This window comes from Passer montanus, unplaced genomic scaffold, assembly GCF_014805655.1.
Source record: "Passer montanus isolate IOZ18808 unplaced genomic scaffold, ASM1480565v1 scaffold115, whole genome shotgun sequence".
NCBI lineage: Eukaryota > Metazoa > Chordata > Aves > Passeriformes > Passeridae > Passer > Passer montanus.
The window spans coordinates 1143237-1213916 of NW_024358167.1; the positions used below are offsets into that span (position 1 = coordinate 1143237).

General features: G+C 48.9%; 2 protein-coding genes across 3 annotated transcripts; one reads left to right on the forward strand and one right to left on the reverse strand.

Annotated features, from left to right (window-relative positions):
• Window positions 1-10429: 10429 nt before the first annotated feature.
• On the forward strand, window positions 10430-16682 carry A4GNT (alpha-1,4-N-acetylglucosaminyltransferase). Its single transcript, XM_039696931.1, has 5 exons — window positions 10430-10569; window positions 13609-13628; window positions 13816-14027; window positions 14712-15161; window positions 16071-16682. The coding sequence occupies exons 1-5, from the start codon at window positions 10430-10432 to the stop codon at window positions 16680-16682; spliced, it is 1434 nt and encodes a 477-aa protein (XP_039552865.1).
• A 14175-nt stretch (window positions 16683-30857) lies between these two features.
• CLDN18 (claudin 18) lies at window positions 30858-47528 on the reverse strand. Of its 2 annotated transcripts, none has more exons than XM_039696962.1 (5): window positions 47309-47528; window positions 35005-35169; window positions 33373-33478; window positions 32914-33024; window positions 30858-32076 (listed from the first exon to the last, which is right to left on the reverse strand). In XM_039696962.1, the coding sequence occupies exons 1-5, from the start codon at window positions 47526-47528 to the stop codon at window positions 31899-31901; spliced, it is 780 nt and encodes a 259-aa protein (XP_039552896.1). In that variant the 3' UTR covers window positions 30858-31898. The 2 variants fall into 2 exon arrangements, with proteins under 2 accessions (XP_039552896.1, XP_039552895.1); XM_039696961.1 differs by lacking the exon at window positions 47309-47528 and adding an exon at window positions 39111-39527.
• Between the last annotated feature and the right edge of the window lie 23152 nt (window positions 47529-70680).

Here is a 70680-nt window from a genome sequence, read left to right on the forward strand (position 1 = left end):
GGGGGTCTTCATCATTTCTTCCCAGATTTACATTCCCTGCCAGCTCCGTGCAGAGCTTTGGGCAGGGCTGCACAATGCCAGGGTCACCGGGAGATCCCAGAGGTCAGGACCTTGATCCTTTTATTCACAAATGGCAGGGGAGCTCTGCAGTCATCCCAGGGCTCCAGCTGGGAAATGCTGATGTGAGGAAGGGCACCTGCATGCCCACATTCCAGATCTACACAGTGACAGGAGGCACCGTGGGATGGAGCTCCAAGGGATTTGCAAAGCCAGGGATTTGGTCCATCGGGAGAACGTGTGGAAGGTGGAGACCAAACATTCAGACTCTCACTGCTCAGGGCTGTGAGATCAGCTCCACCTTCAGGTGGAGCCCAGGAGGGAGCCCCACTTCCATGGATCCCTCAGAAAATGAGATCCTGGGAAGGTTTTTCCACTGCTCTGCACTGGAGGTGAACATGAAGGGTGAGACCCACTCCCTATGGATTATACTCTGTGTTCCCAGAAGGAAACTGAGCTGGAGACCTGAGTGTGGGGTCCCACACCTGAGCCTGGACTCCCCCCACATCCAATCCACCCCTGAGTGGGATCTCCCATCCACTGGATCCACACCTGAGCATGGGCTCCCACCCATCTGACCCACGCCTACAAGTGCTGATCTGCAGAACAGGCTGCAATTCCAATTTTCCTTCCCCTCCAACTGCTTTTTTTTCCCAGAACAGGCAGTTTTGCACTGCTCACCTCACCCCATCCCCAGAGCCACCTGCAAGGATGGTGCATCCCATCCCCTGCCCTGCTCCAGCTGACCCCATCTCCATGGGGCACCTCCAGCCCCATCCTGTTCTTCCCAGCTGCTGCTGACAGTGAATTTGCTCTTGGTTAGCAATGGAAACACCACCACCTTCAGGATTCCCCCACACCTTCCCTCTTCCTCCAGGGAAGCTCCCACACCTCCAGCACGCTCAGCACCAGGTCTAGGGATGAGCAGGTTACCAGGAAAGCCACCCCACATCAAACACTCAGCTGGGAACTAAAATCCCAGCTGCCTTCCAGTGAATACAACTCCATTCACACCACTGGATCCACATTAATTTGGAGCAGCTGGGGGCAGGCTTGTTCAAGACTCCCATAAAAAGAGCTTCTGCCTCCCAGCTCCTGCTCTCTTACAGCCCTAACCCATAATTTACTGAGTGAGAGATGACCTCAAGAAATTCCTGGGTAGCTGGAAAATGAGACAGAGAAAGGAACCATTTTATTGTATAGGCTACCACTGGCAAAGCCGTGCTTGCGCAGGTGCTAAAAAAAGGGAAGGGATCTGGGAAGCCACAATAAAACTGTATAAATTCCAGCATTCAGGAGGCATCATAATGGCTAATGATGGAAGGAAGGGGTGCAGTGGGTGGTGCCGCCCACGTTTCCCTGAAACAGCATCCTTTGGCAATTCAGTGTTTCAAAGTCCCCATGAAGATTTATTAAAACTGACAAAGTTGTTCTGGGTTTGAGGAATAATGAGCTCCTCCAAGATTTTCTTTGTGAAAAATTATAGAAAACCGTGAGTCTCATCCATGGCTAAATCTGCTGCAATTAGCAGCAGAGTGAAATCCAGCAGCAGCTCTTTCCCTATGGAGTGTCCTCAGAATTGTGGGACCGTCAAGGTTGGAAAAGACCTCTGAGATCATCAAGTCCAACCTTGTTTGCTTGATCTCCTCTGCTTTCCTTTGGATTAGATCATCCCTGGGAAATGGAAATGGCCCGGGTGGGGTTGGTTATCCCAGCAGAGGGACACACTGCTGCCTTGACTGGTGAATTCCTAAAGAATTCATGTGCCTCCCATACTTGAGGATGGGGCTGGAGTACCCAGATGTGATGCAAAGCTGAAAAAAGCAGCCCAAGGCATTCCTTTGGCCTTCTCCAAGTCCTTGTTTAATATTGACAGGAGCATTTTGCGCTTATGTAAGTTTGCTACATGCCAAAGGAATCGGAATGAAGGTGTTATTACTTAATGCAAACACCCTCCCTGCTGTTTCACGAGGTTTAAAAAGGTGATCAAGACTTATTAGGATTAAGGGCTCATTTTAGCTGAATTGATCAGATGGCATTTAGGTGTAATTTCAGCTAAAAATACAGGCAAGGGATAAGCAGATTTTATTTCTATATAAAATCCTCTCCCCCTCTCCCTGTGCCATGCAGTGATTGCACTTACCCTCAGCAGCTCTGCCTGCTTTGGGGGCACTGGGGCTTTTTGTGCCCTGGGAAAGGCTCTTTGGGCTGGCCCTGCAGGAAGGACAGGATTGCCTGGATCCCATCTGATGGATTTAAACCACTTCCCACGGCACCAAAGCTGATTGTCCAGAGCCACGTTCCTCGGACTGATTTAGCTTCCACCAGCGTCGCTTCACAGTTGCAATCACAGATTTCTTGGAGTCGGCACTGAAATGTGTCCAGGCGGTGAGAAGCGGAGCTGGGAGATGAGGAGTGGGATGCTGTTCCGCGGAGCAGCGTTGCCATCCCACGGACCAACATTGCCATCCCATGGAGCAGCAGCCTCCCTGCAGCCTCCGCAGGGATGCTCCGCTCCCAGCGCACCAGAGTGCTGCAGGAAATTCGGGAAAACCGGGAAACTTCACTCCCAGCCTCGGAGATGGAGGGATTTTCCCAGGATCAGCCTCAGGACAGGTTCTCCCGACTCACATCCCCATCCTCTGGCTGATCCTGATTTCCCGTGGCGATCCCAATCCCGCCGTGGTCTCTGTGCCAGCCCCGGCTCTCCCCACTCCCCAGTTCTGTTAATTCTCATTTTCTCCAGCCTCGCTAATAATTTCCCATGTGGCCCCATATCAAATGCTTTATTGAACTCCAGATAGATTAGATCTACCAAATTTCCCTTGTCTGGAAAACCAATTATCTTATCAAAGGAAGGTGTCAGCACAGGCTGGCACAAACTGCTTTTGGTAAACCTAGGTTGCACTTTATCTCATTTTTCTCAGTGCCTTAATTAATGTTTCCTTCAGAATTTGTCCTGCAGTCCCAGGTCTGACTACAAAGGGGTTAACACATCCATAGCTGGATGCTCCTGCTTTCCATTCTCTTTATCTTCCTTACTTTCCCTATGATCCAGTGGCTTGTAGGGCCTCAATCCATGCTGCTTGACCCACAAAGCTCCTCAGAAAGCTCTGCTGTCCTCCCTACACGCCACATGTCCCTTCTCCCTGAATTCCTGGACACCAGGGAATGGCCTGAGTCCTGGCAGTTCCCCTTTCTGCCTGTATTTAGTTTTTTTCCTAAAGAAGCTTTCCAAGGCTCCTGACTCTCCCTCAGACTGAAGATGCACCTTTCTGCTGCCCTGACATTTTTATGCACCCCTGTGATCTCTCTTTTCTGGAGATCATGCAATCCCAGGGTGGTTTGGGTTGGAAGGCACCTAAAATTCATCCAGTTCCACCCTCTGCCATGGGCAGGGACATCTTCCACTATCCCAGGCTGCTCCAAGCCCCATCCAACCTGGCCTTGGACACTTCCAGGGGATGGGGCAGCCACAGCTGCTCTGGACAGCTGTGCCAGGGCCTCAACACCCTCATTATAAATAATTTCTTCATTTCATCTTCAATATCTGGAGCCAAATTGTTGCTCATGGGAAGGTCTTCCCCTAGCTCTGATGTCATGGAGTTAGTGAGGCCAAGTTCCCCAGAAATTTTAGCCCCCAGAATAAAATTTTAGGGTTTTTTTTTAAACATATAAACACATGATGTGACTGAAATGAAGGCAGTGTGGAAGCTGTCCGTCCACTTTGTCATGACAGACCAAGGGTGTGCAGATTAAATGATTCCATGTTATTCCAGGGCAAAATCCTGAATTCCGGATATGCTGAGGTTATTCTAGTGTGGCAGCAGAGCAATTTGCCATCCCACCAGAGCCAGAAATTGAAATTTTCCCTACCATTTGGAGTAAATGTCCCCTCCAGCTATCAATGGGTCCTTGCCCTCATAGCCTGGGAAGCTGAAGATGCTCACAGAGATCCTCTTTGCTTTTCCTGATGCCTAAAAAAAATCATTGGAAAATGCAGCCTTCCCAGCAGTCTGCTAGTTTTGTTTTGGCAGATGCTCAAGCAAATGTTACTTTTTGGCATGGTGGGATCCCATCTTTTTGGAATCCATCTTATTGGCCTCGTGTCAAAACGTGCTGACAGCTCGGCTGGGCCTCTTGGAAAAATCTTGGGTTGTTCCCATTTTGCATTTTACAACCCCACGGCAGCTCTTGGATCATGGGGAAAGGGAGCTCAGGATGGAGCCTGATGGAGCCAGGGAGGGGATTTAGGGGGATGGAGGGTGGGGAGGTACTCTGCTTCTACCACAAACCCTCCTGGGATGGCAGGGGACACCGGGCCACCCCTCCTGCCTTTACTTCCCAGGCTCCAGTTTTCTGGAGGAAAGCCATCAATCCCTGCCTGCATCCACTTGGCATCCAGATTTAACATCCATCCAAGTGCATGATTCCTGGTCAGTTGTTTCATCCCCTCTGCTCTTTGCAGCATTTTACGGCCAGGAGTCCAAGGAGCAGCAGGGAAGGGCCCCAGGAGCAGGGAAAGCTCCACCTCTGAGGCTCAGGAGCCATGGAGGCACACGGTGGCCACGGGGACAAACTGGAGTGATAAGGGCTTGGAGCAAACACTCGTGCTCCATCCCAGCCCTCTTTCCCTGAGCTCTGCTCTCCTTCCCTTCCCTGCACACAAGCAAAGCAAGCAGAGAGCAGGAGGCTCTGAGCGCAGGCAGAGCTCCAAGAAACCACAACAAACCTCAGGAAAGCACGAGTCATGTGCCCCAAACTAAATTTGCCTGAAAAAACCAGCCTAATAGCGTCTTACACCAACTTATAATGACTTTCTTTCTGTTATGGTTGTTGCTGTTGTTCTGGTTAATACCTTCCTCACTTAAAAACCCCCAAACATGACCCCGTGGCAGCCACGACACAAATATCATTTGCTTGGATTATTCCTGAGGTGGTTCCTGTGCTGGAGGCAGTAAGTGCTTACAATCACTCAGTACATAATGGAGAAATTCATTCCAATAATAACAATAATAACAGCATTTATTATTTTTGAAATATGACTCGGATGAATTCATGAATATAGAAAGCTCTTGTTGCTGGCTGCTGATGGAGCTGAGCAGGATTTTCTGATGGAATTTTTTTGGAGATTTCTAATGCTGTTGCTCCAGATGTGCACCCATCACCTCTCAGCATCTGACTCCTGGCCCCACTGGGTGTTTGGAGCACAGGGAGGACAGATCAGCCTGGGGCACCTCACCCTGCTCAGGGCCCTGTGCTGACAGTATCCCACAAAATCCATGGATTATTTGGGTTGGAAGGGACCTTTAAAGCCAATCCAGTCCCATCCCCTACCATGGGCAGGGACACCTTCCACCATCCCAGGTTGCTCCAAGCTCTATCCAACCTGGCTCTGGACACTTCCAGGGGCAGCCACAGCTTCTCTGGGCACCCTGTGCCAGGGCCTCAGCACCCTCACAGGGACAAATTTCTTCTTAAAATCTCATATTTACTATTATTTACAAATATTTCTCATGTTATAAGAAACCCTTTTCTTATAGGCAAAGCAATCCATAATTTTGAGCTTTTCTCTCCCTGGTGTTTCTCTTTTTTAGGGGCTGGGAGCTCTGTAGGGTTCAGTAAAACCAGGCTTTGCTCTGGCCCACCCTGCCCACAAGCAGAAACCCTACAAGTGTCTGATGAGCTCAGCTTGGAGGGTTTCTTTGCCTTGCAGGGACTTCAGGGACTCAAATATAATCTGCAGCAGGTAAACTGGCAGTTTGCACTGGCCCAGCTCAGAGGAAACAGATCTGTTTCTAATGGGAGGAGAAAATAAAAGTGGCTCTGCCTCGTGAGGCTCCCCAGTCTAATGGTGTTGCACTCTGATTTAGCAGCAGAAAAAGCCCTGGTGCTGCAGAGGCAGATTTAGGAGCACCCCTGGCTGAATTCCCTTTGCTCTGGAGATGGGGAGAGAACTGGAAGGGCAAAAGAGAGACAATTTGTGGGTTGAGATAATGACAGTTCAATAGGGGAAGTAAAAGCTGTGCACAAGCAAACAAACCCCAGGAATTCATCCATGGGTGAGGAGGTGTTCAGCCATTCCCAGGAAAGCCAGGCTCCATCACACAGACAGGGGAAGGGAAAAGGAAATGCCACCACTCCAAGAATCCCTCTCTTCCTCCTCTTCCCCCAGCTGCGTGTGGCAAACACAGCCTCATCCCAGTTCCGCTGAGGGAAATCAACTCTACCCCAGCCCAATCCAGCACAAAGATATCGCTTTACAACTGGCTGTAATTTGGCACAGATCAGCTCCTTGCATTCCTTCCTCTGATTTTTCCCTCTGTGCATTCCTGGCCCTGCCTCCCTGTGAATTGACTGCCAAGCTCTCCTTTGGGAGATGTAACTCTGGGTCTGTTTAGATGAGCTTCTCTCCTTTTGTGTTCATCTGCATGTAAGCTCTAAGTGCTTTATTGTTTTCCAAGCACAGCTATTGATTTTTGGGGAAATAACTAAGAAAACATTAATTTATAACTTCCCTGTTGCTCAAAAGGAGTAAATTACTTTTCTACCATATCAGCATAAGTCTAAAAAAAATGACTGAAGCTTTCAATAAATACCCAAAGGTATAAATGCCAGGAGTTAAGAGCAGCGAGAAGGATGAAAAAACACAGAGGGTGTGTGGAGGGAGGTCCTCAATAACCAAACGGTGATCATGGAATTCCAGAATGGTTTGAGTGGGAAGGGACCTTAAAGCCACCCCTTGCCATGGGCAGGGACAGCTTCCACTGTCCCAAGTTGCTCCAAGGCCCATCCAACCTGGCCTTGGACACTTCCAGGGATGGAGCAGCCACAGCTTCTCTGGGCACCTTGTGCCAGGGCCTCCCCACCCTCACAGGGAAGAATTTCTTCCCACTATCCCATCTAACCCAGCCCTCTGGCAGTGGGAAGCGATTCCCCTTATCCTGGCACTCCAGGCCCTTGTCCACAGTCTCTCTCCATGTTTCCTGCCAGCTCCTTCGGGCAGTGGAAGGCCACAATTAGGTCACCTGCGACCCTTCTTCTTGCCAGGCTGAACAATCCCAAATGGCCCAGCCTTTCCCCACAGCAGAGGTGCTCCTGGGAGTCCATCAGGATGTTTATATAGGGTGTGCAAGGAGAGGCTCAGGGAGATGCTCAGAACAGCAGAGGAAAAGGGAATCTGGTCACTGTCTCTCCCTATTTAAAAGTTTATTTTTAAGGCTGAGCCAGGCTGGTTTGGGTGATACCAAGAGTGTGTACAGAAATATAATGTTACTATATAATGCTATGATAATATTTATTATAATATTAATTTGTTGTATGGTGAATGGCAATATCTGCATGGGATTCTTGTCTCCAGGTCCTGACTCCTCTTTTGAATCATCTTTTTGAATGGTACTTCTGCCCAGTCCAGGCCCAGCAGATACTGCAGCTCCAGCCCTGGCTGGCTGGGCTCCTGGAGAGCAGACCCCAGGCAGCCTCATCAGTGCTCCCCTGCTCTGGGAGAAGCCGTGGCTGCCCCTGGATCCCTGGGAGTGTCCAAGGCCAGGCTGAACAGGTCTTGGAGCAGCCTGGGATAGTGGGAGTGTCCCTGCCCATGGCAGGGAGTGGAATGGGATGGGTTTTATGGTCCTTCCCACCCAAAGCATTCCATGATCCTGTGATCCATGTCCCAGTGAACCCAGCCTGAGCAGGCAGACCAAAGGTGATGGGACACTTTCCCTGTGACTCTGGGGATTCTCCTGTGGTGTTTGATTCCCAGAGGTTGCTCTGAGTGTGTTGGATGTGGAGAAGGGAAGGAAAGCCTGACTTTGCCCCAGTGACATCCCTGGGATCCGGGGCCTCCTTCTGCCTGTGTGACACTGAGGGGTGATTTCGGCCTCCCCTGGCTGTGCCACCCAGCCCGTGGAGATGCAGGAGGTCCAGCCACAGGCTCTGCCTCCAGACTCCCGTTTTCTGTGGAAAACAGGCTCCCGTAGAGGGCAATGCAGAGCAGCAGCAGCAGCAGCATTGCAGCTGCTCCCTGTGGTTAGTGTTAGTGTGTGTGAAGCTCCCAGCGGCCACAGCCCAAACCCCAGCTCTGGACCAGCTGTGACTCTGCTTATTGTCTTCCCAGCAGACTTTTGGGGACCCAAACTCCCACGCTGGGCTGGCAGGGCACCAGTGAGGCCACGGCAGTGGCACCTGGAGCAGGGAATGGGCAGAGCCTTGGTGGGATGCTCAGCCTGCAGCATCCAGGGGGTGCAAAGAGATTGGCCTCAGCTCATCTGGATTTAAGGGGCAGGATGAGGCTGCTCCAGGCTAGAAGTTTCTACTGGAGTGATCTCCATGGAAAAATCTCCTCCTAAATCTGTGGCAAGAGTCTCAGTAGGGCATTAGGGCAGTGGGGAGAACTGGGGCAGGATGGGGAAGTTTCCATATTATGGTTAAGATAAAAACTGGGCTGGCACTTTTACTATCAGCTGCTATCTCTGTCCTGGTGCTGCTGCATCCTCCAGGCTCAGCAGACACTTCCCAGGGCCCTGGGAAGGGAGGGAGGAATGGACCATTATGTAATCACAGACTCTGTGGGTTGGAGGGCACCCTGGAGATCACCCATCCCCGGTGGGCAGGGATGCCATGGACCTGCTGATGGGCAGATGGATGTGTTCACCCCCAGAGGAGCTGCCAGCGCTGGAGCTGCGTGCTGGCCACCCCGGATCCCTGCAGGTCACCTGAAAGGATGGACCCGCGGGTGTTTGCCCAAGGGGAGGGTTCCTCACCGAGGGGTGTGCCGGCACTCCTGGGCTCCTCACCCACGTCATTGCCCCGGGGATGTTTTTCAGAGCTGGAGCCCTCCCGGCATTATTACCCGGGCTCTTATCAGCTGATTAAGCCCTGGGTATCTCGCTGCCTTTCCCGTGGGAGCTGTTTGCTCTGCCTGCAGCAGCACAAGCAGCTCTCCCATCCTCCTCCAGCCCTCCCATATACCCGGAGGAAGGATCTCTGCACCCTGCCGAGGCTGAGGGGCTGCCCCGAGCAAACGGGAGGGCCCTGGAGTGTTCATGGCTGATTTTGAAGAGCTGGCTAGATTTTTGGTGCCATCACAGGCTATGAGAGGGATGCACTAAGCATGTTTTTGGTGGTTTCTAAGAACTGCTGGTGGAGGGAGGTGGGAGTTTGGGTGGAAAATGGATGGAAAATGGGTGCAACACGTGGTGATGCCAGCACTCATTGGCTGGACAAATCTTGCAGGTCTCCTAGTTTTTCTGGATATACAGCTTGGCCAAATATAGGAAAAGAAAGGAAAGGGATGAGGAGGAGAGAAGAACCTGAAGAACCTGCAAAGAACCTGATTGCTGCTGGTGGCTGGAGCCAAGGGTCACATCTCTGCTGGATGCTGTGGTGTCCTCACCTGGGCTGAGCAGTGCTGGGTCAGGGGGATGCACGGGGAAGTTTTCTGGGATGCCACAGCTCCACCTCTCCTTACAAATTCTGCTGTCCCAGCACAGGATGGGCACTGGAGCTCACACCCCTTACACGCCAGAGCCAGGAAAGCTCTGGGGGAATCTTTCCAGTCTGAGGTGGGTCACCCAACCCTGTTCCTGCCCCTCTCAAGGCATCCTGCTGGGGATGAGCAGAGGCTCTGAGGGATTGGGAACCTCCCCACATGCCTGGGCAGGATGTGCTGTGTTATTTGGGAGGTGTTTGTGCAGAAGGCCCCGTTGTTGCTGTTGCAATGCATTTGCAAGGGTTAGGCCATAGTGTGCACCAGTCAGCCTGCTCCTCAGTTTGTTATCAGAGCCTGAAGAATTTGTCAAAGCTACTGAAACATAAATTGTGCTAAATTAAGAAAGAAGAGGCTGAGAAACTGAATACCAAGACCACAAGGTCTAGCTAACAGAAGATTGTAAAACCCCTAGGCTGTAACCAATCACATACTCTGAGAAATGCAGGCAGAAAACGAGTGAACAAGACAAAGACACAAATCAAGAAATGTGTACTTAGTCATGTGTAGAATCTATAAATATGTGTGTAAAGCAAACAATAAACGGCTTCTGCTTAATCATATTGGTTATTTGTCCAAGAGTCCTGAATCTCCTGCATGTTGCCTCCCTCGGAAGTATCCAGAGCACCAATCCCACTCAGCAAAGTTCTTCCTTACCCTAGAACACCTTCCCTAGGTGTGGATGCGGATACAAAGAGAAAAGGTTAAATGTGCTGCAAGCCACCCCCAAAAGGTGCCCTTTCCCAGTCCCGCCCACCCTTTGTGACGCTGGCAGAGCCGGGGACTCACCTTTGGCATGGGAGGACCTCGCACTGCCCACTGCTGGGAGAGCTCAGCCCCAGCTGGGCCTTATCTGGGCACCAGGGCAGTGCAAACAGCAGAGCCATGAGGCTGCTGCGAGCCCTGCCAGGGCAGGACACGGCGGGGAGGCAGCGCAGCTCCTCGGGCTCCCCGGGGCCTGAGCATCGCTCCCGGCGGGGCTCCCCAGCAGCCTGCGCTCCTCGCCCGCTCCTGGCAGCCCTCAGGTGAGTTTGGCTCTGCCCTGGGCATGCTGAGGTGGAGAATGGGCAGGCAGGTGTGGCACAGCACAGTGAGGAGCTCCTTGCTTTGCTCGGATCGGCTGCATTAATTAATCTGCCATGAGCCCCACAGCTCCTCGCACAGGTTTTCCATTGGGAAGCGCTTTCCCTGGTGTTAAATGTGACGAAGCTGGGGTTGGTGTGTGTGCACGTGCATTGGCTTGATTGTAATTTCCTTAGAGACTCAAAAATGAACCGGTGTGTATTCACCAGACGTGTCTGTGTGGAGATCAGGGACTGGCCTGGGGTTATTCCCAGAAACAGGGGAATAACCTGTTTGCATTTGCATCCCAAAGCAAATCCCACCGGCTCTCAGGGGAAAGCTACAGAGAGGGGTGAGGTCTCTGCTTTGAATCCTAAGGGATTCCAGGAGCTGTGGGGATGGGGATTCAGTGGCAGTGGGGTTGGGCAGGGGACCGTGAGATGTGCAGTATTTGCTCGTGGTGCTTGAACTGCAGTTTGTGATGCAGCACTCGCTTTGGAGAGCTTAAAACTTAAATGAGAAAACTGAAATGGGCTCAAGGGCTGGGCAAACTGTGAGCTGCAGGTGCTGGGATTATTAATTTACTTATTTATTTATTTACTTATTTATTAAAAATCCTTTTTAGCAAATGAGGAATTTTAGCTCTTTTCAAGCTGAGCCTGAGTGCCCGAGTCCTTGCTGGACTGGTGGTGCCCGTGGGCTGTCCTGGGGTCATCCCTCTGTTCACCACAGGGATTGCAGGGGTGTGATGTGCAGGGGGTGTGGGGGCAGGACCCAGCAGCATCATTGCCCCTCTTTGGTGGCAAAATCCCACTGTATTCCCAGCGCCTGTGTCTCGCAGCCCCCTTGAGTAGTTATCACAGGCATCTGTAGTAATCTCCCTTGTAGTCTCCCAGCCGTCCTCATCCTGCACTTGAAACACGGAAATTGCCCCAAGAAAAGAAATCTCTTTACAAGATGGGCCATCAAGGCAGCAGCCGCATCCCCGGAATCATCCCACTCAGCAGGGTAATCTATTCAATGGCCGGGATTTATTTTTAACATTCAGCTCCGCAGTCCTTTTAACTCGAGCAGGGAAGGGAACATTTTGATAACAGCAGCCTCCAGGTCAAATGTGATGAGAATTCATAACTCGCCACACAGGGGTTTTGGAAAACCAACCAAGCAAAACAATTTCCCGGAATGAGCCGATGAAGATGCGTGTTTCTCTTCACAATGTCATGCACAGAGCGGGGAGGTGTTGGAGTGGCTCCTCATTCTCTGCCCACAATTTGCAAATAAAATGCCTCCCGGACTGTTTTAAATTTGAAGGACTATTGCGAGCACGGCTTTGCTGGGCTGCTCGTAAAGACCTGAGACATCGGATCTGTCGGCCATCAAAGGAGAAATATGAATCCAGTAATGGGAATGTCCTCGTGGTCCCAACTCTAATCAAAGCAAAGCCAGGGGTTTCTGCTTCAGGGGAGTGGCATCAAGATTTAAAAAGGAACAGAGGGACTCCAGCCCCTGGCCAGTAGTGGAGCAGCAGCAAGGATGATTTACAGGGGCATGGAGTGGCAGGACAGGGGGAATGGCTTTAACTGCCAGAGGTTTGATGGGGCATTGGGAAGGAATTCCTTCCTGTGAGGATGATGAGACCCTGGCCCAGGGTGCTCAGAGAAGCTGTGGCTGCCCTGCCCCATCCCTGGAAGTGTCCAAGGCCAGGTTGGATGGGACTTGGAGCAACCTGGGCTAGTGGGAGCTGTCCCTGTCTGAAAGGTACAGGAGCACCACTGGGTGCTCCCAGTACTGGGATGACCCAGGTTAGACTGGAAGGATTTTCCTGAGCTTTTCTGGCTCTGGAGTCTAAGGGATGTGAACTCCAGTGGCAGGGGGTTGGAACAAAATGAGCTCTCAGGTCCCTTCCAACCCAAACCACTCTAGGCTGGAAAAAAACCAACAACCAGAATCCTGAAAATCTGGCCAAGCTGAGATTGTGAGAGAGCTGCCAGGGAGCAACTTTTTCTTTCTGTTTTCTTTTCAAATGACCAGAGTAAATTGACTGCACCTGTCTGAGAACAAGGCACGGGTGGGAAAGGCAGGAGGAAATGTGGAGCTTGAGCACTGTGGTTTATTTTAATGCCAGTGCTGGTGTCTGCCAAGCCCTGTGGGGCTGGGCTGGGCTGGACCTGTGTGTTCCACCTGAGCCCCACGGGGCAGCACAGGCTGCCTTATCTGCAGGCTCGGGAACGCGGCCGTTCCAAACCGCGGATATTTGCTCTCCATTCCCTGTCTTCCGCTCAAATTCCATATCTGCAGTGAGGCCCCGGGTGCTGCCACTCACAGCGGAGTGCAGGGACAATGAGAGAAACTGGGGATGGGATTGGAAAAATTAACATAGAGTATGGAATCCCAGAAAGGTTTGGGTTGGAGGGGAACTTAAAGCTCATCCAGTGCCACCCCTGCCATGGGCAGGGACACCTTCCACTAGCCCAGCTTGCTGCATCATGGCCTTGAGCACTTCCAGGGATCCAGGGGGAGCCACAGCTTCTCTGGGCACCCTGTGCCAGGGCCTGCCCACCCTCACACCCAAGAATTTCTTCCCAAACTCCTGTGCCGTCCTGGGAACCCAGGATGTGATGAGAAACCTTGTGCAGCTGGAATGGAAAACAACAAAATCTGTTATGCAGCATGGGAAGCAGCACTGATGGGAACAGTCACTGCTTTAATATTTAATTTGATGAGATACAGCTCTTGAGAAATGGATCGGGAGCTGCCACAGCTCCAAGCACAAGCTCAGCACTGGCAGGGAATTTCCATGGGGCTTGCTCCTCTCCAGACTTATCTGTATGCTGGAAGGGTGACATGGAATGAGGCTCATTAATTATCCCAGCACACAGAGCTGTGTTTCCTTCCATTCCCTTCAATCATTCAAGCACTGGGCACTTTCAGGGCCTCTTGGACATTGGGTTGTCATTCCAGGTATGTCCTCTCTGCTGGACCCTGGCTCCTGCTCCCTGCAGGGCCACTCAGGTGCAACCAGGTGTGATTTCAGGAGGGAATTTCCTTGTGTCAGCAGACAGTGCAGTGTAGATCCCATTCCATCCTGCCTCTTACCAGCAGGAACTCCCTGTGGCTGCACAGCCTCGTGTGCTGCTGGGATCGGGAGGGGAAGCTGTGCCAGGCACAAGGTGGGTCACACCAAACATGTCCCTTCTTTGTCCTTTTAGGTGGATCTCACGCCTTTCCTGGGACTGAGACTGAGCCAGCAGCAGAGCTGGTTTCCTGCCGTGCACCATTCTTGTACCTCCAGAAATCCCTTTGCATGCTCCAGAAGGTTTGGGTGTCCTCACCAGGGAGCTGGGCTTTGCAGGAGTCCAACAGTCACCGCCAGGGCAAGAGAAGGTGCTGGAAATGTAGATTTGTCAGGACTATAATCCAGGTAGGTCATAATTCCTTCCTAGTATGAAACCATCCACTTTCTATCCTCATCTGCTTCCCTCTGGTCCATCACAAGACTCCATCCCTGCAGGACTCAAATCCCTCTCATCCCTCACGGTTGAAGTGTCAGCAGAAGGGATGGATTGGGAAAAAGCCTGGGAAAAATGCTGGTGTTTTAGCTCTGGGTGACAGACCCCAAACTGAAATCACAGCTCTGTGACACTCACAACCTCCTTGGGCACCTAATTCCATGGCCACATTTGGCTCCACAGATTCCCTGGGACAAGCACATGTTGGAATGGCACTGCAGTGCTTGGGAACAGTTTCCCACACCAGTTGCCCCAGGGATGGCCTTGGGGCTCCTTGCCTTGCCATGGTGAGGCTTTCCACCTGCTCTGCCTGGGTTCTTCCCTCTCTGCCAAGCCCATGCCTGCACCATGGGGACACAGCTGCCCATCCCATCTCCAAGACCTCTCCTGGTTCCCCCTGCCTGGCTGGGGCCAAGGAGGTGAGACCCCAGATCTTCATCCTGGGGGGAAGAGCCCTCTGACCCACAGAGGGATTGTCACCAGGCCTGTCACCAAGCTGCCTTCACCTTTCACTGTCCAAAGCCATGTCGCTCCATTTCCCAGTCCTGCTGAGCAATAACTGGCTCTTCCTTTTGCTGTTTCTTGTCTGTCCTTAGCACCCATGTCGGAGGCATGCCCCCAAACGCTCCAGGAAAGAAAGAATGTTGAGGAAAATCCAGATATGCCTCTGTTTCTGCTTTGTCTCGGGCATTTTGTACGAGATCTCCCTCTTGTCCAGCTGTGTCTTCTCCTACTTGCCCATGGCCCAGCACTACCTGACACCTGAGCAGGTGCTGAACCTTGGGAAAAGCATCATTTTCCTGGAGACGACGGAGCGCCTGGAGCCGCCCCCGCTGGTGTCGTGCTCCGTGGAATCCGCTGCCCGGATTTACCAGGACAGGCCCATCATCCTCTTCATGAGGGGACTCAACAACGAGACAGCCTTGGACATGAACACCAGCTACGCAGCCTTCTCCCTCTTGTCTTCCATGAAGAATGTCTTCCTTTTCCCTCTCCAGATGGAAACCGTCTTCCAGGAGACCCCTCTGCTCCAGTGGTACAACCAGGTGAGTGTTAAAACAAGTAGAAAACAGGAAAAGAGTTATAACTAGGGGTGGGAAAAGGCTTTAAAAGGAATGAGGAATGCAGGACTGTGTGAAATTAGTGACTTTCATTGTTTTGGTTGGGAACAGATTCATTTTGGCCGCGTTCTGCTGTGTATTCATCTCTCTGTTTATGGCATACGTGATTGGCCTTATCTGGAGAATCGGATTTTTTGGCAAAGGAAACATTGGTAAAAATAGATTGCAGACGTGTTTTGAGCAAACAGCCTTAATAATCTTCCCCAACAGAAGCTGGTTGAACAAAATGTGCTGCCTGAGCACTTGATAGAGCTGCCTCACTCTGACGGAGCCCGCAGCAGATAAGAGATAGGGGAGATTTCAGGTTCTATAACAGCAACATGCAAAGCCAAGGTGGGATCTGGTGAGCTCCACCCTGGAAAAAGTTCCTTGGGCAAACTTCCCACAAGTAGCTTTGGTCAAACTGCTTGGGCAGGGCAGGCAGATTTCCTCCAAAGTCTTTCTTATCCTGAGAAAAAATTACTCCAAATGCCAACAAATGCCAATGAAAAGATTTCAGCCTGGTTCAAAGAGCTGGGAGGGATCTGGGAGTGTGTTAAGTGGGTTGTGTCCCTCTAAAATAGCATGGAATGACTCATGGTGGCATTGAGTTAACACTGTAGGTGCCATCAAACCACCTGGGAAGTGTTCCTGCATTCCTAATGCTAACAAAGCGCTGCTCTGCTCCAGCTCCTTATCTTATCCCAGTAAAACCCAATGGCTGGAGGCAGCCAGAGCTGTCAGTGACATTTGCAGCAGTGCAGATGAGGGTTTATGGTGCCATTTGCAGCCCCATGGATGGGTTGGATCCGTTCCCTGCCTGTGGCATCACATCTCACCTTTCCCACTCCGCAGGTGGTCCCGGAGCAGGAGAAGAACTGGGTGCACGTCAGCTCGGACGCCAGCAGACTGGCGCTCATCTGGAAGTACGGGGGCATCTACATGGACACGGATGTGATCTCCATCCGGCCCATCCCCCAGCAGAGCTTCCTGGCCGCGCAGAAGTCGCGCTTCTCCAGCAACGGCATCTTCGGCTTCCCCGCCCGCCACAAGTTCATCTGGGACTGCATGGAGAACTTCGTTCTCAAGTACAACGGCAACATCTGGGGCAACCAGGGCCCCTTTTTGATGACCAGGATGCTCAAAACACTCTGCAACCTGACAGATTTCCAAGGCACCGAGGACCACAGCTGCCAGAACATCTCCTTCCTCAACCCGCAGCGTTTCTACCCCATCCCATACCCAGCCTGGAGCCGGTACTACCAGGTGTGGGACAAAAGCCCCAGTTTCAACCACTCCTACGCGCTGCACCTGTGGAACTTCATGAACCGCAACCGCAAGGTCGTGGTGGCCGGCAGCAACACCCTGGCTGAGAAACTCTACAAAACCTATTGCCCCAGCACCTACGAGGACCTGATCCAGAATGCCAAGCACAGGGATCTCCCAGACCCTGAGGAGGTTGAGTGACATGGAGCAAGGAGGAGAGGGGTGATGCTTCCAGCCAAACACAAATCCCACTCGGGCTTTGTAGGAGAAAGAAAGAACTTTCCGTGCCCACCATTCCTATTCCCTTGGGATGCTGAGAATGGTGGTGGGTATCCATCAGACGTGGCCTCCAAGGACTCCTTTGCTTCAGTTCTGTTTCCTGATAGGTGCTCATGGACCAAGCCTTCCCAAATCCAACAGACTTTGAGCCTGTTCACAAGCTTCTCCAAGGGAAAAGTTCCTAAAGAGAGAGGTGGTCTTCCAGGAGAAATGTTGTCTCTGCTTCTCTTGGAACTAGTGGCAGCTTCCCACATCAAAAGTTGGAAGCACAACAGTCTTTGGACTGGAGCCTCTGGGGCAAAAGAGGAGAAACCCAAACCAGCGTCTTTTCCTGGTGTTTTCCTCACATGGACTTTACACCCTACGTTTTTGAGAGGGACTTCAGTATGAGTGAAAATAAAAGAGTTCACAAACCACCACTCCTCTGATCTCACTTCTCCCTGAAAAATGAGTCACATTTTCCAAAGGTTTTTGCTCCCACACTTTTACTTTGTGTTTTGCCAGGAAGTGGCTGCCCTGCCCCATCATCCCAGGTCAATCCTGGCTGTAGAAAGCATGCCTGGAAAGGGGATGCTGAGACACCAAGGAAGGATAGGGATGGTCCTCCAGGTTCCCAAATCCCTCTTAAATAAATGGATTCCAATGGACATGACGTGGTCACCCATGTCCACCTGTGCAAAAATCCCATTTAATCCCAACAGGGCTCCCAGTGAGCAATCCCCTTCCAGATACTCTCTTTCCCAGGAGAATGCCAATCCACCCAATTCCCTAAAGGGAAGCCCAGCTTGCAGATCTCTGCTGAGTCTCTCTAACAGCTGGTTTTAACTCAGGAGCAGAAAGGTGGGGATCTGTCTCCGTCATCCAATGTTTGCCGTGTGCACAATGCTATCTCCTGCAAACACAGCAGCTGCTGAGCCGGCTGCAGCTCGGAATTTGGGATTCAGCAGGAGAAGGGAGCCCTCTGCACACAGGGTTTGTGTGCTCCTGTGTTTGGGCAAAGGGCTTCTCCTTGCCCTGTGTTCCCCCAAAGTCACCCTGGTGTAAGGCCTGGTGGTGCCAAGGCGAGTGCTGGTCGCTGTTGGAGCAGGAGCATGACACTAGGGAATATTTTTCCTGTGTCCTCACCCCTCCTGTCCCCTCCAGGACATGCTTGTGGAGAGAGATGGACCCACACCCAGGCAACTCTGGGAGCATCTGCCTTGTGGATGTCTCAGCTCAGGACACCTTCCACTAGCCCAGGGGGCTCCAAGCCCTGTCCAACCTGGCCTTGGACACTTCCAGGGATCCAGGGGCAGCCACAGCTGCTCTGGCCACCCTGTGCCAGGGCCTCACCTCCCTCACGGGGAACAATTTCTTCCCAATATCCCATCTAAATCTGCTCTCTGAGCATGGATGAGACTCTGCCCATGGCTACAAGAAACCCACAAGGTTGGACAGGGCTTGGAGCACCCTGGGATAGTGGGAGGTGTCCCTGCCCATGGCAGGGGTGGAACAGGATGGGCTTTAAGGTCTTCTTCAACCCAAACCAGTCTGGGATTCCAGGATTAAATTATTGAGGGAAATAATTCAGAAATTACTGAAGTTGTGTCCTGTCATGGCCAGTGAGAAGACCCAAAATTGTCAGCAGCAGACTTTGTACCTGGTGGCACATCTTCTGCCCTTGGAAAGACATCCCAACAGTGAATAAAAATCTAGGGAGCTTCCCTAGCTGTGAGGGGAAGAGGTGGCTGCAAACCCATTTTGCCACATTCCCATCTTCTTGCTCCTTTTTTGCCTCAGCTCTCATCCTGGGCAGCAGCCCTAGGCCACAAACAACCAGGAAAAGAAGACAAGTAAAATAATAATAATGAAAAAAAAATACTCCTTGGCTCATTAAGAGCATTTAAGCAGATGTTTAACTCTAAGCAGCCTTAAAATATTTGCTGAGTTTAGACTCAGCCTAATTTCAAGCCCCATTTCAAGCCCATCCTGTGATGTTTTACTCTATTTGGCACTCATTAAACACAAACTATCACATGAATATCGTCAGCAGGAGTCACCCACCGGGGTGTCATCTATCAGAGTAATGCTTTAAATTCCAGTTGAGAGCATCTTTTCCTTGTCATCAGATCTCAGTGACACATGGCGTGTGACAGGATGGCACCTGATGGCCAGATGATTGTGTTTGGGAAGGAAAGACCCTGAGCTGGCCCCTCTCAGGTATGATCAGCTGAAGGGACACAGCTCTTGGGGAATCTCCGTGCTCCATTTGCTCTTTTCTGCTCTGGTTTTGAATGCATTTAATAATAATAATATTCTGCAGAGAGATGAAAAATTGCCAAAAATTACCAAAAAATGATCTGTGATGCCCAGTCTGTTTCTGTACAGATCCAACTGCTCTCAGCAAACAAAACTGAAGGTAATGATGGCATTTGAAGTGAATCAATTTGGAAGTAGATACATTTTTCATAACTTCCATCCCTTCAGAGCACAATCTCTTCTCTGTGTCCCTCTCTAACAGCCATGGAGTCCCTGCAGGGAGCTGGCTGTGCTTCCCCTCATGTGAGCCATGGACTGGACATTTCCAGTCCTTCCACTGTCAACACAGCTCACAAACCAAAATTGTCCCTTGGCATGGCAGGTAGATCCCAGAGGAATGAGATTTCCAAGAGATTTCCATCAAGTTTCACAGCAAAAGGATGGCCTTGCCGCCTCCAAACTATGCTAATGGTTATCTGCATACAAACAGGGAGCTCAGACCTGCTGTGGATCCTTCATTGCAGTCCAGGGGAAGGAAAAGAGGGATTTCTGCTCCCTAATGCAGGCAGAAAATAAAATCAGTCCTAAACCAGGGTTGGCTGCTGGCAAATACCCAAGGGGGACATTGTGACCCCTTTGACATCTTCCAGCCAGTGGCCTTGAGGTCAGAGGTTGTTCTCCAAGGGCTGGTGCCCCCCCCCCAAAAGGGACAGTTGTGTCCATGCTATCCATATAGGAATAGCAGGTGTTGACCAGGACTTGCTTCCATGCTGGGGGCTCAGCTCCTTTTTGACCCTCTCAGGCCTTTTCTCCCTGCAGGGACCCAGGAGGTGACAAAAGTGGTGAAGATCCATCAGGTGGTGCTGGAGCTGGGACCATCCCTGTCCCCAGAGCACGAGGATGAAGCTGGCTTTGGGCTCAGGGAGTTGTGTGGATGGGGTAGTGCTGGGCAGAGCTGCTGGGGCACAGGGGGGATGAATCCCCTGGCTGGGCAGCTCCATGGCCAGCACTTCCCTGTGGAAGCTGGGACTTTGGGAAAGCTGTGGGCAGGAATTCATCCAATCAGGGGAGGAAGTTGCTCCTTCGTGAGGGCTGTGAGAGCAAGCAGTTCCTTGCTCTGGGACTGCTGGGACCCACCAAGGGGGAGCAGGGTCCCCCCAGCCCCTGCCCAGTCCTTGCTGGTACCAGCACCCACCTCAGGGAGGACTGACAGGGAAGCTGCTGAAAGCCCTGCAGAGGAACCCAAACCTCCAGCAGCAGTGCCACCCCATCCAGCAGCAGTGCCACCCCATCCTGGAGCAGTGCCACCCCATCCTGGAGCAGTGTCACCCCATCCAGCAGCAGTGCCACCCCATTCAGAAGAAGTGCCACCCCATCCTGGGGCAGTGCCACCCCATCCAGGAGCGGTGCCATTCCATCCTCGAGGATATGTTGGAGGAAGAGCTGGAGAGCCCATAGGTCAACAGGGTACATCTGTCCTTCCAGTGCCACCAGCCCTGAGCTGCTCCAGACACACAATTACTGCTCCTAAGTGGATTTTTTTTTTTAATTGGGGGAGCAACCCAAACAGCAGTAAAAACCCACCCACCCATCTGGAAAAATCCTCTCTCTGAGAGGCAGGTGGGATGGTGGAGGTAGAAGCACAGGGTCACACAGGGAATACACTTCCCTTCTCCCACCTCTAAGGCTGCTTTTTAGGATCTCTCCAGCAAATCTGCCTCTCCAGCAGCCTTTTCTGCGCTAAATTACCCAGGGAAGTAATCTCCTGAGGGAAGGAGGGTGCGGAGGGCGCGGCAGCCCCCGGCACGGGGATTTCAAGGGATCATTCACCGTCCAAGCCCTCTTCATGCCAAGCATGTTAAGCAGCTGCTCCCGAGCTCCGGCAATGCAACACCACCACCTAGCCCCGCTCGGAGCCGGTGCAGGGCGCGGGCAGCCCGGGATGCTCCGGCTTGGAGCAGGGCAGCACTGCTGCGCCCGTGTTGCCACATTTCTCACCAAAGAGAAAAGCGGGGCACAATTCTTCCCAAGGATGTCTGAGATTCACATTCTCTGAAGCTCAGAGAAAGGGAGAACGCAATTCTTATCACTTGCTGTGCCTCTGTTGTGCCAAAGCAGAATGCAATATGGAGATTTTTTACCCAAAGTGGGGATGTTTTGTTTCCTTGGCCTGTCAGGGCCAGGAGAGTGTGTGTGTGTCAGACTGTCACAAGACAGTCACAAGGGAATCAGATGATGAGTGCAGCTCTGAGCAGTTGTGTGCAGGGTGAGTGCATGGCAGATTCAGTTTAGATGCAATGCATATAGTATAGTATAGCATAATAAAGTAATTAATTAGCTTTTTTATATCCATGAAGTCCTCCTCATCATTCTCTCTCCCTTACCAACGTCAGAGTTGCCTTTGATTTGCATTATTTCGGGTGCCAAAAGTGCAAAGAAAAATGCAGTGACTCAGTGACTTTTCCCATGAATGTTTCCTGGAGATGGTTTTAAGGAGCATTCCTGGGATTGTTTCACTGCATGGCACGTCCCCCTTTCCCTGGAAGATTATTTGGGAATGCTGAGGGGATGTGGGAGGCAGCAGAGGTGCCCAGAGCCAGACCCACACCCCCCCTTCACTTCTCATATTTTACACCCCCAGGACATTCCTGGTCACAAAACTCCCTCGTGCTGCAAATACCTCCCAAGAGAAATGCTGCACATACCCCACAGCCTGAAAATTCCCAAAAGGGAGTCTTCAGCAGTCTTCCCTAAAGCAAACATGGGCTGTACCTTGGGATATGTATAGTTGGGATCTTCCCTGGGATTTGGACAGGGCCTGGAGCTCGAAGGATGCTCTGAGAGATGGGTGGTGCTGCTGAGGGCTTGTGCCTTGTCCTGGGGGATGACAATGCCAGGCTCATGTGCCTCAGGTTGCGAAGAGAATTTCCACTTGGACCTGCAAGAGACTCCAGGCTCTGGTGAGTGTCTCAGCAGCAGCCCAAGGATCACAAATTCCCTGCTTTCCTCCACCTGAGGTGATGCCTTGTGAAGGCTGAGCTAGAACAGAGGCTAGGCAGAGTTAAAGAATAAAGCAGAGATTTATTAAAAGGCCTCCATGGATGCACCTTGGGCAGCATAAGACCCCAGTCAGGGCTACGCCCAAGATGAACCAAAATGGTCACAAAATGCACGCCTGGTCACAGGGTCTCACACTTTTATAAATTCTGGCCCGTTTGCATATTTGAGTCAATTGTCCAATTCCAGCTTTAGCCCATACAGTCCCATCCTGCTTGTTTTTCTCTCTTTATTCTGTCTTTGTTTGTGCTCTTGGGCCTGAGATTTGGATCATTTGTCCTTGGTCCCCAGCTAGAGAAGGAATTGTTCTGTCTCTCTACTCTGTGCAGAGAGCTCACCATCCCCTGATATGAAGCTCAGAACTACACACTAAAGCAGCACAGAATCTGAAAAATAGAAAAGCCAGAACCTGAGGTGTCAGAGGGATGAGGTGGTCCAGCAGGGATGAGAAAAGCAGGCAGTGCAGGAGGCCCAGCAAAGCTTTGCCTCCACGGCTCTCCCTCATCCCAGGTGAGGGGACATTGTGTCCTCTAAACACAAGGACTGGGACACCTGTACCCACAGCCATGGGATGCTGTGTCCTGACTCAAGGGGTGATGCCCTGAGATGCCCAGAGAAGGGCACTTGGGCTGGTGCAATCTCTGCACTTGCTCTTTGCATATTGATCCCGTGTGGGCTGACCTGAAATAGTCAGAAAAAAGCCCTGACTGCTCCCCAAAGCTAAGCAGGGTGGAATACAGCTCTGGCAGTGCTTGCAAATCCCTTTTCCCCCCTTTTCCTACATCACCCCATGCCATGTTGGGTCTAGCAGGGATTTCCTGGGGATTCCCTTACTCTCTCCCAGCTCAAATCCCAAATCCGCCAGGCCCCTGGGAGGGTCACAGCCTCTGGGGACACCAGCTGCAGTAGAGCTGATCCCCAAAGCTGCTCCTTGGAGCACAGCAGGCCCCACAGCCCTCCTGGCACTCCCTGGAGCACTCCCCACACCCCCAAAGCCAGAAACCCCCACTGAGGACTTGTGCCATGGTGGAAGTGGGTCCCACCAGGCCCTCTTGGTCTCCAGGCAGTGCCCTGGCCCTGAGTATTCCAAGTGCTGCCCAAACACCTCTGGAAGTTCTCGGGTGGTGGGTGATGTGACACCCCAGAAGGGTTTGTTTGGAAAAGGGCTTTCCTAGGGACTCCCTGCTCATTTGGGATGACTCAAACAACAAACCAAAGCAACCTGAGGGCTTGTACCCACTGTGTGGGACTGGGGACAAACGTGGAATTTCCCACTGTGGTTTCACTCCTTACTCCCTTCCCAGAACCTTGGGCAAAGGGATGAAGAAATTGTCTTGGGGTTTGGAAACACAAGTAATAAAGGTATAAAATAAAAACTGTGCAGAAATGCAGAGAAGGAACAACTTAGGCTGAGAAGGAGGTGGCAGCAGAGAAGAAGAAGAGCTCAAGAGCAGGTGAGGAAGAAGAGTAAGTTATTTGCTCCAGGAGCAAGAGGAGTAGGATTTAAGCTCAGGGGGAGGTTTTAAACTCAGGGGCAGGTTTTAAACTCAAGGGGAGGTTTTAAGCTCAGGGGGAGGTTTTAAGCTCAGGGATTGGTTTCAAGCTCAGGGATTGCTTTCAAGCTCAAGCAAAGCAATACTGAACACAGACAAGGCACAAGTGGGAATTGTTGGAGATCCCAGCAGCCAGGTGTGTGTGATCAGTGGATGTGATGGACCTGAGCGTGGGGAATGTGGGACTGGATCACAGCCACATCCACACTGGTCCTGGAAAAACCCCTGGATGCCAGGGCACACAGATCACCCTGTGGGGGAAGCTCTGCCCACTGTGTGAGCTCAGCAAGGCCCAAAACCAGCCAAGGAACTCCAGGTATCCCGTGCCAATCCACAGGGGTGCTTTTGGACCGCATTTACATTAAAATAATAAATAGAAAAGGAACCTGGTACCTTCTTCCCTGCTTCTGCCCATCAGCAGGGCCACAGGGAAGAGTTTGGGCACAGGGAATTCAAACCTTCAGCAGCAGATGTGGCCCTTGGCCCTTCATCCAGCAGCACACATCTGTCCTTTCCCTAATGTGTGTCCATTCACTCTTTTTTTGGGGGAAAAAAATCATTATTCATGCAACTGGGAGCAAAACAGTTACTGCCAGAGAATCATCTTGGGAAAAGTTCTTTGGAACAAATCTAGAGATAATTGGAGTGATGTAATGGTGAAATAATGGAATTATGAATAGAGGATTTAAAACAACCTCAATTTATGGGGAGAACTGGTGTAATTACAGGGGTGGCAGTGTCAGAATTAAATTACTTCTTACACAGAAAAAAAATTACAAAGATTTTACCCAAGGAAGGCCTGGCACAAACAATGGAAAGATTTATTTTTCCTTGTTGCAATAAAAATTAAATTCCAGGCCTTCATCTGGAAAAGTTAGAAATAAGTTCATCAGCATATTCAAAATAAAAATGAGGATATGGGGACAATTTTCAAGCCACGGAGGTCGAGGAATGGTCTCCTGTGTGGTGTCCTCATGCAACGATGGTGTTTGCCCCTCTTGGCTCTGATTTTTGGAATTGCTTTTTAGGATCTCTCCAGCAAATCTGCCTCTCCAAATCTGTCAGCAAGAGCCCTTCCCTGTGGATCAGTGATGCCGGGGAGGAGACACATGGTGGTGACAGCGAGGTGACAGCGCTCTGCCAGCAGCCACTGGATGGTGCCACAGGACCAGGAACGAGCTGCAGCCGCTCTGCAGCACCCCCAGGGCTGCTCTGGGCTCTCCTTTTGGGAAGACCCCGGTGCTGGGGCGCTCCCGAGGCTGGGACCTGCCTGGTCACTCACCGAGGAGGATAAATGACATTTCCTAGGTGTGATTTCTCCTCTCCCTCCATCACACACGTGAGCAATAACAGGGGCTATATTGCCAAGAGCTCTGGAGCCTCAGCAGCTCTCCCTGGACATCCTTAGGGCACAGACACGACCCCCTTCCCATGGGATGTGGCATCCCACAGGCTTGGGGCAGATCTCCACACTGGACACACTCTTGATTCTTTAGCAGCTTTCCTTCTCCTCATTTTCCACTTCCTCCTCTTTCCTCACTCTCCTCTCTGCCCAAGATCCAGGAGGTGATGGGAGAAGTCTCATTTTCTGCTGCAGGAGGAACCTGGCCTGAACTCACTTGGATAGAGACCCCAGCCCCAGCTGCTGTGTCCTCCCTCCTTTCCTTCTGGAATCAGTGGGAAATCCAACCCCAAGGAAGACTCTTTGCACTGTGGACATGACAATGTCAGCTTGACCCCTTCCAGAGCTCATCTGTGTAAATTAAGTTCATTTTCCTAATTCTATCTGTATTTTGAACATTTCTAGCAGTGCATTTATGATCTTGGTCTCCACAAAATATGAAATTTGGGAAGACATAACAGGAAAACTAGCACACAATTCCTCTTCTCTTTTCCAACCCACTCCACTTCTGGTTCGGACTCTTACCCTTCCTTATTTCCCCCATTTCCAGGTGGGTTTTAACGTTAGGAAGCAGGACACATCCAAGTCCAACAAGCTTTATTCCTCTAGGGGAAAAAAAAAATTAAAAAAGTTTTCTGCACAACTGTTCAGAAATAAGCAGAAAAACCCTTTTTACCTGTAAAAAGTTCCGGGTGGCAGTGAGAATTTGTTCCTTGGAGGGGCTGACAGGGAACCCTGGCTGGGCACTGGTGCTGTCACCATCCAAAACTAATGGGAGAACAAATTCCTGCCCCAAAGAGCAAACAGGCAGGAAAAGGGCAGAAAGCAGGAGCTGTTCTGCCTCATTGACGTGGCAAACCTGGTGCCAAGGCAGGTGCCTGCTCGTTCAGCTGCCAGCAAGTGCAAGAATCACTTTTCTGTTGGTTTTCCCAGCAGTTTTCCTGCCTGAGGTGCTTTTGGTGAGCTTAAAAGTCCAAGTGATGTGGAAAAGTGGGGGGAAACTTCTCCTATATTTGGGAAAGTCCAGAAACAGCTGAGAGCCTCAGGAAGGTGGCACTCATCCTCTGACCAGTGAGGGAGCTGAGATGTGGAAAAGAGATTTTGTTCCACATTGGGAACCTTGAGCCAGTGTGTTCCATGGGAAGCTGGGATCAAATCCATGCTGTTGCTGTGCTCTGCCAGCCCAGGGTTTTTGGGTGGTGCAGGGTGGTTGGTCAGGCTGGGAAATACATCTCTGCCCTTGCTGCTCAACCCCCAGAGACTTTGCCTCAAAGTCCAAAAATCCCAGGGTGGTTTGGGTTGGAAGGGTTCTTAAAGCCCTTTTTGTTCCACCCCCAGGAACATCTTCCCATAAACCAAGTTGCTCCAAGCCCTCTCCAACCTGGCATAAAACAACTCCCAAAGATTTGTTAAGTGATGGATGGTGCAATCCTTGCATCCTGCTGGGATGTGGAGGAGCAGGGACTGTCCCACACTCCAGGTTTTCCCTGGGCATGGTTTTCCCTCAGCCCTCACCCCTCTGCCCTGCCCTGGGTGTAACTCCATCCCTTCCAAACTGCTCCTCTTAAAATCCCACTGGTTTTTATTTGCCTCGTAATTTTGTGTTTAGCTCAGCACAGCACAGAGGGGTTTCCCATGGTCTCCACCAACTGCTGCCACCTCATTTCTCCTGCCAGAAGTGACTCCTTTGGCTTTATCCTCTCTGGAGTCTCTGGGAACAGTAAAACAAAGCCCAGAGCCAGCAAGACAAAGATCTGGCCAATTAAAACAAAGAGAAATCACTCAGATCAGTGGGTTTGTGGGTTTTGTTTTTCCCATTGACTTTTTCTTCATGGGCTCCTGTTACTGGCAATACTTTTATAAATCATCACTATACAAGGGAATATCAATAAATATTCAACCCACAGCACTAACAAGCCCTGAATGCAGCACAGCTCTCCCAAAGCCGAAAAAAAATATAATAAAGGAAAATAAAAATCCTATCAAATTTATTCAGCTGGAATATCTCACCCTGAGAGCTATTCTCCCATAATATTTGGGGCAAGCACAGTGTCATAAATCTTAGTGCCATTAATCCATAGACTCATTCATCTCTGTTCAACTCTATAAAAGCAATAACCTTGTCACTATAGGGAGGACGATTGGGCTTTTAATTGCATATAGATTTCAGGAGAGTTCTTATCTCCTAGTCCAATTTGTAGCTCCAGTTTGTCCCTTGGTCAAACTCCATGCAAATCCAGCGTGCTCTCACACACTCCAGATGTTGCAGGGGCTTGGAAAGAGCCTGCTCAGAGCTGTCAGATAATGCACCCAGCCTTTGCAGGCTCAGCTTTATTAGACAAGCCTAGATTTAATTATCTTGTCTGAACGGGAAATGCATTTTTCAGAGGACGATCAAATTTATGGAAACAAAACCCCAACAACTGTTCATGAGTTCCCTCACTCATCTCCCTTGGTTTTACAAGTGCTACCAAATCTATCCCTTGCAGTTTATGGTCAATAAAAAAAAATAAATTTAAACAATTTTAAATTAAATTAAACTTTAAAAAATCAAATTAAAATTTAAAAAAATTTAAAATTAAAAAGAAAATAATATTAAAAATTTAACTTAAATAATTTATTTAATTTTTTTAAAACAGAAAATTATAAAATAATAATGAAAAATAATTTTTAAAAAGGTGGAAGAAGGTTCTCTTCCCTCCCTCAACAGGAACAGCAGCTGGAAACTGCTGGAAACTCACAGGGCCATGTGTTCTGCTGCCTCTGGAACCATTTTTTTTTCCAGGCTTTACTCAGCCAAGCAGCTCCAGAGGCCCAAACCTCCTTGCTGCTGTGCAATTGGCCAAACCAGCAAGCCCAGCTCAGCCCAGCAAATCTGGACCTGCTCCTCCCAGCCCACAGCCAGGCAGGATGGATTTGGTCCAGCGCTGTGTGCTCCACACGTGCTGCTCCTCCCAGCAGCTCCAGCCCCATGTGAAGAATCTCAGAGCCCAAATTCACACCCTTGAGGGTGAAGGGTCTCCCTGCAATGCATGGCGTGGGGGGCAGAGGTTGTGTTTGGGGTGGGTGGCCCCAGGGTGGTCCCCAGGCAGCACCTGGGCAAGTGTCCCCCTTCCCTTTGCACTGGGGGCTGTGGATGTGGCTCAGCCCTTCACATTATGTGAAGTTATGTGTCCTTCACATAACAGCACTGAGACATGATGAGCTGTCACCAAGACGACTGGGGGCTGTGGATGTGGCTCAGGGGTTTGTGTCCTTCACATAACAGCACTGAGACATGATGAGCTGTCACCAAGACATTGGGTCATCCTCAGGGTGCTTCTGGATCATTACATCCAAAAAATAATTAGGGTATCACAAAAAAATTATGGTTTTTTAGCCTTCTGGGCTGCAGAGGAAAGCTTGGAAAAGGGAACTTTGGCCTCAGTAAAGACACAAAGATTTCCCAAGCAGATAATTTTGCTTTCAGGGCTTACAGGAGATATCAGCTCGGCCAAAAAGGAAATATTTGGGTCTGTGTCCAAGACAAGGAATTACAGAATCATGGAATGGTTTGGGTTGTAAGGGACCTTAAGATTCATCTGGTCCCACCCTTGCCATGGGCAGGGGCACCTTCCACTATCCCAGGTTGCTCCAAGCCCTGTCCAGCCTGGCCTTGGACACTTCCAGGAATCCAGGGGCAGCCACAGCTTCTCTGGGCACCCTGTGCCAGGGTCTCCCTACCCTCACAGCCAAGAATTTCTTCTGTATATCCAAACTAAATCTCCTCTCTTTCAGTCTGATGCCATTTCCCCTTGTCCTGTCACTCAAGTCCAAATATCCTCTCTCCCTGTCTCCTGTTGGCTCCTTCAGGGACTGGAAGGCCACAATGAGATCCCTGTTCTCTCCTTCAGGCTGAACAATCCCAGCAGTGCCAGCCTTCCCTCCCAGCAGAGCTGCCCCATCCCTCTGCTCACCCTGGTTCCTCCTCTGGACTCTCTCCAGCAGCTCCAAATGCAAACCCTGAGTTCTCTCTGCAGCAGGAGCTGCAGTTCCGTGGCTGTGGCTGTGGATTCCCTCTGTGCTGTCATTCCCAGCAATGATGTTCACCACCCTCCGTGGTGCTGAGAACAAGATAAGGTCCCTTAGGGCCACAAACACAGGAGCAGCTGTAACACCAAGTGTAGTTACGCCACAACCAGGCTCATAAATAAATGATTCTCTGCTCCGGAATGGGATTTTTTTTCAGCAGAGTTCACTGCATTAAAATATTTCATCCTGCGAGTTTTCGGCCGAGGCAAGGAAATGAAAACTGATGCTGGAAGATTAGGAGCCCAGCGAGGGCAGGAATTCCTGGATACAGCTCTCTCTCAGCTCCCCATAAGGCTCCTGGCCCTAATCTTGTCATCTACACGCCTGCACACATCAAAGTGTGACCGAGAGATAGCCGGCTCGGGGACTTTGTCACATCATTTGTGTAGCAGAAAAATAAAATGTAACTTTCAAAGCTGTTTCCTTGGGAATTTTTTTTAGTTCTAACTCAGCCGTAAACCTCCATTTCAAATTTTTCTGGGTGTTTTCCTGCCTTTCTCTTTCCCCTGTGTACCTTTCCCTCAGCACCACTTATGTGTTTTCTATCTAAATTAAACATTCCTGGGCTTTTCAACCCCTTTCCAGTGGAGCCTGAGAACATACCCGCCATTTTTCTGCCCTCCTAAGAACAATGAAGTGCTCAGAAGTGTTTAATCTCTACCCTGAAACTTGCTGCACTCTACTCCTCAGCAAGCTCAGGGTCCCACCAAGGATCTCTGACTCCATCATATCCCTGATTTGGGGTCCCCCACTAATTATTAATCTGATTGTCTGATATTTTCTCACATGGTGTGACTCATTGGGTCTTACTAAGGGAATAAAACACTCCAACCTTTTCTTTTTTCCCTCCACCACCCATCTGTGTCCATACTCCTCCCAAGATCACATAGAACACAAGCTGGGGAGCTTTGGCTGAGCAAAAAGATTGAAGCTGATGATTTTGACAAAAAGAGAACAACTGGAAACTGTGATTCTGGTCTTTAAGACTTTCTCTTTTTTTAATATTCATGTAAAAAAAAAAAGAAAACAACAACCAACAAAACAAACAAGCAAAAAAATCCAGCAGGCAAAAAAAGGGCAGAAAATCTAAGTTTATACTGTGAGATACAAACCATGGAAAAGAGTAGCAATGTTTTTAAACTAGAACAGGATCTACCTCTGCAAAATAAATTCTCCTCCTTTAAAAACAAGTCCTTAACACAAGTTCTTTGCTGGAACAAAAGGGAGGGTCAGTACTGACATCCCACAGGGATTTATCCCAGGTGGCCAACATCCAGCCTGAGCTGCTGGTGGCTGGAAGCTCTTCCCACCCCTCTGTGTGGTGGTTGTTCCCTCCAACCATCTGCCAGGTGTTCCCTCCTCCTCTTGTTGACCTTCCCCAGGATCTCCTGGACCTGTGCTGGGGATTTGGCTCCACGTGGTGGTGAAGACGTGATGGTTATAGAAAGCTGAGGGTTGTGGAGAGATGGTGGTTATGGAAAGCTGAGGGTTATGGAAACTGAGGTTTATGGAGCACTTTTGGACAAGGGGAGGAGGGGAATACAGTTTGTGCTCACTGGGAGCACAGCCTGCCCCCTCTAATCCTCAGAGCCACCAGAGATGCCAGCTCAGCTGGTGGCAGCTTGACCTTTCAAAGGCCCAACTCTGCAGAAATGTTCAGCTGTAGATTCTGATCCCTCTAAGATGCCAAACACTTAGGGAACACCAGCATTTCACCAAAATAATTTTCCCTGAACTGAATTCCTTCAGAGAACTTGTAATCCTGGTGTGGAGGAGTGGTACTCAAGCCCACTGCAGTGCCATTAAATTGTTATTTTAGAGGCTCTGGAACCCTTTTTTCTCTCTAACATATCCCTTTTCTTTATTCTTAGGCATTGTCTAGATATTTTTAGGATGTGTTCTGGTGCTAGGTGGGAGGACCTGCTGAGAGCCCACAGCTCTCTCTTCCCACAAAAGTTCTGACATGTCTCCCTCTTCCCCCTTCAAATAAACTCCCCCTCTGGTGGATTGGCTGGAGGAGGCAACATTCCACTGTGGAGTTAATCTTCCCATCGCTGGGGGTAGAATTACCACAGGGAAGTCCTGATGTCGGTGTGGAGTTACACATCTAATGCTCCCTGGGAGTCCTGCTCCAAAGGTGACTCTAATTAATTCTAAATGAGAAATTCTCCTGGCTCCATTAAAGATGACATCTGTGGGAACACCGGTGGCACAGAGGTTGGGAGCTATTAGTGCAGGAATAACAATGGATTATGCACATTCCCTGGAGAGATCCGAAGACATAAATACACTTTGCTATCACAGGCTCCAGCAAACATCTAAGTAACACAAATCAGATTAAATATCAGAGCAGATCAGCGTTTGAGTACAGCCAGCAAGGCAAAGGTGAGACTGGGTAGAGAAGTCACCAGGGAGAAAAATGCCCTGACCACAGGCTCTGTTGGCTTTGGGCACAGCCAAGGGGACACAACAGAATTTACTTCAAATACACAGCGATTATCAAAGGGAAATTTTAACTATTTGAGCAATTAAGAAAGGGCACATGGCACTGCTCCTGGATATCAGTTTATAGAGAAAATAGGAGCAAAATATTCTACTCTGAGAGCACTACAAGGCGTTACTTTGCTTACAGACCTCTGGTGCTGTTAATACTAATGGGCAGTCGAGTAAAAATGATGTTCACAACAAAGATGCAACCTCAGAGTAGAGAAAACCTGCTAGAAAACACAATCCTATTTACAGACTGCTTGGTTTGCTGCACTTTTTGCTTGTGAAGTTACAAATGTCTGATAGCACAACTCAAGGCCAGAAGGTCTGCTAGACGTAGTCGTATTTCGAAGGGTACGGACGTCTCCCATCCTCACTTCGAGGAGCTTCTTCATATCCCACACCCTTCCTGGTTTTTGGGTCAGCTTCGTACCCCGAGCCAGTCTTGTAGGGCCCTGTCCTGTAGGAGATGTTCCGGCCCGAGGCGTTGTAGGACACAGCTTTGTAGCTGGAAGAGACACAAGAGCAACATCAGCCTTGGGAGGGGCTGTGACTGCCCAGCACTGCACCCTGTGCTCATGGTGGGTTTTAGGGAACTTTGTGCTGTGCCATCACTTGGAGGCACTCAGAGAGCTCAGCCCACCATCCGTGGAAAGCTGCAAGTCCCTTTCAGGTTCCTTCATAAACTTACACTTTCTTTCCCTTAAGTAAACCATTTGTGGAGTGATGGACCCACCTGCAATAAGTGGGTATGTTGGGGTATAAATTCCCGATGATGTTACTCCATCCCTGGAAGTGTTCCAGGCCAGGATGGACAAGGTTTGGATCTACCTGGTCTATGGAAGGTGTCCCTGTATACGGCAGGGATGAAATGGAAAGGGCTTTAGATCCCTCCCAACTGAAACCAGTCTGGAATTCTACAATTCCATGTAAATCACGGCTCAGCTGATGCAATCTATCCCTGCTAATGATCTGCTGTGCAGCCTGCAATTAATGGGCTGAATCTACCAGCACAGTGCAAATGTCACATTTTGAGGTTGGTTCTCATGTCCTCTCTGTTCATGTGTGAGTCACAGGGTCAGGGAGGGCAAATGTTCACTTTGGACCCACAGGGGGCAACTCACTAACCATAAACTTCAGGTAGTGGTGGCCTTGGCAGTGCTGCATTAATGGCTGGACTCTGATTTTAAAGGTCTTTTCCAGCCTAAAGAACTCTGTGTTTCCATCACCATGAGAGCTACTGTGGCGGGGGTGTCACACATCCTCACATCCTGGACCAGCTGTGGGACGCCTGGGCACCCAGGTTTCCTGCAATACCTCCCCATGCCCACCCAGCCCAACTTACCGGGATTCTTCTGGGATGAGCCCTTTGCAAGCAAGGCACATCATGATGCCTCCCACGAGGGCCAGGCCCCCTGCCACCCATCCAACAAAGAGGGCTGAGCCAAAGGTGTACCTGCAAAACAGGCGTGCCTGGTTAGGGTGTGACAGGTGCTGTCTGCTGCTGCTGAGATACACTGAACACTGGCACAGAATACTCCCCCTGGCCCTACAGCTGTACCCAGAAGTCCCCAGAGGTCCCACCTGCAGTCTGAATCCCAATGGCCTCCCTATCTCATTCTTGAGCTTCAAGGACACAGACATCCCAGCCCATTTGCTGATCTCCAGCCCAGACTCTATCTCCTAAGAATAATCTTCCAGGCCCTGCAACCATCCAAATATACTCCAAAGTTTGCCATCCTTCAGCAGCAGCCGTGAGGGAGATTTCCACCATGTAGCACACAGCACACAGCAGAGCACCCACCTGTTCTGGACATTCTGCATTCCTTGGTACATGTTGGTGGTGGACATCCAGAAGTTTGTGACCAGCATGTTGGCAAACACAGACACTCCAGTGATGGCACACAGGCCTGAGAGGGGACAGGAGGACAGACTGAGAGCCACACAGTGTAAGAAGTCTCCTGGGGTCTCAGGGAAGCATCTGACACCTCTGGAAAGGTGGGTGAGATACTGCTCTGTGGCCTTCAGCACAAAGGGGGACCCATAATGTGTTACATTTTTCTTCCAAGTTTTCCTTGCATTTACTAGCCAGCATCAGGAATACAATATTGCACAACACACTCCCAATCAAAACAGCAGGAATCTTTCTCCTGATGTGTTTTGTCACACAAATGAGTTTAACAAACAGGTCATTCTACAAAATACCCAGTAGTTAATTTTAAACATTTGTTTTACAGTAAAAAACATGGACCAAAAATTCCCTGACAGAATTTTTTTAATGGGAAAACACGCTCTCTGTCACATGAAAGAGGAGATGCCTTTGGTTCACAGCCTGTTTATCACCAGATGTGGAAAAGCCCCAGGAGGTGGGAACTTCTTCCATTCATCCAAACAGGGGATGTCTGGGATGGCCATCCCTGCCAATCCTGGCAGCAATGTCAACCTTTGGTTTTCCTCAGCAGAAGAATTCACAGAACACTTGAACATGGAATCACAGACTGATTTAGGTTGGAAGGGACCTTAAAGACCAAGGTTAGATAGGAGCTGCAGTGTCCAGAAGAGCTGAAGTTCAGAACTTTTGGCAGAAAACTCTCACAAGACAGTTTTGCTTTGTTCTTCCTTCCACAGTGTCCAAGGCCAGGTTGGATGGGGCTTGGAGCCCTGGTCCAGTGGAAGGGGTCCCTGCCCATAGCAGTGGTAGAACTGGAGGATTTTTAAGGTCCTTCCAACCCAACCCATTCCATGACTCTAAAATGACAGATGTAACATACAAAATTAAAGTTGTGAGGCAGGAGGTGGTTTCCTCCTTACAGCTTATACTTTTTGAAATTGTGTTGAATGTCTCATATCCCAGCAAAAGTAAAGCATTGGGATTTGAAGGATTTTAAACAGGGACATTCTCCTTCCCTTTGTTAGGATATAGATTTAATTTGACTCTTATCTCAAAAATAATGCCGGAAAACCTGTAAATGATGTTTTAAGCATTTGCAGTTTTGAGGAAGCTGGGTATTCCTGCAGCCTTGTAGGCTGTATTTAAAACCTACAAACCAGGCTACAACAACCCTAGGAATCTTTGTAAAATTATTATGGATAAAGCCTGAAACTGAAAGAAATAGTCTACATAAGTAAAGGCTATAATAATATATGGCAACAACTTTTATAAAACAAATCAAGATATATACTTCCCTTTCCATCTGTGGGATGTTTTTTCAGCCTTCCATGTTTTGTCCATGCAAACTTCTGGTTTTCAGAGATTTTTTTGTTCCTTAATCAGAGGTAAAAACCACTTGACCCCAGGAAATCGGGGTGGGGGGGGCAAAGCCAATAACCAGGGGACAAAGCAAAAAGCTTCAGAAATGCACCAAGACTTGCCCAGTTCTCAATTCCAGGGAAATGGAAAGCCTTCCACATGGAAAACATGACAGTTCCCACTTACCAGCAATGATGAACATGATGCCGGAGGTCAGGGTCATGTTGGCTTTGGCAGTGTCCTCCATGCTCCCAATCCGGATGCATTTCAGAGCAAAAATGCACACAAAGAGGCCGAGGAGTCCCAGGACGATCCCCACGATCATGAGGGCCCTCACAGCCTGGAACATCGCTGCAAAACAAACAGCAAGAGCCTCGCTGAGTGGCTGAAATGGGATTTGTCAGAGTCTGGGCGATTGTCAAAGGTTGCCTTTGTCTGAAAATGGAAATATTAAAGAAGAAAACCTTGGAAAATGAGCACTGGATCTACTCCATATTATCTGGGGCACCTCTGGAAGTATTTCTGTTTGACTTAGCTTCCCAAAGAGTTTGATGGTTTAGGCAGCATTTTTTAAAAAATGTTCAATAGCAGCAGTCGTGAAATTCATGGAGAAGAGTTAGTGAGGAGCTGGGATAAGCATGGATTGTTCCATAACCACAGTGGTTGAGAGAAGGTTCTTCTTCCTCCCCAGTCAGCAATGGAAGCAGACAGCTCCCCCCACCTATCCAGGATATTTCCAGCTAATGCATGACTCAAAATATAGTTCTGTATATTCCTGCTTCCCAGTAAAGCGCATGGAAAAGAGGAAAATCATCTTGACAAATATTACACAGAAAGAGAGGGCATCAAAGCTCTGGCAACCATCTTCCTGACCATATCTTTCCCAGGGTTGTTTGGAACATCAGTCCTGGATAAATCTGTCCACGTTCATGAATAAAACATCCAAATACCCCCATCCTGAATTTGTAGGACGCGTGTCATGAGCTGGGAATGCTGGTGGATCATGCCCATGGAAGCTGAGGCCTGAAGGAGGCAAAAACCCTTCAGATTCCTCTTGGGTGGAGTAGAAAAGTAAAAGTAGAAGCAAGGGAAAACTTGCACCTTTAAAACTGGAGAAGTAGTGGGGGAGAGAGTACTTGAATACCAAGGTGATTCTCTAATAAGGTGGCACATATCCCATCTTTTTCCAGACACTTCCCCTCTCCACGTGTGCACGAGTCCCTGGCAGAGACAGGAAGGCGGCAGAGCCCTGGAAGGGGTGCTGGGGAATATTTCAAGGGCTGTTGGGATTTGGTTGGGACACTTTGCAGCCTCTCCTTATGCTGCCACGCGCTCCCACAGCCCTGGGTCTGGCTTTGGTGCTCCCCAAGCATGATTGCTCCTCTTCAGGGAACAGAAAGTGGGCTCATGATGGAGTGAAACAGGTGGAAAACACATTCCACAGCCCCAGGGACTTCTCTGCCCTGTGTGTCGCCCCTTTCCTGGGTGACCGAGGTGCCCAAGGGTGCTGGGGAGCACAGAGCCCTTGCACAGGTTGGGAGAAGGGGTTATAAACCCTTCCCAGGAGGGTGCTGGGTGCCTGGGTGGCTCTCCTGGCCTGTGGGGTGTCAGGAAGCAGAGCAGAGCTGCACTGGCACCACGGCACACACGGAAGCAGGCGGGCTGCCATTCCACAGGCCGGGAATACACCACCTTCTCCCATCCAGCAGTCCCACTGCCTCAGCTCTTATGACTCAATTTGCCCTTATCAGCTGATAACGAGTGCTAACGAGCCGGGGGTTTTCAATCTCCCATTCATCAGCCCCCAGGTAGGAGCTCATTAGTTATGATCCATCAGGGAATGGCGGATACGCCTTATCAGCCCTCAGAGGTTGTTCCGCAGCACCTGATGGGAAGCAGAAAGAGGAGGAAATTTCAATCTTCGTTTTTCTTTGCAACCACCAAAGTTTCTTTGCAAATGCTTTTGTTTCAGGGCAGGCAGGAGAGGCTGATAATCCAAGATACCATGATGAAAGGTCCGTGTTCCCAAGACAGTGCTTCATTGCTGGGTGTGTCCTGCAGGTTCCTGGGTGCCATCACTGGGCTGTTTTCAACCCTTCAAGCAGTGACCCCAAACAAAGATCCCACAGAGAGTTTGTTGGTTCTCAGGAGAGGTGTTCCTAGTGCCTTTGGTGCCCATGGAAGGACACAACAGGCAGGGCCAGGCTAAGCAGCCAAGGATGCTCCACTTTTGCTGGAGCACTGTCGTAAATCTCCATTGAAAGGAGCTGATGGAAAGGGGAGGGAGAGGAGCACGTCAGGACATGACAGAAAAAATGCCAGATAACCATCATCAGCCATTCCTGCCTCCATGAGATTGACCACCTCCACTAAGAGATGGAAAGGAGAAAGAAGTTGTTTCTGCTGTGGCATGAAGACCTCTCCACTTGGCTCATGGGACTTGAAGTGGGAGCTGTTTGGAAAGGCAACACTGCAGTTTCAAGGGAATTTTGGCATCCATTGAAAGTCCTTTGAAAAGAGCTGCTTTTCCAAAGGTGAATGACCTCTGCTTGGAGGAAGGAGTGGAAGGGCTTAGACAAACAAAGTGGGAGACTAAGGAAAAGTGGTATCAGGAGCAGTAGGAAGCAAACAGCCCTGGAGTTACAAAACCTGCCTTTCGCACACACCTTTTGCATGAGGGAGGATAACCTGGCTTCCACATAAGGGCTGGTGTTCCATAATAAGGGAACAACAAAAGCACCAACAGAAATAGCTTCTCCACCAAAATAAATGCCCGTGATGTGAAACCACAGCCTGCATCCCTGTTTTCCAGAGGTAAGGGAAACTGGATTGTTGTCCTCCTCCCCAATGTGAGTGATAAGACGTGAGTGAGGTAAAAAAACTTTAAGTGATTTAAATGGCCATCACCTGCAGTTCTGTTGCTAATACATAATAAAAAAGCAGAATCTGACTTTATGACCAGTAATGATTGATGGGATATAGAAATTTTAGGAAAATTAAGTACATCCAGCAGGTGGTTTAAGTTAAGCAAATTCCAGCACGGACATTTTTTCTATATGTTCAAATAAATAAATCAATTAAATGGATTCATAAAGATAACTCTGACAGGATATCCCTAACAACAGAAATTGTCTCTGAGTGTTTTGCACATTTCTTCATTGCCATATTCCTTAAGAATAACTGAAAAAGTAAAATCTTGAGTGGGGTAAATTGACATCGAAATGATGGTTCCCATTTCCTTATGGCTCATTTAACACACAATCACCTGCCCAAAGCACTATGGAGAGATATAGTGGTCAACATTGTGTAGAGATAGTTGGATAAATCCAATTTTTAGTCTTTAAAAAAATATTCTTATGGGAGAGGATAATTAGGTACCTCTAAGTATCAGGTTTGCTCTTCCAAATGGGAAAGAATTCACCTGGCAATACTGAAACTGAGTACACAGAGACACATTTATTCCATGGCACCCCTCAGAGAGTCACAGGTCCTCAGCAAAGGTTGAGGGCATCCCTGAGGAGGGCATCCCTGAGGATGACATCCCTGAGGATACAGGGCTGGAACCCACATCACACTTGGATCCACAGTTGCAAAGGCCCGTGCACAGCAGTGCTTGTTTGGACCTTTTTGTGATCATGCACAAGGAGTGAGGAATGCTCCCAGGGCCAAATTTACTGCTGGGCTGGGAGCACTGGAATACCCTTACATGCAGTGGGGTGGGAAAAACAGCTATTTTGGGAACATGAGCAAGCAAACAGGACAGCAATACACCTCAGCACTCTGCTTCTGTAGGCACTAACACTGCCCAGGTGATGGGCAGTAGCTGAACACACCTTTTCCCTTAATAACCTTCCTACCCACACCTCTCATGGGAAAATTTCTCCCATTCCAGTTCTATCTTTGGAAAAACAGTACATTTCAATCATTTCTATTATCCTATAACACTACACAGTTGCATAGAGCCCTCTTCCTTGTGTTTCCATTCCCAGGGACAATACCTGGTGGTTAATCATCCTCGTTCTCCTCACCTCAGTGGAGCTGCACTGATTTATGCCAGCAGTGGTGCTGAACCTGTGATGCTCACCCAGACATCCCCCGCACGTACTTCAGGTTGTAACCCCCATCAATAACCCCCACCACAAAAATCATTTTGGCAACAAATATGCTCCTATTTTTATGCTCATAACATAACACTGGAAATGTTAATCCTTGCAAAGTGCTTTAAGATACCTGCTCCTCCTTTCAGATGCAGGAGAGCCCCTGGGTGACACCTGGAGTGTTTTTGCCCCTACCTGGCAGCCCGAGGATGGTGAAATACGGCCGACACTCCGTGAAGCCGGAGCTCTGCCGCACGCAGCTCCTCCACAGCCCCTGGTACTGGAACACGGCCGTGACCGGGTTGTCATACAGGTCCTGCGTGCTCCACGTGTCCATGGCCGTGGCCATGATGCTCCCCCCGACGCCCAACGATGACACAAGGAACCCCATCACCTGGCAGATGGTGGTGGACATGGTGCGTCCCCGGAGAGCGGAGGCGGCACGGCCCCGAGGGAGCTGCAGTCCTAATGGGGCACCGGAGTCCTCTTGCCTGAGCCACCAGCAGTGCAGCTGCTCTTATCAGATGCTTTCCACTGAGCGCTGTTTGCTCAAAGTGTTTTTGCAAGATAGTCCAGTTTCACTCTCGCTGCCGGCGAGGTTTGTGCCGGCAGGGCTTGGAGATAGGAGCTTTTGTCCTTTAGAAGTGCTTGTCCTTCCACATTCAAGCAGCCACACTCTACTGAGTGTTGGGTAACCCACTTGGGGCTTGGCCAGCCCCCTGAAACCCTTTGTTGCCATTGGGCCTCTCCTGCCTGCTTGGCAGGGGCAAGGATCATGTCCCATGAGGAATTCGGCACTTGGCCCAGGCCACCACGTCCCCATCCCTCTGTTGATGAGACCAGACAATCTGTCCCCCATGGAGGTGTCCTCACAAGAGGCGCAATGAGAGACAGGGCTCTGTCGGAGGATGTGGAGCCACCAGCCCAGCCCAGGGATGTGGCTGCTCCTTGCAGTGCCCTCAGGCATCACTGAACTTCCACTGGATGCTGACCATGGCACAGCCCACGGCACCAAGCCAAGAGACCCAAACTGATCCAGCAAAGTTCCTCCAGCCTTGTTCTCCACCCACCCACCCACATCCCCACTGCCATCATGAGGACACACTGAAACCCTTGTGGGAGGGAGGAGAGCACAGGGAGCACTGGGAAATGACCTTTCTGAGGGGGTGCTTCTCTGTGTCGACTGGAGGGATGGTCCTGGGAAAGGGATGGGGGATGTGAAAAGTGGAAAAATCATTATCACAGTGGAGAGGTGGGTTGGGCTCATGGGAGCAACATAAATCCACCGTGCCACTCTTCCAGTGGAGTCAGTGAGGTACAAGGACCTTCCAGGCTTTACACCCATCCATGCTCATCCAGTATCTCCCTCCAACTGATTTACTTCAGCTCTGACCTGGAAGCAAATTCCTACTTTAAGCTGTCCATACCACAGGCACCATCCACAACAGCACCTGGATGTGAAGCCATGTGAAAGCCACCAGGAAGAGAGGAAAGGCTTATTTGTGTCCATGAGGAGCTATAGTGGGGTTATTACACCCTGGATATTGCTCAGGCTTTTTGGAGAACAACCATCCAGGACATCCCTTTGCTTGTAAGGCTCTGCTGGGGCAGCCAGAGCACAATTCTATGTCTAGTGACAACCACAGCCCTCTCGGGTCAGGGCCAAGATGTCTCTGCTTCTATCAGTTTTATTCAAGTGTCATCATTTTCACACATTTTGGCAAGTTTATATCACAGGAAGGGTCAGTTTTGACCTACCTAAAGTTGCCAGCAAAAATAATAAAGTGAATGAAAACCATGGAAGGGAACCCTCAAGAACCAAAGGTGGTAAAGAGCTGCTCATCCTCTGTGAAGGATAAGGAATGATGAGGGAACTCCTCATTTTGGATAATGATTTGTGATAAATCAGTGTTGGAGAATACTTAGAAGCTGAGACAACAACTAGGGATGAGAAGGACCTAGAAGACAGAAGGAAAAGAAGTGCTAAAATATGGTTAGTTCTCCATCCCATCCCTCGTTGTCCCACAGCCAGAACTGTGTCCCAGTCTAGAAAATACAGTTTCGTTGAAGCCCTGACGTTCCTCAGCAGCTCTCCAGGATGAGTCCTATCCCTCCCATGCCCCAGGAGTCGCCTTCTTGTTTCTGGCCATCTAGTGGTGAGAGCCCACATCCCTTTTTCTGGGCTGAACCTGCTCAGAACACATGAGAGGGAGTGCTATTCCTTTGAGACATAACCCCTATTCCCAAATGCGTGCAAAAGGGCACAGAAAAATGAACCCACAGACTGGCCATAGCTAAAAATAACCCCTGGGGAGGAAAAGGGAAGGAAAGGGTGAGAATTAAATGGGTGAACATATTTTTTCCAGCTTTTTTTTTTCCTGAAACACCTCTGCTACCTTTTCAATGATTGTTTTTTTCTGTTCAGTTGGACATCTGGGTAGTTGCAGGAATATCAGTGGTAGTGGCCCTTCCATCCCTATATCCACATTTGTTTTGGTGGGAGGGGACACACCACTCCTTCCTCCAACCTGGCTGCTGGTTCTGGCCACATGCAGCAGGAGCTGCTGTTCAAACCAACAGGGAGCTTTTCTTCTCCAGTGTTTCACATCCCAAGTTTTGCTGATCCCCCCAAGACACCTACTGGAAAGAGGGCCATCCCTAGATGTGTCCATGTCCAGTCCGTCACCTCAGTAACCTTTCCTTGGGAATAGAATTTTCCCCTGTGGATGGAGATGCTGTTTTTCATCATGGATCTTACTCAGGCACATCAAAACCCCAGAGCAATGGTGGAGCAGTAAAAAAACATTATCAAAATCTTCAGGTGTGCAGGAAAGTCCAAGAGAACCAGTCTGGCTTTGATTTGCAAGGCCAGATGGAACCATGTCTCTAAAGAAAAGAAGCCAATGCAAGGTTGGACATTCCCCATTCATGTGCTGTCTCCAAAAATTGAGCCAAGGAAGGAATTTTGCTGCTGATGGTCATGCTGCAGTCCTCAGTTACAAGTTAAACACCCAGCCATGCTCAGTACTCCACATGTTATCAGATTTGAAGAATTATTGTGGTTTGGGGGACTTCTGTTTTCTCATCCCTAAAAGTATTGGCTGAACCCATTGCCATTTCTCCTGCTCTGACTAGAACATACTTGAAAGAGTGGAAATTCAAAACTCCCACACCTTCCTTAGTGGATGCTTGAAGCAGAGTTCTGGAGAAAAAATCCAAACTTTTTCCCTTCCCAACCCTTCCCCAGCACATTTCCTTTGCCTTTCTCAAATATTCTGATTTTAAACTTCTTTTTAATGGTTGTTTCTGAGCTGCCCATGATAGGGAAAAATACATTCAAACCATTTTCCCAGATAACAGAAGATCCCCTGGGAGTTGCATCTGAACTGTTGGTTCAGAGCACAACCCAGGAAGGGGCTGGGTGAGAGGAAGGCTGTGGAGCAAATCTGCGCACCTACACCACAACCTGATGCTCATCTCCAACCACCCCATGGAGATGACCACAGCCAGGATTGGTTGAAGGATGGGAATCTCTCTCCAAGCAATCTGTGGATTGTCTCCAGCAGCTGAATGCTTGACCAGAGGGTTTCCCAATCCACATGGAAATGCTGAGCTGTGTCTGAGGAAAGGGAATGGCAAGGCTGCAGCTCACCAAGGAGCAGAGAACAGGGCTCCCACTGAGCATTGGGACAACTCTGGTGGTTTACCCAAATGAGGAAAAGAAGGGGGCTTTGTGGCCACTCCCTTGTGCCCCTTTATTCCAGCTCATAGTTGCTTTATCTCTCCAGGCGTTGACTCTGTGTTATCTCAAAACCAGTCCCCGGGCCCAGGCAGCTCCTGAATGTTATCGCCGCCTCTCCCACAAAAATCACCTCCAGCTCATGTTTGCTCTCAAATTTGCAAACACAGCTCACACCCTGCCAGCTGCTCACACCTGTCCAGCCTGCTCAGGCTCAGACTAAGCAAACCCACCCTTCTCTTCTTGCCCCTCCATTGCTGGGACCACCTCAGGGTTCATGAATGTGGTCCACAATACGAAGGGCTGACTGGCCTTTCTGGAGTTCAGTTAGGGAATTGGGTCATGGAAGGAATCACATCCCAGCTCAGATCTGCACCACTGGGGGTGGACCAGAGGGTGCTCTGAGGTCCCTCAGCAGAGCTGGGGTGCATGAGGCTGAACTTGCCGAACCATCTATGAGCTGTAGCCCAGCCCCAAATCTCCACAGACTTGCTCCTTCATCTTCTGGCCCTCATCCCAAATCCCTTAGGATTTTTTTACCTAGTGTCTTATCCTTTCATGGTGTAAAGGCATGAAACAATAAATATGACACACGTACTAAGCTCCCTGCCACCTCCTCCCACCCTGAGTGTCACTGGGATTCCTGAGACCTCTCTAAAGGTCTCCCATTAGCCCTTTCTCCATCCCCACACCTCCCTCAGCTCCAGCTGTGAGTGCAAAGCCATCAGAACCTCACACATGTCCTGGTAGGCTATATCAAGTCTCCAGCCTACCTGGAGGATTGCCTGAAGGACCACCTAAACCCTTCTGCATCCAAAACTTGACCTAAAAACACTTTAAGCAGGTTACGGCAGTTGTCTGCAGATGTTTCAAAATTCAGAGCTGATCTGGCAGGGTGAAAGGATTTTAAGCAGCAAACAGACCTTGAAAGAGACTTTGCCCTGGCCATCAGTGGTGGAGGATCATGACATGGAATTAGCACTTCCCATCCTTACAAACTCTGGGCATGGAACAGTTCCAGGGAGCACAGATGCTGTCGTCTTGGCCACAGCTGCTCTGTCTCCAAAATCAGGTTATTTGCTGTGGTTATGCCACAAAATGGTTGCGGGTTTATGAAATGAAAGAAAGCTTTGTCAGAGCATGAATGTACAAGGGAAAAATCCAGAGAAGCCAATGTTGATGCTTCCTAGGCATGAATTATCCTGGGAAAAATCTATGCACTGATGCTACCCTGCACCAGCCAAACTGAAATTTATGGAAGGTCTGGGCAGTCGTGGTTGCATTCCCATGGGCTCTTTTCCCTCTGAGCACTCTAAGAACATGGGCATTTTTATCAGTTGGAGAAGTTGAACAAATTGCTCTCAGACTGTCAAAGTTTGCCATTGGAAAAGCAAGAATATTCTCCTATTTCAAGCCAAGAGCCCTTTGGTCCACAGCAGAGAGATATCTCAGCCCTTCTGAAGGATAAAAAGAGGGAGAAATGTCTTTGGAAAAATTGCTGGAGAAGGCTCCCTGAAGAGGTGTGGAAAAAAGACACTGACACGGAAACCAGGGAAATCATTGCCTATGCAATTGTAGTTTAGCAAATTTGGGAGAAACTGCAAAATTCTGTTCTGAGCAGAAATCACCTCATGATCTCCACACAAGGTGAAACCACCAGCCTTGCCCCACTCAGCTTTTGCTATTTATCCCTTATTTGTGTGCTCAGTTTCCAACTATGTCCTCCAGATCATCTCACGCCAAAGCAAGAAGCAAAAAATAACAGGAGAAAACAAAATCAGAACAAATGCGTCCAGTCCTCCAGTGCCACATTTCACCAGAGAGCAGCTGTTTATAGCTGAGCAGCCAGAGCCATAAACTGCCTGGGTAATTTCTCATTTCTATCTATTATCTTGATTTTTCCTCAATCTATTTGAAATTAAAATTCCCAACTAAATTGAAGATAGATCATGGGCAAGACAAGCTTAATCTTTGCTGTGGGAGTAAGGGATTGAGGTGAAAAAAACCTTGGAACCCAAAACTTCCTCGATGTGCTCGGGTCACCTCGCTGCTTTGCCAGAGTCCTATTATTTTTATTCACTCTGGCACTATTGTTCCCAATATAAATTGCCATTGTCAGGATAATAAATAGGGGTTGATAATGGAAATGCTGACAAACCATTAACTCTGAGGTAGTTTGTGAGGGGGGTTTCATGGGGATCAAGGTGCCGCACACCTAAAATAAACGTGGGGATGATGCACTTAAATAGTATCTAAACAAATTAATAATAGGATTTTTAGCATATTTTCCCCCTCCTCTGATTGGGGTGCCACCTTTGCTGGTGGTGAGTGGGAAGAAATGCCCATAGGAGCAGCTGGATTCAGGAGACAGAGCCAATCCATAAAGCACAGCAGCGGGATGTGAGGCTTTGCTCCAGTTTCTCCAGAGACTGGAAGTGTCAGACAATCCATAACAGGACAAAAAACGGGAGCAGGGAGGGGGCTGACTACAGAAGAACAAGCCCAGTTCATTAAAAAGAAAGGGAAAAATTCCACCTCATTTTGTAGAGCAATGCTGATAGCACTGGTCACAAAAAGGATCATTTGGGACAAAGCACATAAATATTCATATTTCCTCACACAGAGCCCACACCGTCTCTCTGACGCCACTGAGGGTGAGTACAGCAACTTTGGGGGGCTCAGGCATCCACCATCTTTATTTTTTATGGCTGTCCTTTATTCCTTGGGATTGTTATATCCCTTTTTGTAGGTGACAGCAGTAAACCTGGCAAACACAAGTGGGAATTCCACTCTAAGACGAGGGCTTCATCAGAAAACCCCAATATTTAGGGTAGGATGCTCATTTCTGTCCATGGCTGGGAAGGATCCACAGAGTTGATGAGATGGAGCTGAGGAATCATTGAAACACAGAACCCCAGGATGGTTGGGGTTGGAAGGGACTTTAGGGACCATCTTGTTCCACCCCCTTCTCTGGGCAGGGCCATGGGCACACCGATCTCCAGCAGCCCCTCTAAATGCAAGAAAATCCTGCTAATGCAGGAAATCCATGCCCTCAACATTCCCATTTTAGAACATTAATACCCACCCGACAGACAGAAGTCTGGAGGTTTTGGAATTGCAAAGAAACTTTCCCTGGTTTTCTGCTTTTTGCTGCAGGGCTGAGGTCAGTGACAAAGGTGTGAAAGAACAAACCTCCCCCAGATCTCAAGTATTCTGATTTCTTCAAAGATTGGAGTAGTTCCCAAGGCTGAACACTTGAAAAGGTTAATTGCTTCTTTTGTGGAGTTGTAGTTTTTGTCATTTTAAGCTTTTTGAGCAAAATAACTGAGGAAGAACTGCAAGAACTGGAAGAACTGCAGTGTGTTGTGGGAGCATCTGTGTGGGGAGGGTTTGGTTTTCACACTTCAATTTACTCCTCACATAGTAAATTTAATCTCTTTCTAAAATCATAAGGTTGGAAAAGACCTCTAAGATCAAGCCCAACCATTAACCCAGTGAGTTTTACCAACCTGTCCTGCTCTTTGCTCCCTGAGTTTTCCCTTGGTGAAGCTGGGAAAACTCAGGGAGCTTTGCTGACTGGGAGAGCAGCGTGGGAATGCCAGCCCTGCACAAACACCCTTCTTTGGATATCATCCTTCAGCTGGACACCCAGCCAGGATCAGGCTCATGTCCTTCTAGAAAACACATCTCTGTACCTGAGAGTCCAAGCAGAAACATTCCAAGCCACAGCTCCAGCAAGAGGATGATGGTCAGGGACATCCCTGGTGTGGGGAAGCTGCAGCACAGCCAATGCCAGACAGCAGTTGGGAAAGAGGACCCAGAGAGGAGCAACACAAAAACACAGCTCAGGGGATGAAACCCTCTCCAGCTGGTGTCTGAGGCCACAGCCACACTGGGTTATACTGGTTTGATTTGTGCCTTCTCTTGAGAGAAGCAATTTTTGTGCACAATGCCCCTTTCTGTGTGTTTTCAAAATGCCATTTTGCAGAAGTTCTGCAGTGATTTCCTGATATAATTGGCTTCTTCCCTCCATTCTGGCTGTATCAAAGCACAGAGGCCAGATGGGTATATGAGTCTAAGTGCCTTTTTTCTCACTGTATTAAGGCAAGAAGAAACCCCAGATAATCCTGTTGTAACCTAATTGTTTGCACCCCGAGATACTCTGGGCACAACCGGGACAGGAATTATTCCCGTGGCAGAAAAAACTGGAACCAAAGGAGAATTAGGGAGAAATCCAGCCTGGTGGTGTTAGCCCAAATAGAAATACAGTGAGCTGAACTGTGACATATCCTCTTAGGAAAGGATCTTCTCCAGTGACAAGACTATTAGAGGCTTCTGGTGAGAAGCCACACACAGCCACACAGCTGGGGCAGGGATCTGAGCCAGAGCCACCTGCGGCACAGGGGATGAATTTCCCCATGGAGCAGCCTGGACAACACCTCAGGATGCATAATTAGCTGTAATGAGTTTTGCTGAACCTCAGCTTGGCCATGGGAGGGGGTTTGCCTTGAGGTGTCTCCAAGGACCTGTTTTCCAAACAGGTTGAGTACCTGAGGTCCTTTTTTGCTGAAATTTGACTGAAAATCCCCTACCACTTGTGCAGAGATTGCATCCCACACCCTCCCACCTCTTCCCTGGCGCCATCAGGCCCTACCTGGCAGCCCCAGGATGGTGAAGTAGCCGCGGCACTCGGTGAAGCCGGAGCTCTCCCGGACACAGGTGCGCCAGAGGCCCTGGTAGTTGAAGACGGCCGTCACCGGGTTGTTGTACAGGTCCTGGGTGCTCCACTGGTCCATGCACGTGGAGGCGATGATGCCCCCGATGCCCAGGGCGGACACCACAAAACCCATGGACTGGCAGATTGTCACCGACATGGTGCCAGGCGCGCGGGAGCCACGTCCTGGGCGCGCACAAGCCTCCACAAGCTGGGTCTGGGGCAGGCAGCCAGGGCGCCGGGGACTTTTAGCTGGAGGCACTGCCTACGTCACGCCAGCAGCCAAGAGAGCGCTGGGTGCACCACGCAAACCTCCCCTTGCCTTTATCTGTTTCGGTGAGATAATTTCCTCGCTCGGTACCAAGAGCCATTTGTTCCAGCTCGCTCTCTGTTTACCTTCTCCCTCCAGGCAGAGGCACGGCCGGACGGGACCAGCAGGTCCCTCTGGAGAGCTTCCACAGGAACACCAGGGCACTTCGGGAGACCAAGCACAGAGGGGCTTAAGTCGGATGAAACATAAAAATTATGGAGAGGCTAATCCATTCCTGGCAAGGATGATGCTTTTGAGCCAAGTGGAGAGGTTCAGATTGGATATTAGGAAAAAACTCCTTCATAGAATGGACTGTCACGTGTTGGAGTAGGCTGCCCAGGGAAGTGTGGATTCCCCATCTCTGGAGATTTGTGGATGTGGATGTGTGGATGTGGCACTTGGGGACATGACTGACCTGGGAGTGCTAAGGGAACAGTTGGACTTGATGATCTTAGAGGGCTTTTCCAACCTAAATGATTCCATGATTTATTAGCATGGCTCCATGTGGCTCAACCAAAACATTTAAGCCAAGGTTAATGTAAAAAAAGGGAATCTTGTAGCATTGGGTGTTTAGGTACACCTCAGGAAGGTTGGGCTGGGAGCTCACAGGAAAGGCAGCACTTGCTGAAGAGTGAAAGGTGTGAACCTGCAGTTTGTTGTGGGAGGACCCAGGGGAAAACATAGACAAAGCTGCATATCCTCATTTATAATTGTTTTACACCCCTCATCCAAATAGGAATTTGGACTTGTTTCCATGGACAAAGGAAGATGGCAGAGCGCACCTGCTGCAAGACCAGAGCACCCTAAAGGACCTGGCTTTATTGCAGAAAATGCCTTTGTGGGGTAATGCCTTGTTTGCCCATCCTGCTCCATCCCTCACCACTTTCTTCCTAGCCGTTTTCCACAGGTACCAACCTGTCTGTGGCTGGAGAAGAGCAGGGAATGTGCAGGAGCAGAAGAGATGAGGAGCCCTACTTCAGCAGTGCCAGATAACAGAGCCTATGGAGGGGTCAAGGAGGGACCTTCAGGAGAAATGGAGCTCACAGTGGGGTGACATTTAGGTGGTGGAAGTGGAAGGTCGGGAGGAAGCATGAAGGAGTGGACCGCTGTCACCTGGCTGAATTCACCCTTGCTCAAGGACCCTGGAGTCTCTTCCAGGTGCTTGGCCTCAATGCCTTGAGGACTTCCCTGTAAAGCTACTTCTGATGAAGATCCAATCTGTTGTAGCAGCAAAATCTCCCAGAGATTATTTTGGTCCTGCACCTTTTTGAGAGAACCAAGCAAGGGACAGTGGAAAGTCACCCATTCTGTTCCCGTGAGCAGAGAAGCCCTACTCATGAAGCTCCAAGGGAAATGTCACTCCCATTTAAGATTCCAGACACTCAATTATCAATTCCAAAAATGTTGTGTCTAATACGGATGTTTATTACACATCATTCATTAAGTTAATGCCCAGTATTAAACACCAACCAGGGAAAAGACAGCTCCAAACAGTCCTCAGGTTTAAATGGAACGCTACCCCATTTTCCGGTTTCTCCCCAAAAGAACAGGATTGGTGATTCACATACTTTCACAACCAGCTCTCTCTCCCAGACATTTTTTGGTCCCAGTGACACCCAGTCCTGGTGCCACACCTCTCCCGCTCCACGTTGGGGTTGTTCATTATTTTCAGTATCGGTCAACAGAACTTAATCACGGAAAGCTCTCCCAGTATCACGTAGCTAAATATAGAGCCTGAGTCCAGAGCACAAACACACTCCCTGTGTTTGTCACCACCGGGATCTCCTGGAGACGGAAAAGAGTCATGGCAGCCAACGACTACGTTCAATACATTAACTCAAAGGATAAATTCACCTTGCGTTCGATCAACTTGGAAGGTCTGGAAAAAGCATCTCCACTTGGTACATGTTGATCCCTGGGTGGGGAGTGCATAATACCTGCAAAGGGACACATTTTGTCCAAATTATCACCCATTTATTTCAAAATGTGCCAATGTACAGCAGCCAGAAGAGCAGAGTCTTGGCGTGTGAGCAGCATAATTCCCAACCAAAAATTTCCTCACCTTAACAAAAAAGACAGTTATCTCCTCTGGGAGGACCTCACAGTGAAAATAGCCAAAGACTGAACTTCTTCATCCACCTAAACTTGATGTGACCTGTGTAACTCATCTCAGTTATCTCACACGACAGGGACACTGCAAGGATAAAGCCTTCCCTGGATGTTTTTCTGAAGAGTGACACCAAAAGTCCACCCAGCTGTACCCACTGCCCATCACGAATGCTGTGACTGCTTAAGTGGGAAATTACACCTGCTAAAAAGTAGAGTTTGTGCTGTTCTCTGGGATTTAAGTGATTTAGCCTCACTTTATCCTTGCTGCTGCCCATGGGAAGGGGGACCCCTCCCACGGAGCTGCCTGGAGACACCAGCCCCTTCCCACTTGCAGGGTCTACTCTCCCTCTAACACATCTCATCACCACCTTCACAACCCCACTGAACCTCCTGCTTCCACCACAGTGGAGAAGATTCTCTTGAATATGGGATTTGTCCCTGCCAAGGAGGACGCCTGGACTGCCTAATTATTTTATTCATAAGCCAGCCGTGCTGTCAAAGACATCTGGGTGACCTATCTAAAGCTAAGTGAATCCCTCACCCCGGAGGAGCCCTGCTCCTCCTGATCCCTCCGGAGAGCCGGGGTTGGGTGGCGGAGGAGCTGCCGGGGGAGTTCTGTGGAGCCGGACAATGAGGAACACATTGACAAAGTGTTCACATTATTGGCTGATGGGTCTGCATCAGTCACTCATTCACAAGCACAAGGTCTAAATTGCAGAACCAATTAACGGCACTAATAGCCCTTGCCTGAATTAATCTTTGAGACAAAAGAGGAGAGAAGTGGAAGAGCTATTAGCAAATCAAGCTGTACCATCCCTGCTTTATTGCAGGAATCTAAGTGTCTGTATTTGGCTATTATGAACTGACTGCAATTACAGCCCTCATTTAAAATGATTAAGTGGTTATAATTATTTTTCAATTAAAACTTAGATCTTCCATTTATACAACATTTCAGGCTTCAATTAAAGTCCTTTTTCCCTTTCTTTCTTTTTTTTTTTTTTTAGGAAAAAGTACCACTGTGCCAGAAGACTCTTGCATCTTTTCTGCCCATTGAGAGCCAAGTAACATGGTAATAACACCTTTGTTTGCATCCCTCCTTCCCAGCCTCCTGCACTCCTTCGTGGCCAAGGAGATGAACTACCAGGCACAGCACCTACCACAGGTCAGGAAAAACGAACTTGGAAAGCTCCACAAGCCTCAAATACCCCTGAAACCAGGTAAACCCACCTGGAATGGTGGCTTAACCACTCTCAGAGCTAAGTGGTGCTGTAGGAGTTATTTATAAAAGATCTAGGGAGGGTTCTCCATTTGTCTGGGGCTTTTGGAAAGAGCAAAAACCTTGGAAAACACAGAACTAGGAGGAGCGTGGCAGCAGATGAGCTCAGGAGAAGTTTTTGCCAAGCCTGCTTTTAAACATCTGAGGAGAGAAAAGACAAGATCTTGTATGAATTTAAGCCCAGAGAAAACTCCCTCTAGTTTTAATTTCGAAATGGCATTTCTATTTCTAACTATGCTTACACAAACAGGAAGAGGGAGAAGAGAGGAGGATTCAGAAAAAATGTCATGGTTCAGACAAATGTACTTTCTTGTGATTTTCTTTTTTTAGCAACATGCTCCCCCACCCCGAAATTATTTATTATTTTCATTAGCTACATGAGGTTGAAGAGCTCTAATAGTGTTACTTGGCCATGGGCTCTGTCACCAAGTTTGACTTGACAGTGTCAGCCACGAGGTGAGAAAGGCAGCTGCCATAAAAGAGCCAGACCACACCAAAAAGTCACTCCTTCCAACATGATGTGACCTTCTGCACAGAATGGCACAGCCAGCTTTTTCTCAGAAACGCTGGGCACACCAGGAAACTTAGAGAGAGAGGATCTTTTGCAGCTCTGCAGGGAGGGCTGGGTGGAGGGGGTGACTCAGAGGGGCAGGGTCAGACAGGAGGCCCCAGGCAGCAATGTCACCCTGCTTGTCCCAACACATCACAACACCCATAGCTTCCTGCTCTCAGGGTCTTCAAGGAGCTACGAGCAGCACTTTCCCTGCACAAGCTCATGAGCTCCACCACAACAGCTCTTTGGACAAGTCCAAGCATGAGCAGCTTCTCAGGAAGGGTGAACCTCACGCAATCTCTCAACTGCTTCTCCCCTGCCTATCCCCAGGAGGAGCTGGGGGAAATGTGTGGGCAGGAGGAGCTTTTGTCCACCACAAAAAGCTCAGCAGAATCATGAATCACTGGTTGTTTCCCTGGTTTGTATTAAGGAGCAGCCACACCAGAGGTTTAGGGAAAGCCCTTTTTTTATCCAACCTTAACTCAACTCTGCAGCCTTTCATGTTTCTACCAGAGACTTAAAACTGGCCCCTACTGAAGGGTGCCCAGCTCAGGTGCATTCAACAGGGGGTTCCAGGGGTTGCAGTACCCAGAACTGGCACCTGGACACATGCACAGACCAAGTGGGGAGGGCTTTGGCCAATGTGCCTTCTCTGGATCATGGAATCACAGAATGGTTTGGGTTGGAAGAAGCCTATCCAGTTCCACCCCCTGCCATGCTCAGGGGCACCTTCCACTACCTCAGGTTGCTCCAAGCCCCTCCAACCTGGCCCTGGACACTTCCAGGGATGAGGCAGCCACAGCTTCTCTGGGCAGGCTGTTCCAAGGTCTGTTGGTGTTTGGGAACAGGAGATTTGGGAATAAATCAGGTCACTGGAGGGAGAGAACCCAGACAGAGACATCTATGAACAGAGCCTAAAGCCTGGCAAGAAAGAACAAGGACCAGGCTGCAGATCCAGGACCTTGTGTCACTGACACCATTACAAGGCAAACACCTGTGCAATTAACTGCAATTAAATATATCCCTGAGCAGCAGATGTCCTGGAGCAGCACTGCCCAGGGAAGAATGGAAGTACTGCCCAAACTCATGTGTGTATTTAGCTTTAACTTCATGGCTCTGAGTGGCAACCAGAGTGGTGTGACCCAAACAGTGCCAGCATCCTCGATGGAGCATTGGGGCATAGTCCCAAGGCCTTTCCACAAACTCCTGGTCCAGAAATGGATGCTCTTGCTGCCAGCCAGCCTCGTTTCCTTTCCTTCCTGGGTTTGGGTGGACAGCCAATTTCCACATGAAATAAATTATTGATCACTTTATGTCATTTCTCCTCCCATATTTGTATGTAAATATCACTTTTGTTGTCGTGCTTCTGCGTGACACAGGAGTTATCCTTTCATCCCTGGAAGTGTTCCAGGCCAGGTTGGATGGGGCTTGGAGCAACCTGGTCTAGTGCAAGGTCTTTAGTGCAGGTGGTGAAGAACAAAAGGCTGTTTAAGGTCCCTTCTATCCCAAACCATTTGATGATTCTATAAAGTCACTCCATAAATCATATTCACTACTCTTGTATTTGTTACACAATTTCAACCCCATCCAGTCTACATTGGTTACTATTATTATTATTATTATTATTATTATTATTATTATTATTATCCCTTGCTACAAACCCTCTTGTGCTGATAAACCACTGAGGGTGAATATTTAATTACTTAAAAGCCAAGAAAAGCAGAGGCTGAGGTTAAAAGTCAAGTGAAACTACAGAATCTTGTTGTGAGACACTCAGACTTCATCGACTTCAGTGAAGGAGGACTTGCTTAGAAAAGTCCCATTTTACACACAGAAGGACTTCAGAGGTGGTGTCACGCTGCTCCTCAAACATCCCAAGGCATTCTGATGTACTGAATACTGCCATCTTCATTCATTTTCATACTGGAAACAAGCCATGGAAGGATTTTCTGTTTGTGAGAGGTAGATGGGAAGAACTAAATAAAATAAATCAATAAATACATATTATAAAAACTAAAGTATATACATTTGATGTGCAGTGGTCACCTGACAAATCAAATCAACACAGTTTTGGGTGACAGAGCACTGATGTTTTTCAGCTTTTATGTATCGAAGAAATCACAAAAGGTTTTTCAATCCCAGGCTCTGGAAGTTGATGTTGGAAAGCTCTGGAAGCACAGAGGCTGCAGGGAGTCCAGAGCTGGAGCGTTCTGGCTGCCACATCCAAGTCAGGAATAGAGTTAAGACTGAACTGAGATCAGCTTATCACAGGGACAAGGTTGCCATTCAGTGGTTTCCAGAATACAAAATTATTTTTCCCACTGCTCACAGGAGACACAATTCTGTGTCGTGCTCATCCACATGTCCTGGTGCTCTGCTTCTCCATGATCTCCCAAAAACACAGTTTTTTCAACCTCTTGGCCACCACCAAAAAACCTCCACTTGAGCCCCACCAGCCATCTCTGAGCTCAAATCCATTTGAGCCATCCCAGGTCCAAATTCTAATCTTCAGCCTTCTTGGAAAACCTTCTCTATTCCCAAATCTCACTTTGCAGCACGGATTCCCACCAAAGCAAGAAGGCTGAAGAGATTCCCTGGGAGATGATTCCCAAGGGGAAACCAGAGTGAGCACAGTGACATCCCAGCTCCTCTCACCTGTCTGCAAGTTCCCAGGCTGGATCAGTGTTCCTGCTCAGCCAAGAGCTCCCCAGAGGAGCAGGAACGACCCCTGCAGCTCCATCCCACCCCTGGAATGTCACAGCCATGAGGTGACCTACTGGAATGCCATCACAAGCCAATCCCATCATTCTTGCACACAGAAATCCATGTTAAACCTGCTCCAGCAGCAGCAGATCCCCAGTGGGGAGAGGAGGGTGGTGATTTTTACCATCCAAAGCCCAAACAGATGGCAAATTCCTCTGTCAGGCTTTGTGGCCAGAATTGAAAGGCTCAGGCACATCTGTCACAAACAGCATTCCCAGCCTTTCCTCCCCGAGCCTTTGTTTCCTTCTCATTGCTTTCACACCAAGAGATTCCCCCTGGAAATTCAGGAATTGTGCTTGTACATAATACAGCCCTCAGCTTTCCCAGGACCTAAAGCCTGGCATTGAAGTGAACAATTGTGTGTCTCCAGTTGGTTTGGAAAGACAAAATTTACCCTGGCAAGACTCTCCTGCACTGGGAGAGCCAGAAAGAGCATGGGCAGTCCTCTAAATAATCCTATTATTATTATTTTCTTGTGTTTCCTTCTTACTCCCAAGAAAACCTGTGTGGCCCAGACTGAAGGCCCCTCAAGGTGCCTTTTGGTCAGTTTTACAGGACTCTGCAAAGAGAGAAAAACAAACAAGGAGGGGTTTTAATGACTCAGATTTTAGGATGAATAAAAAAGGGAAGATGCAGCATGTGAGGAATGAGGGTGGATGTCCCTGCAAGGCTCCAGCAAAGTCCACTGGGGACAAGAGGCCAGCATTCAGCTCTCCACCATTCACTGATTGAGTCAGGATTTATTTTCCCTCTCTAGGTCAGCTTTCTCCACAGGCCAGGAATTCCAAAGCCATGGTCATGCTTGTGCTTCAAGAGAAGGAAAAGTCCTCATCCAGAAAAAAAAGAAGTCCCCAGCCCATTAGGTTTTGTGCCTGCAGATCCTTTGCATTGCATATTTGCACTTAAAAATCATTAGTTTTTTGATTTTTTTTTTTACTAAAAGCATCCATTGATATTCTGTGTAAATAGAAAAGAAATTCATAAAGGAAAGCACAGTTTCACTGCAGAAAAATCCATTTTTCTCTTGTTTTTGTCCAGTCTGTACCCTTTACTGCTGAATGTTGCTCCTTCAAGAAAAGCAGGTATCCTGATTTGTTTTGTTTTGGTTTGTTTTTTTAATAAAATGCTTGATTTTCTGTTTATAAAATTCCTCAACTCAGTTTTTTGGGTAAATTTTTCTGGAAAGTCAATCAAAGAACCAAAGGGGAGATATAATTCCAGAGAGGAGATGTGTCTGTGCAATCCCCTTGATGCAAGGATGGCTGAACCCCCATTTCAGAGCCTTAGGGTGTTTAATACACACCAGTGTTGATTTTCCAGAAAAAAAAAAAAATTAAAAAAAATTTAAAAGACAGGAATGTCAAATTATTTTGTTTGTTTTGGACAAACTTCCCTCCTCAGGTGGGAATTTCAAGATTTGTACCTCCTGTTCTCCTCCCAGGTACCTTCTTCCACCTCCTCCTCTTCACTGGGCAAACCAGGGTAAAACTCCAGAGTCTCTCCTGGGTTTTTCTATTATTTTTCTCCCTATTTTCCTCTTTTTCTCCTACATTATTTTTTCAAGTGGTGGAACTACTAAAAACCTTGACATCCAAAGTAATGGCAACGTTTCTCCTGCAGGGATCACTTTGACAAAAAAGCCCTGGAAATATTGTCACTGGCCATATCCAGAGTGTTTCCAGGGTTCTGTGTTTGCAAAGCAACGCAAAAATATTTTCCTCAGAGGAATTAATTTTCCTCTGAGGCCAGGCTGAAGGAGGAGATCCTGCAGACCCTGAGGATGGGATGTGACCAGAGACAGACATTTTGTCACTTTGTCACTGTGTCAGTGTGGGAGAAGCCTGACCCTGCATGGAATGTCTGGCAGGTGTTAGCTCTAAATTTATCCCAATAAAAGAGATCTCTGGGCTGTGACCTGAATGCACAAACATTTAAAATTATTTTGTCTTGTTGGGAATTACACAATCCACTGAGGTTTCATGATGTGCAGGAGTGATGGGAACATACCGAGCCAAGATAGGGAAAAAAGGACATTTTACGGTGGAGAAGAGAGCACAGATTAACCCTGCAGATCCAAACTCAGGGGGAACTTCCCCAACAAAAGATTTTTGCAAAACCATCAGTTTGGCAGGGTAAAAGCACCAAGGGTTTGAGTGCATGAGGGCAGCAGCCCCAGTCCTTAGCTTAGGCCTAAGAGCAGGCCCAAGAGCAGGCCTGAGACCAGGCCTAAGAGAAGGCCTAGAGGGGGACAAGAGTGACATGTGGCCCTTGTGGGTGCCTTTCCACTCAGGAAATTCCATGATTCTGTCATCTGTTCCTTGTGATTCTATGATTCTGTGATTTTTGGATCTTCCTCAACCCAAAAAACCGCTCAGCTAAAATAAGGGTGGCGGTGCAGCCACAGGATGGCAGCAGAAACTCAGCGATGCAGCACCAGCCGGCATCCTCACCCTGCCCGATGGACTCCCTCTATTATGGGCAGTAAATTGAATCATTTTATTGTGTGGAGGAAATTTCTGCGGTTTTCCAGCCAGACCCCTGCTCTGGCGTTCAGAGAAGATGGCACAAAGATAAGGATGCCCACACAGCCGGGCACCCCTGAGGGCACAGCGCAGGGCTGGGGTTAATTGGTGGGAGAACTCTGCTGCTTCTTCTGAGACACTGCACAACCACTGAACACTGATTAAAAAATAAATATATTTGTGAAAAGGCTGTTAGTCCACCTTCCTCCTCCTCCTCCTCCTCATCACTGCTCCCTCCTCTCAAACTCTGCTTAGCCAAGCTTTACATACTTAGGCTTTCCAGCCCATTTCAGGTGCGTTGTTGCTCTTCTCCCTCTTCCCTCCTTTTTATTGACTTGTCAGGCTGAGCTGTCGCCAGTGGCCATGGGCTGGGCAGTCCTGAACGCACAGCCAGGCACTGGGAAAGGAAAACACCCTCCAGCCGTGGCAGGGACCACTCCATCCATGTCTGATCTGCATTTTCCGTGTGCTTCACCACACAGGAGTGGCTGGGGCTGTGCCAGGAGCACAGGGATTTCACAGACTTCAAATCGCTGCCGCTGCTGTTTCTCTGCCTGTTCTCCCTGTAATAGTAATTCATTTTTGCCTTTAAAAAGCAAATATTAGGGATTCACGCAGGCAAATAAGGTTGGTTATAACTGTTACACTTTTTTTTTTATATTTCCATGTTTTGGAGACCTTGATCAACTGTCAGTGTTTGGAAAAAGAAATAACATATAAATTATGCATACAGATATCCCATGATCATGGAATCATGGAATGGTTTGGTTGGAAAGGAGCTTAAAGCCCATCCAGTTCCACACCATCCAGTTCCACACACATGGGTAGGGACACCTTCCACTATCCCAAGTTGCTCCAAGCCCCGTCCAACCTGGCCTGGAACCCTTCCAGGGATCCAGGGGCAGCCACAGCGTCTCTGGGCACCCTGTGCCAGGGCCTCACCACCCTCACAGAGAAGAATTTCCTAATGTCAAATCTCACCCTATTCTCTTCCTGTTTAAGGCCATGGCCAGTCTCTAAACAAATATCCAGCCAGAAATGTGGTTTATTTGATTTTAATCAAATCTAGCTTCTTCGCAGCATTGCCAAAAGCAAGCCATGTGTTTACCTGAAGCCAGGCTTGGAATTTTTAGTTACAGACCTTCAGCAGCCCCACTGGGGCCTCTGATGTTCCACCTGGCTGCAGAAGGAGAGAGCTCCCTGGATCCAGTCCTGCCTTTTCCGTGCTCTTTCAAAACCAACCACTTCCCCCTGGCTCCGAGTATCCAACTCTCCAGGTCCCACTCCCAGGGATTTGAAGAACTGTGCAGGAAGCATGGGAATGGAAAAAGAGACTGGTGAAAAGATACCATTCCCATTACCCCAGAGGCTCGGGGTTTACCTGTGAAATTCTGGCTATCCAAATTTTACATCCAGAGCTGACAAGATTCCCAGCCTAACTTTTTCCTTCCCATTTCAATGCCTGCAGGTGCAGAAGCTGGGAAAGAGATGATATTCAGAATCAAATAAGTTGTTTGGGCATTTCTTCCCCTCAGTAGAGGAGTGCTGCTTCCTCCCCTCCTGAGTGAATTTTTCCCCTTTGAACTGTTTTTCTCACCTCCTTTTTCTGTTCGAGTCTTTGACTTACAGGGAAAATTTAGTTTCAACAATTTGCTGGAGGTTTTATGAGGAGACCAAGGAAATGCTTGGACCAGAAAGAGCAAAGCAGTGGGAAGCAGACCATGGATTTCTCCAGACTGTGTGACAGCATCATTCCGTGGACACACTTGGGTGACACCCCCGATCTCAGGGCTGGGGACCACAAATGAGGCTGGGAAAGGGGAATACAGCAGCAACAGCTGCTGGTTAGTCAGGTAGCATGGCTGGGAAAAAAGCCTATTTCTATTGTGACCACTCCAAACCATCCCACCCAGTGGGGTTGAGTAGAGTTGGCAGAGTGTTGGGGAAAGTTACTGGGATGTAGCAACATTGCCGACTCCCTTGGAAAGAATAAATGCCTCAATATTTAAGAACTGAGGGAAATAATGAACTCCTGGCAGCTCCAGTGAGTCCAGCCCCTTGCCCACAGAGGTCACTGGGTGCACGCCTGCCCAGCCCCACTATTGACACCAAATGTCATTCCTCATGCCAGAGGCATCACCACACCCCTGGGAGCTGCTGGGTTTTCCATGTCCCCCTTAAGAAAGTCCATCACACGTAGTCTAAGCCCATTTCTGTTCACCAGGAGCCCATATCTGCCTTTAACCAACATTATCATCAGCAGAAAGGCCTACAGAGGAAAGGATGTAGAGCCTCAGTGAGCCATGTCCCTGAAAAGAGCCATCCTGGGGTGATCCCTTTGATTTGGCCCTGAGAAATCCCATCAAAAGCTGCACTAAATTGCTGGCTCATAGGAAAATAGAAGTCATTTCATCCAGGCTTTGGGGGAGATACATCCCCCCTTCTGTACAGCATCTAGCAAGGCCACAACTTAATTGTTGTTTTGTAGATGAATGTGATATCTTCCCAATATTTTTGCCAGTGGTGGGTACTTTGAGCTTCTTTTACTTGCAGGATACAAAACCAAGCAACATCATATCACTACCCAGTTACCAAGGTAACTGGAGAGAAAGATAGAAGCGTCTGGGGTTGCACACTTTGTGATCTCCCTTCATTAGCTCATTTCTTGACATCAGCTGCTTTCCCAGCTCCATTTCTCCCTCTGCCCGCAAACCACACAAGAACTGTGAATCCAAGTCTCTGCTGAGGAAGGTGAGAGTACCAAGAGGCAGATAAACTGTTCAGAGGCTATTTGCTACTGGATCTTAGTTCTAGGGGACATTTGTGCCCCTTGAAAGGGGGATGATTGTGTCACAAAGAAGGAACTGGCAGTGCAGTTGTTGTCACTCTGCCTCAGTGGCCCCAGGTGTTGGGTTTCATACTCAAAACACCTCTGTGTCCAGAAGCCAAGCCATGATGTCCAGCTTTCCCCCACACCTGGCATTAATTCACTCTTGGGCTCATGGAAATGGTCCAGCTGTCAGCTGGGATTAACTCCTCCAGGATCACAGTGTCATTGTCACTGCACTGTGGGGTGCTAACACCAGGGCCAGAGGAAAATCCAGCTGGGAATAGATCTGATAAAGGTACAGTAACAGTAACAGCTCCCTAAAAGCAGGGTTCAAAAAGCATCCAGGTGATTAAAATACAATATAAATAAAAAACATTCAGGAGCACAGAGAGGGAGGCTCAAATGCTTCACACAATTTGAGAACAAGGATCCTCAGAGAGCTTTAAACTCCTTTGATGCCTCAGTGTCAAGAGAAGCTGGTAAGTTTCTAGAAAGAGATTCCTCCCTGAGAGGGTGGTGAGGCCTTGGCACAGGGTGCCCAGAGAAGCTGTGGCTGGTCCTGGATCCCTGGAATGTCCAAGGCCAGGCTGGATGGGGCTTGGAGCAGCCTGGGATAGTGGGAAGTGTCCTTTCTCATGGCAGGGGGTGAGACTGGATGAGCTTTAAGGTCTCTTCCAATTCAAACCATGCTGAGATTCTGTGGCCATCCTGCTTACGGGGGGCCACCCTCCACACACGCTCTCTGGTTTTCCATCCTGGTCCCTGTCCTTAACTCCTGGCATTTATAACTTGAATCACACCCAGGTAGACAGCACCAAGGCTGTGCATGCACAAAGCTCAGCAACCACTGTGTCACACCAGTATCTGTTCACATGTGCCCCAGGCAGTGCAAAAACCTTGGGCAGGTGCTGATGGAAAAGACATTCCTACTGCAGTGGAAGCCATCAGGGAATGGGGGACAACGGAGAGGGGCCAGAGGAAACCTTACCTGGAGACTCCCTGCTGGCACCTGAGCTCCCACCCAAGCACCTGAGGATGGAAGAACAGCTCCAGCCTTTGTCACCTGCTGGAGTGCAAGGGGTCCTGGAGCTTAATTCCTCATCCTTACTGTGCAAGTCCCACTCAGCACCCCGGCTGCACAGTCTGGCTGGGGCTGGTGCCACAGGCCAGGCAGTGCTCTCAAGGGACAATATTTACACAAAGTCATGTTCGCCATGGACTGCAGGAGCTGCTGAGCCAAAGATTCCCTAGCCTGGCTCAACACCCTACCAGACACACTACATACAAAATTGGTGTCACAAGCCAGGCAGTGCTCTCAAAGGGACATTATTTACACAAAGCCATGTTCGCCATGGGCTGCAGGAGCTGCTGAGCCAAAGATTCCCTAGCCTGGCTCAACACCCTACCAGACACACTACATACAAAACTCATACTGAAAAGAGCCAGCTACAGACAAATCAAGCTCAAACTGTCTCTGCCTTCTCCATTTGCTCTCTCCAATCCCAAAGACACTGATAAATGTGGGAAATTTGAGGCACAGATCTTGGGTGCCTAACAAAACTACCCTTGCACACACCCCTTTACAGCCAGGAGTTTGCACTTCACTGTAGCCTCTGGGGGGGTGAATCACTACCCTGTGGACATCAGCTCCCTGCTAGCTCAATATTCCTTCAATGTCCCCCTCATTTCAGTCACCCTCAGCAGATTCCAGCCTCATGCTGCCTCCTCAGTTACACCCCAATGCTTCCAGAGCCCAGGAAGGGTGTGCAAGCCAGTAAGGACCACGCCACAAACATGGGGACACATCCCATGGAAAGAAGGGAGTGGCAGCTCAAGAGAGAAAATATGTGCAACATTCTCAGTGCCCAGGGACAAGAGGCAATGGGAAACTGATGGCTGGGAACCTCTGTCCTGTGCAGTGGCCAAGCACTGAACAGATCCCAGAGAGGGTGTGGAGTCTCCCTCACTGACGATATTCCAGACCTTTCTGGACACAATCTGTGCCCTGTGGTCTAGGATGGACCTGCTGGAGCAGGGAGGTGGCAGGAGGTGACCACTGTGTTCTCTTCCAGCCGGGCCCATAGTGGGATTCTGTGAATATTTCTGGAATAACAGGTTGGGTTTGCCCCAGCAGCATCTCCTGGGGGTGACAGCAAAGTGCTCACTGATGTCTGCTGGCTTCAGGGTTTGGTTAAGGTATTTTTGGTAGGGTTGGTCTGGGCTGGGGACGGGCAACAGGAGCCAGCTCCATGCCTGTGACACTGCTAGGCCTCAAAGGTAAGCCCAGGGGACAAGCAGGTAATACAGGGACTATCTGTCCTGCTCCCTCTAGGAGACACCTGAGGCATGCTGGATATGCTGTGGGGAAGGACATGGAAAATCTGGGACTGGGATAGTCTTGTTGCCCCTTTGCTAACACAAAAAATGTGTGTCATTACTGAGCTCATACCTTGTGTTTCAGAGCACACGGCCCATGGGGAAGAAGATGCTTCCTGGCCTGCTTTCCAACTTCTTTCTTTTATTAATGCTGTTTGTCTCCCGAGCCTGCATTCCTGCTATACCATCTTTCCCTCTGAGAACAAAAACAAGGACAGGTCACTTGCCTTTTTGTACAAAGATCTCTCTGGACATCTCTGAGAGGGGGAGAGGCAGCAAAGGAAACGAAGCACACAAAACAAAGTGAGGGAACATTTTTAATTGGAAGTGTTTTGTTTTCGCCAGGATTTTAACTTTGGAGAGAGCCTCACAAATACTCTCTCAGGGTCCTCTGCTGAAGGGCTTTATTCTGCCGCAGGCGCCTTTCATGGTGCAGCACAATAGCTTTTGTTTCAGAAGTGTGGGGCAATGAGGACCTTGAATGCCAGAGGTCTGTATTATATCCATAACTGTAGATTTGGATGGTGGAACGGAGGTTGGGGGGAAGGTGAGAATGAAAAATTTCTCCATTGTGTAGATGGAGTCCTTCCAGCAAACACTGGCACAATAGGAAGCACATTCTTAAGAGCTGAAGCAGACTGTGGATAAAGACTCCCTCATTTTGTACATAATGGTCCCTGTGCTTTAACCTTGTACAGCTGCTATGACACCTGCTTTTCAAAGCCTTTGTGGCAGAACAAGCAGAGCTTTGTCTGCCATACACATTCTGTGCCACACATGTTAACATTTCTCTTTTTGTATTTACTTTTGTTTCCCCCACCTTCTCTCTCCCTCTTTTTTCTTCCTCCTTCTTTTTTTTTCTTTTTTTTTTTTTTTTAAACATAACAGTTATGAATGAATGGCTGAAAAGTAATTTCAGCCTTGATTCCAGCATAGTGTCCAGTCTGGAAGTCTGCAGATATTGTAATGCAGAATAAAGGGCAGATATTAAACTGGGGAGTGCTGTGTTCCCTTTCTAGCAAAGCCTCAGCCTTTGTGTCTCCTTCCTCCCCCTTTCCCCCATTTCCCTCCCTTCCCAACTCTCTGGCTCTGGTTTGAAAGGACAGGCAGAGCCCATCAGAGCTCACGTCCCCTCCAGCAGGAAGAGCTGCAGGACTCTGTGGCTCTGGCTCACTCACCCCTGGGACTCAATGGGATTTGTCTGGGATGGAGGAGGGAAGTCCAGGTCACCATTCTCATGAGATGGAAAAGGTTTGCAGCACCAGAGTCCTCAAGCAGCTTTTCTTGGGCAGGGATCCAACCCTGAGCAAAACAAACCTGCAGCACGTGGGGTGTCTGGGATCTTCCCCTCCCTGTGCCATCTGCAGCGGGAGCAGGGCACAGACACGGTGTTTGGGATCACCTCATAGCTCCCTCATTCCTAAAATTCCGTGGTGGAGAAGGTGCTGACTCTAGGGGGCAATGAGAACAGGAAAAACTGTTCCTGATCTGTCAAGGAATAAGGAAATGATGACTCTGCCCATGGAGCAGCTAAAATCCAGATCCTGAGTGTGATAATGAATTATGTAATGACAAGGGAATTGATTGATGGCACCACTCCACAGAATTACCTGCAGTTGGGTGATCTGCCAGGGCCTCATCCTGCAGGTCATGGATCTACATGAGGATTTGAGCAGCCTTCTCTGCTGGAAGGTGTCCTTCTCCATGGCAGAGGTGTGGAATGAGATGGCCTTGAGGGTCCCTTCCAACCCAAACCATTCTGGGGTTCTCTGGTCTCTGTAGGACAGAGGTTCTTCTCCATTTCCCTGCAAAAGCAGAATCAGAACTGACAGGGGCCACCAGTGTGGGCCTGCTGCTCCCGTGAGCAGCCCAGCTCCAGCTCTGGCAGAGAATTCAAGCTGGAACAAGGTGGGATGATGCTGGTAACTTTATTCTCTTGTGAACACAACAGGAACCAGAGCAGGAACAGATGATCAGAGGGAAAAACGAGTGATCCAAAGTTGGTTATTCCAAGCAGGATGCACTGCCTCTGGGCAGGACAAGTTAACAGGTCCAAGGAGCAGCAAAACCCTTAATAACCACCCCATTCAAATTATCTGGGCTTTATTATCCCATTTGTTCTTGTGGCTTGGGAGGTTTCCTTTGGTTTGTGGCTGCAAACCCAGCTCTGTTCAAAGGCAGATTTTAAGGGATACAGGGAAACATCTTCTCCTCAGTTAACCTCCCTTCTCAGAGCATGTGGAAGGGGTGGGGAGGATCCCCAGTGATCCAGACTCTCCACCAGATTCAGCTCTTTTCCAGCACTGGTATCCCTGTGGCATGAGAGGAGACATCAATGACAGGGAGAAGCCTGGGGCAGGAGAGGTTCCCAGCTCCCAGACACTACACTTATATTTTCCCTTTTTTTCAAAGGCAAAAAGAGGCCAAAATCTGAAATGAAAGGCAGAAGCGTGGCTTCTGAAATCCCTGCTTGAGTCTCAATTTTTCATGAGAATAACCCAGACATTTATTTCATGCTTGCTTTCATTTCTAATTATTGGCGGGAAGTGCCAACCACATTCACTTGATCTTTAGCATGTTCAGACTTGTTGGGCAAGGCAAAAATCCATGGATGTATCCAGAGGACATCCACTGCCTGCAGAGTGTGAGGAGCTGGCAGGACAGCAGGCAAAAACAGCTGGAGCAGGGCTGAACACCAAGCTTCAAATCTTGGATGCTGGGAGAGCTCCATGGGCACAAACCCTGCCTTAGGACTGTGTTCAGCAGAGCTGCTGCCCAAACTGGGAGACTCTGCTGAGCTCCATGTTCTTCCTGAAACATCCCATCCTTCCATGACCTGAATCCAGGTATTATTGCTGTTTTAAGTGTCTTTCTCATTAAACTGGTTTGGTGTGAAGCTTGGACATGGGAACCTTCCAAGTCCAGACACTGGGAGCGGAATGTGAAATAGCTGAATGAGAATGAGGAGAAATTAGAACTTCTAAAAACCAGTTCTCAAGGTTTTCTCAGGAATCCCTAGCAAAGGATGCACTGGACTGTGATGCACAAGGGTCTGCTGGAAGGCAGGTGTGAATCCCAGAAAGCTGAATTTCAGCATAGTGGGAAGTAGGAATTCTTCATTTTAAAAAAGAGGGAAAAGAGCCAGAGTGGGTGCAACTCACCCATTCAATATTCAGCCCTCCTTCATGTCAGACCCCCACATTCAGTTCACGCCTCCATCTCTCAGCTGTTAATGGAGCAGGAGACAATTCCGGCACGGAGCCATCCGGAGCATAATCCTGCCATTTGAAAGCACATAAAGGCACTTCATAGCAGCAAGTGTCAATAGCCACTCCCCTATTGATATAACATCCCTTCCCTCCTCCATAAACCCCGGCTGGCAAAGAAAATAAACAAGGGTTAGATGAAATCTAACCCCAGCATAGCTATAAAAGATGCTTCATAAAAAATAATAAAATAAAACAACCCACAAAAAAGTGATGTTTAATCTGCTAATTCATGCTCAGGGCCCTGCTCCTTGTTTAGGGAGCGTGTGCAGAGAGCAGCTCGGATTCAGGAGAGGGGGAAAACACAGCTCAGATCCTCCACCACCAAAGCTGCTGGGAGACCTGGCAGACACCAGATAAAAGATTTAGTGGGAAAGGAAAGAGGCTGAAGCTGAAGAAGCCCTTAATCCCCAGTCTCACTGCAGAGCACTGGACATCCCTGCATCCCATGCAATGTTTGCATCCCACAGCAGCAGTGATGTGCTGCCAGAGGAATTTGGAAGGGAACCAAAAGCCAACTTGCCGCTGACATACAGCCCACACTGGGGCTTGCTGCAGCCTCAGCTGGGACCCCAGAGATGTCCCACTAGATTTGCCTCTTCCATCCCACCTCTCTGCCTATGGATAATGGCAGTAAAAAGGAAGAACTTAGGCAACTAAATCAAGAAACACAGACCACAAAATCTCTCCTTTGTCAGCTGAGGTTCTGATAGTCTAGAATCCTTGCAAGAGTACACGTGCAAGGATGCCCCGTCCCTGGAAGTGTCCAAGACCAGGCTGGATGGAGTTTGGAGCAACCTGGGATAGTGGAAGGTGTCCCTGCCCATGGCAGGGGGTGGGACTGGACAGACTTTAAGGTCCCTTCCATCCCAAACCATTCCATGATTCTGGGATTCTATGCAAGGGCTGGCCAGTCCTGGGGCAGTTCCTAGCAGTCTCTCAGGAGAAGGTCTGATCTGCTGGGAGGAGGAGGGCTGGACATCCCTTCCCTAATCCCACCTGAGCGGGCTTATCCCCCCCAGTGCCCCAGCCCAGCTAACTGTACCCACCAACATCCCTGAGATGTGAGCACCAGCATAGGAGTCCTTAGGGATTCTAGGGACTGGGATCTTCAGGGTTTTTCAGGTCTAACCTCTGCCTAACTCTGTGCTCCTCAGGAAAACATGGACCTGGAATGGTTTTGAGATTCCCCAGTTTTCCCTGCTCTAGCTGCAGGAATTCTCTTGGATATCAGCCATCCCATTCCACCTGGGAGAGGTTTAGTCCTCATACAGAGCTCATGAAACCCATCCTGAGACCCACATCAGGCAGGGGCACATGGAGCATCACCAAACTTGTGCCCTTTTCTGGATCTGGGACTGGGATTTGGGAGAAGAGTCCAGGCTCTGGAAAATTACAGACCTTCCCAAGAGTCCTTGCAGAAGTTTAATCACCTTTCTGCCCATCAATCTGGAAGTTTTTTGGAAGGCTTTTCCCTTTGTTTCTAGGAACTGGGGTTTTTTTGGGAGGCTCCTGGTGTCCTGTATGGGCAATAAAACACCCTGAAAGAGAAAGTAAATTACTGCAAAACTGAGAAGAGGCACCTTGGATGCCCTGGTGGAGCACAAGGATGTATTTAACTTGCATGGAAGCAACCCAGAGATGTGAGGAGGGGCCTTCAGAGGCCAGGGAGGGGGTGAGGCAGCGGTGACTTGGCCGTGTCCAGTTTTTCCATGGGTCAAATGAAAGATGATTTGCAAAAAAGGAGCCCCTGATTGGTTAATGAACATCTCTCAATTTACAGCAGCAGAATGCTGGGTGCCATCAAATGCAAGCCCAAGTTAAAGCTATGACTGCTTTAATAATCAATGACTGCAGAGTATTTAAAAAAACAGCGAAGCTTTCAGGGGCTTAAGACTTATTGCTCGCATTTTCTCAGCTTTCTTAAAGAAAAAAGGGGTGTTGTAGAAAATGGTCAAATTTATCATTTATAGCAAAATATTAATGTAGCAGCAGGAGACTTGATGTGGCCATCTATCTCCAAGCATTCAGACTTCAAAGGAAGCATAAACACGAAATTAATGGTTTGTCTAGTGTAAAGGAAAAATAAATGCAAATGTAGCCTCATTAATACCAAGTGGGTGACTTCTTGGTTTATGGGGTTTGGATTGATTTTGTCAAAGGCCAATAGATTTATTAAAAATGTCTTTTAAATTTAGCATCCCTATACCCATTAGTTGAAAGAAATAAAATTCTCTGCAATCGCCACCACCTCTCCTCCTCCTCTCCCCCCCTCCCTGGATGTTGTTTTACCTAAATAAAGTTCCTGCATTAGGACTCACTTTGCCCTGAAATATGTCTCTTGTAGGAGCTGCTATAAACGTCAGCATTTTCCCCGGCATTGGTTTATGGGCAGAGTGAATTTTAATGGCATCGTAATCTCGCTGCAATCAATTGTGCTCCATGGGAGGGGAAACCTCGGGGAGTGGCCATTAACCACAGCTCTGCATCACTCCAGGCCTCAGGAGCTTCCAAAGGGATTTTTTCCCCCTGTTTTGTTTTTTTTTTTCCTACCTGCTCACCAAATGTGTTCTGGGCTGTTTCATCCCCATTCCCATGGCTCCAAGTGGGCTGAGAGGATGTTCACTCCTCAGGATGAGATTCTGGCTGGGACATCTCACATCCACCCCCGACCCACCAGAACAGGATGGGATGTTTTCCAGGTGTCCCAGGGATAACAATGGCAGCTGGTGGCTGCCACCCCTGCAGTGACAGAGTGACTGAGCTGATTGAACCCTCCCAACCAACCCTGTCCCAACACATTCCATCACCTGCACCAAGGCACATCCCCAAAACCAGAGGCTGATGCACAGCATGGAGGTTTCTTTGGGAAAATATAAGAATACAACCTTATAGTCCCACATCACATATTTTTGGGTGGCTACAGGGCTCAAAATCATAATGCACTGCTCCAAAAACCATTTGGAAGTTGTCCTGAACCACAATTCTTTGGTTAAAGTTGATTTGTTCAGGACATCTTAAAGAAAGGTGCTTGCAAAGGTGTTGCTGTGTTCCCACAGCTGTATGGAAAAATGGGACAGTGTCATGGGAGAGAAAGGAGAGGAACAAGATCTGGGCTCCAAGGATGGGATGGATCGAGTAAAGATGAGATGAGGAAAATAGGTGAGAACAAATCTAGACTGGGAAGGAAGATATCTAAACTCAGAAAAGGCCTGGAAATGGGAAATTTGAAATTCCTGTGAACAGAGGGAATAAAATGCAAGGGAGACAAATCCCAGATCCCAGAATGGGTCAGGCTGGAAGGGACCACAGTGGGTCTGTCTGCTCCAGCAGGGCCATCCCAGAGCCCAGGGCACAGGCTGTGTGCAGCCAGCTCTGGGATATCCCCGGTGAGGAGACTCCACACCCTCTCTGGGATCTGTGCAGGGCTCCGTCACTGCCCAGGAAAGTTCTTCCTCGTGTCCAGGTGGAACTGCTGGGCTCAGGCCCTGCCCGTGGCTCTGGAGCCATTGCTGAGCCTGGAGCAGAGCCCGGGCCCAGCTCTGCCCCTCCTGCAGCCAGGGCCAGCCAGGGCTGAGGGTCCCTCTCAGCTGGGGCTCCTCTCCAGCCTGAGCAGCCCCAGCTCCCTCAGCCTTTCCTGGGCATGGACAATCTCCAAGCTCCTCAGCATCTCCACAGCCTCTGCTGGTCGCACTCCTTGGAATCATCACACTCACCACACAGAAAAACACAATGTGGTTTACATTGCTCTGAAAAAATAAAAATTAAATTACCTAGGAATTGAAGTTTTACAGACACCTGCACCCTGGGTTAAAGATTGCCAAGGGATGCACCACCTGCAACCCAGCAAAAGATGCCACTTAGGTGCAGTGATTTACTCTGGAATTCTTGGCAACTCCAGATTTGCAAATTTTCTTTCCATCAGGAATAAAAATACAGGATGTAAATAGATATTGGGCTCTAATGGTCTGTATTGCAAGAAGCAATGGTATATTTGGAATATAGGTGGAGACTCTTTGAATCCAACTGATAGTGCAGGATGAATCCACTCAGAATCATCCACTCAGGCAGACATAGGAGACATGGATGTTGGGCAATAATAGGATAATTTCCCATAAAAGCTATCCAAAAATAAAAAAAATAAAAAAAAAAAACCTGTATGTAAATGCATTTATTACAAGAAATAATGAAAATCCACAAGCTGAAGCTTTGTTAAAAGCAGAAATATTTTCAGGGCAGGAGTCCCTGAGCATCCACAGCCTACCTGGCAAAGGCCCCTGTGCCTTTGCCTTTCCCTGCCTGGTGTGTGAATTCCTAATAAAAGTGACCCCATCTGCTGTCACTATCCATGCATAAATCTCAGGGCTGACAGCGATTAGCACAAGACAAACGGTCAAAAAACCTAACACTCTCCTTGACCTAGAAATCATCAATTCAGGAAAGCCTCTGCAAACAGCCTGGAACCTGTCAGCAGGGCTGGGAGGGGAACAAGTCTCCCAGCTCATTTAAATCTTGTGGATGCAAAACATTTGTCCTACATGGGCAGGTCAAAATCAAACCCAAATAAGAGCAGAAAACTCAGCACAAACCACACACAGGTGCTTTGTTTCCTCCAAGCAGAAACAAAATATTTATGGGAAAAGAAACCTGATTAGGTTCTCATTTGCATCCACATCCAAATGCAAACTCGGCTTCATGGGGATGTCTTAAATTGGAAATGCCATTGCAGCCTGTGCAGAGCAATTCCCAAGTCACCAACACAAGCCAGAGCTGACCCTTCCATGGAAATCTTCCTGGCTGGGCTTTTCTGAACACACAGAAGATCTCAAGAAGGAGCTGGACCTGTTGGGAAAATGCTTCCTCTTGTGCTTGCAGTGCTCTCTGCCTTTTGGCAGAGAGGAGAGATCTTTGCTGAGCCCACACAGTTGGGAATGGGTGTCTCCAGTCCTCCCTCAGACTGCCAAGATTTTGGCATGGTCAGAACACAGTTCTGGGGGGAAAAAAAAAAAAAAAAAAAAAAAAAAAAAAAAAAAAAAAAAAAAAAACTTTCCCAAAGGGGGCCCCCCGAAACTTTAAAATGTCTCCAGTCCTCCCTCAGACTTGAAATGCCAAGATTTTGGCATGGTCAAAACACAGTTCTGGGGGGGAAAAAAAAAATAAAAAAAAATAGGGCCAATCCTCTTCCCCCTCCACCAGATTTGTGTTGTCCCTCATAGGGAGAGTGGAAGAATTTGGGTGTCTGATGGAGGAAAAACTCAATTGCAAGGAAAATCTGAGTGCACAAGGAATGCCAAATCCCCTGGGGTA

Bases quoted from the DNA above. Each gene is read 5' to 3' on its own strand.
- A4GNT (XM_039696931.1), top strand. From the start codon at position 10,430: ATGAGGCTGCTGCGAGCCCTGCCAGGGCAGGACACGGCGGGGAGGCAG. The intron at 14,028-14,711 runs GTAGGTCATAAT...GTCTGTCCTTAG, and splicing joins TTGTCAGGACTATAATCCAG to CACCCATGTCGGAGGCATGC. The intron at 15,162-16,070 runs GTGAGTGTTAAA...CCCACTCCGCAG, and splicing joins TGCTCCAGTGGTACAACCAG to GTGGTCCCGGAGCAGGAGAA.
- CLDN18 (XM_039696962.1), bottom strand. From the start codon at position 47,528: ATGTCGGTGACAATCTGCCAGTCCATGGGTTTTGTGGTGTCCGCCCTG. The intron at 33,479-35,004 runs GTAAGTGGGAAC...GTCCCCTCTCAG, and splicing joins CATCATGTTCATCATTGCTG to GCCTGTGTGCCATCACTGGA. The intron at 33,025-33,372 runs GTGGGTGCTCTG...CCTGTTTTGCAG, and splicing joins ATGCAGAATGTCCAGAACAG to GTACACCTTTGGCTCAGCCC.